The sequence below is a fragment of the Megalops cyprinoides genome, chromosome 12 (genome assembly GCF_013368585.1).
Source record: "Megalops cyprinoides isolate fMegCyp1 chromosome 12, fMegCyp1.pri, whole genome shotgun sequence".
Lineage (NCBI taxonomy): Eukaryota > Metazoa > Chordata > Actinopteri > Elopiformes > Megalopidae > Megalops > Megalops cyprinoides.
The window spans coordinates 8,983,246-9,044,193 of NC_050594.1; the positions used below are offsets into that span (position 1 = coordinate 8,983,246).

At 41.9% G+C, this 60,948-nt stretch overlaps 1 protein-coding gene across 1 annotated transcript; it reads left to right on the forward strand.

Annotated features, from left to right (window-relative positions):
* The first annotated feature begins 23,767 nt into the window (after positions 1 to 23,767).
* On the forward strand, positions 23,768 to 59,021 carry impg1b (interphotoreceptor matrix proteoglycan 1b). The gene is made up of 18 exons (XM_036542203.1): positions 23,768 to 23,910; positions 32,723 to 32,947; positions 37,253 to 37,419; positions 37,932 to 37,966; positions 38,640 to 38,709; positions 39,500 to 39,646; positions 40,994 to 41,052; positions 42,693 to 42,900; positions 43,708 to 43,890; positions 44,275 to 44,647; positions 45,589 to 46,220; positions 46,973 to 47,062; positions 53,846 to 54,065; positions 55,147 to 55,357; positions 55,641 to 55,826; positions 55,990 to 56,173; positions 57,178 to 57,261; positions 58,941 to 59,021. The coding sequence occupies exons 1-18, from the start codon at positions 23,844 to 23,846 to the stop codon at positions 59,019 to 59,021; spliced, it is 3,222 nt and encodes a 1,073-aa protein (XP_036398096.1). The 5' UTR covers positions 23,768 to 23,843.
* The last annotated feature ends 1,927 nt before the right edge of the window (positions 59,022 to 60,948 follow it).

Below are 60,948 nucleotides of genomic sequence, written 5' to 3' on the forward strand. Positions count from 1 at the left end.
CAGAATGGTAAGAATCTGTAACAGACACTATTTTCTCAGCGTGCCTACGCTCAGGATGCTGGGCACACCGCTGTGGCGCTCTGCTGCCTCCAAATGATCTCTGAATAAGTCCGGATGCTGGCTGCCTAAGATGACCGTGAATGCTTGAGCCCCATTTCAGGGGAGAAAACAAGGTCCAGAAAACGCCGCAAGCATGAGCGTGGCATTGCCACTGCCTCAGATGACCCTCCAGCCTCTCTGTGAAATGATCTATGCCCGAATGTTGTGCATAGATCCTCAGGCCTCAGTAACCGCCATAATGCTTATGCCCCTTTATCGTCTACTGTCTGCTGAACATCTACCCACTCGCGCAGTCTTTCAGTGTAAGGGGTGATATTTTGTGCAGTTTCTTTACTGCATGACTTATTCATTAATGTAGCAGTAACCCGTACTGTCATACCTACATTTTACATCTTACAGAATCAGTGTTTGATGCCCTAAAGTAATTATGTTTTATTAAACAATGGTGGGTGTGTGTGTGTGTGTGTGTGTGTGTGTATGTTGGGGCGAAGGGGGGTCAGCGTTAATTTAACCAAAGCTAGACACGACGCCGCTCCGCCTTATTCCAATATCGAAGCACTTCAGAATCATGACACATAATTAAACCACTGATCTCGTTTGCTCTTTTGGGTCTCAGCCGACTGCAGCCTCCTGACTGCTAAAAAACATTTGCTGACAAGTGCGCAATCATTTAGTTAGCACTCTGTGACATTTTCAAAACACGGTGTCACAGACGCTATCGCAGTGCACAGTGACAGACCAGTACTTCTCAGTCACAAGCTCTGTCTTCCCCAGTGGTGACTGAATAAAATTATTCCAAACCCATGTTGCTAGCATTTAGGATTAATTAACATGAAGTACTTCAATATTAATTAACATTAAAATTAATTTGTTGTATCCATCATAGTTTATTTCAAGAGCATACTCCTACTGTTCAATATACATATAATACATATTGTATATTACTGTTTATTACTACCTATTACATATTATTTAGTATAATATATTTTATGACAAAGTTAATAAACATGTAATAAGCATTAGGCAAATGGGTAATAATTTAAAAATACAGTCGTTTTGGCCGTTGGTATACCACGTTGTTCAGGAAGTGACCCTATGACCTTTACTGGATCGATACTAAATAAGAGCATTTCCACCCTTGCTCCTGCAGATGTTAGGAATAATACCATTGGTATCACCAGCTGTGGTCATCAGGCAAATCCTTGCCTCTCCAAGATCTGTCAGTATCTCTTGATGGTTCTAGAACATTCCATCCTGAGAGCACAAAGAACCGCAGTGTTCCTATACATAAGATGTCCTCCTTCATAGGACACATTGCATCGGTTGCCTGGTCCTGCTGGGTTATTCCTCAAAATACATTAATTTTCCATCCTCTACTCCACTTAGCTCATTTGTCTCTCCCTTGACTACCGCATCTGTCTGGCGTGGGCTTCTCGTCTCGTCTGCCACTACATATTTTTGTTCAGGATGCTGCTGCTAGGATGGATTTTAATCCCACCACATATATCCCCTCTCTTTCCTTGACTCCATCCGCACATCACTGCTCCCATGAAAATCAAGGCCCTGTTTCTGGCCAATTGTCAAAAGCTGTCTAGGGCATGGTTCCTACACTCCTACATGCCCTTGCACAATCTCTTCACTTGGCAACCTCTGGTGTTTTGGCCTCGTGCTCCAAACTCTCTCCGTTCTTCCTCAATGGCCCGCCAAAGACCTGTAAAATTCTCAACACTTTCTGGCACCATCCAAAAACACACCAGTTCTGACTTTACCTTTATTTCCAGAATGTTGACCTATTCTTCTTAAACAATGATACACCAGATCTGATCCTCCAATCCTTAGATGGAATCTGATTGAGTTTAGCATAGTTCTTTCAGTTCACTGTCAGTATAACAGAAATAATTACTTTGTATGTTAGTATGATGAACATTATTGTTACTCTTAAGAATCATTTTTGGCACCATATTAAATATGATAATAATAATAATAATAATAATAATAATTACTGCATACAATACAGAAAGCAAACATCAGAATTTAGGCTTAGGAATAATACTACACTATAATGCTCTGACATCTTTGCCTTCAGAAGGTTTCTGTTATACTGAAATGTCTCAGACCAAGATGGTAAAACAAAACGAACACAGTTGTAAAACCTATCATGTTACGCCTCAGTTACCTCAATAAACTCAGAGCATTTTCATTAACATAAGGAGGTTTTATTTGTTTGAATTGCCGATTAATTGTTTTCCTTGGGTTTTTGGTTTTTTGCTGTGCTCAGTAGGATGTATAGAATACAGAGTGGAGCACAAGAACTTTCTAATGATGGGAACATTCTGAGGATGAGGATGCTCCAATGACAGCCATTCAGCCCTTTATGGTTACCAAAATAAAATGCAAATTTAAAAAACTACAATAAACAGATAAAGTGACAATTAAGGCAACCATGCAAATAATAAAAAGCAGCTGGCCAGAATGTTTGTGAAGCTACCACTGTGTCTGTTTTGACCTTGTTCTTTTTCTTTTCCCTGTAGGCCACTGTCCAGCCAACTGATCCCCCCCACTCTAATCCGTTCCTCTCAGGCCAGAAAGTACAGAGGTCAGGATCCTTTAGCGGGCAGAGGAGAATGCTGGAGCACCACTGTCACTGTATTAAACTGAAGTTAAATTCACTGAATGAACACCAGCTCCTGGTTGTCTGGTCTTCATAACAAGCAACAAAACTGCACCTACCTACCTGAATGCACTACTACAGGCCTCTGTTCCCTCCTGACCCCTGAGCTCTGCTACCGGCGTCTGACGATCCCATCACATCACGGCACAAGAGCACTATCCAGTACTCTGTCTGCCATTGTCCCCTGATGGTGGAAAGAACTTCCACACTTCATCCGCTCTGCCGAGTCCCTCTCTGTCTTCGAGAAACATCTGAAGACACGGCTCCTATCACTACCACCTAAAGCAATTTCACATAAACTATGTCTTCCTTTAAAAAAGAAACTTCATATATAATGGTTTAATGCAGTTGTGTCTTTGCCAGCTAGCTTGTACCTTGTCCAGCCAGCTATTGAAACTTGGTCATGCAGCACTTCTAATATTGCTGATTCCGTATATGGCTTTCACTTCACTTGTAAGTTGCTTGGGATCAAAGCGTCTGCCAGATGAATAAATGTAAATGTAATGTAAATGTCTTCCAGCAAGACGAGGCAGAGGTCATCGGGTCTTTACCAATAACTGGTTGGCTGACCTACAGCTGCTTAGGTCATTGTCCTTTCATGATGAAAACATTTGCCATTGTCCTAGGACAACTGTGAGCCTTCTCTGATTCTCTCAGAGAACAAGCTCATTAACTGTACCACACAGCAGACGTCATATTTCTGGACAAAGCAAGCCAACAAACGTAAAAAATCATGCCAGCACTGCTCACTCCGACCCCAATACAAGCTGCCACAGGGTCAGCAACCCTGTTTTTTGCTGTTTTTGTCTTTGCGGGGGGAAAAAAAGGGGGAGAGGGCTCGCTTCAATCACTGTCCTTAAACACATCAGGAGCCACAAAGCTTCCGAGTTTACGGGTCACGCAGCGAGCGAGGACGGGGTCGCCAGGCGATCGAGTCACGCGTGATTGGTGCTGCCGCTCTGTGTTCCCAAAGCAGGGGCGACGCTCCATTGGCTCCGAAAACCCAGCAGCGGAGCCTGCAGCACGTCTCTTTCCTGAACCGAGAATGTTAAGCACCTAATGTAGCTGCACCTGTGCCACGCTGGCCTACATTACTATGCCACTATTATGCCATTATTATGCCAGTATATGCCATGTACGGCCTTGTCCTATTGGCCACAATGTGGACATGTTCATTTTCAGGAATGATTTGCATTTGGTACCTGTATCGCTTTATATTATTTGGTAATTAATTTTTATTCTCTTGCACAGCTCATATGTGGATAGAAAGGACTTTTCCCTTTAAAATGTCACTAGATTCCTTCAGGTTCTGAAGCTGAATTAATGTGTGTGCTCATTTCCCTGGCAATTTAAAAAAGTAAACATACCCAAGGCGATTCGTTAATACATTTCACACCGAGAAAAATAAAACTATTAACCACAGAGGGTCCTCATTTGAAGTCAGCCCGATTAGTGCATAAGAGGATTCCCACGTGCCATTTATTGCGCAGAGCGATGTGCGTGAAACTGCGTGCGTGCAACGAGGCTCCGGGGTTTACGTCAGAGAGAGGGGGAGTGGCTTTCAAAGGACAGAACCCAACAATACAGGCCGAACGCTGCGCTGAGGTGAATCAAGCTGGAACAGAGCTGCAGGGAAACTGCCGAGTTTTTCCAGGAAAGGGGACGGAATATTTTAAACAAGGGAAGGCGTTCCCCTGGGGGGCAGACGCTATTCTAATCTGACCGTGGCGTGCCGCCTCAGCCGACCCTGGAGCCTTCCACTCCCCTTGTACACATTAAAATCAGAACCTGTGACCGATCTGTGCCACCTTCCCAGCATTCCATGGGGTCTTCTTCTTTTTTCAGAACAGCAGTCCCTCTACAGTCATTTTGTGTGCTGTAATTGAGGTGTAGGTTTTTTTGGAGTAGGAATGAGTGCCGACAGCTCTTTCCGGAGAGTTCTGAATTGCACACAAATAGCTTGAGGAGGTTTTTGTGCTTTTTTTTTTTGCTACTGACAACTTGGTAAAATTTTTCAAACACACATGCCCTTGAGCTAGAACATGAAAGTGCATTTGTTCTCATTGATTCTCCATGTATGTAATAATACTAATACTACTACTTATACATACTCTATCTGTAAAACATATTTCATGCAATTAAAATTGCAGTCCAAAGTGCTGCTCCAGTCACGTCACAGTCACAGTCCAGTCACAGTCAAGTCAGATAAGCAGAACATTTAAAAAATAAATGAATGCAACAGATGTCAATGATAAAAGCGCAAGAATGAAACTGTAACAGTAATAACAATGAACAAATAAACGGGAAATAGTGTCTGTTTTTCCGTGCTCCATTTTTAAATACTACAAACGGATACAGTAGATGTGACTGATGAAAAAGACTAATACTTCTGTGGTTGTTTGCAGAAGGCATCTATTCTGAGGTTACGTGATGTGGTTTCTAAACCGAATAGCCGATGGCAAAAGGACACGTTCCTTGGGAGCTCGAGCTGCAGGTTTGCTGAGTAAATTTAGCTTCTGGACATGTTGGCCTCCACCGCTTTCAAAGCAAATACTATTTTGTGCAGCACGCACACAATTTTTGACAGAACTTAACGCATTTCACTTTTAATGAGTCTGGGCTTTGCCCAATGTAACCCAGTTCTTTCCCCCCTTAACTCTGAGCAACAAATTGGAGCAAATGTTGCTTTTTTTTTTTTTACTTTCTGCTTCCCCACAGAGCCTTCTTCAGTTCAGCAGTTTCACACAGAAACAGAATAATTTTGTGTGAAAAATAATAAGACTTAAAAGTAAGGGTAAACCAAATTGTGATTAGGAATTAAAAAATAAGATTGCATATGTCTGTCACAAGAATTTGGTTTGACTTTAATAGAGACCTTAGAACTACGCTTTAGCCAATCACAAGCAAGCAAGCATCCGTTTTATAATGCATGTTTGGTGGTGACATCTTTTGATTTAGTTTTGATGGAAGTAAAATATACTACTATCTCTCTCTCTCTCTGTGTGTAACAAAGTGGCATCATTAGCATAACATCTAATGCAGTAACATCTCAGCAGCTACTGAGAAGTGGACCTGTCCTTGCTTTATACACCTCAATACTTCTACAGTTTGCACATGCTTGCGTTTAATCAATCAGCCATTCAATCAATGAATGATCAATTTCATCTTTCATCAAAATATAATCAATTCACCATGATTGGATAACTGTATTATTTCATCTTAAAATTGTATGCACTCCTTCTGTAACGTCCTTCACATTACCGTTGTTAGAGCGTGTTATGCAAATAGGTTGTTTTATTATATTTAGACACTTACTGTGATCCAATTCACAGCTTCTCCTTCTTTCAGGAAGTAGGTTTTCCTCGTCCCACTACTTGTGACCATGAAGAGACTCCACTCCACTAGTGAATCACACCTTTTAATATGTGAGATGCAAATGGATGACAACTGCTCTCAAATTGCTTTTTATGAAATGGCAGAACGATTTCGTATTTTTCAGCATCTGCAGAAAAGGTCAGGCATGATAATTGACGGTCATTACATTTTTCGTTCAGCACTTTGTGTTCATAATCCCTTTCAGAGAACGATATTTACCCCAATATTGACCCTGAATGTTTCAGTCTTGTTTGGCCTTCCTGTGGCTCTATGTCCAGTTGTAGCACAGAAAAACAGGAGATGGTGTGGCGGGGCAGTGCCGTTCTGTGAAACGTTTGTTAACCATTTTCAATCTAACACTTTTTTGACTCAGACGCTACTCTGGCAATGAATACGTTTAGCAATGAATTGAACATACATCAATGCACATAATTTGTACAAAACTGTTCAGTGCAGAAAACAGACAGAATGCAAATACCATATTAAAAAGCCGCCATTTTTCAGCCTTAGGTGTTTGTGGTGCGATTTATTTGGCTGGGACCAGCAGCCGGGAACATTGTCTGTGCCATTTTTCAGTAGTTTACAGAAATGTCAATCGGTGCTAGTTTGGGACTAGCAGAGAATCAGGTTTTTGAAAGAGTCCAATTAGAGTGGAGAAATGGGAGACACGAGAGTGAAGCATTCTGGGTAATTCAATCTTCAAATTAATAAGGGAGTTTTGGGGGGCGGGAGGAGAGGGGGTTCATGAAGGCTGAAAGCCAGACAGTAGAGAAATCTCAAAGCATAATCCTATTGTGCTTTATGAAGAGGGAGACACAGGTTTTTATGGCCAAATTGACAAGGAGCACAGAAGCACCACAGAGCGCAAGGGAGGGTTAATGAACGATAGAGAAACGCGGCATTTAGGCTGCCGAGTCCATTTGTCACAATTTGCCCATGGTAGAAAACGCAATTTAAAAATGTCTGAGATGACCGCGTGAGCGTCTTGGAGCGTAATTGTCGCCTTCGTCTGCAAAACACAGCGCGGATGAGAAATCCACGGCCTCAGCCAGCATCTCTCAGCTTTTCATTGCTTCCATAATCACAGTTCCTCCCCAGCAGAGCAACATACCAATGATTTGGTAGTAAGAATTCTTTTCACTGCAGTGATTGGATACAAACGATTATGATGCTATGTCTATTGACAACAGGTTGTTAGTTAATTGAGTGCATGTTCCATGACTGTAGAATAGTTCACAATGGAACAGAACTGTAATTTTTTGTCCTCTTTTATTGGGCTGTTTTTGTCTTTGGCTTCACTTAGCATACCTGTGATTGAACAATTTTATATAAAAGCATAATTAGCATTCAGTCATAAAGACTCTTGACCATTACAGCAAAATCCAGTCCACATTGCGTATCATTAATAAATACCATCAAACGTGTTAGCTGTAAATTCATGCAGAAAGAAAAGACTACCTTAGCTAATGGCAGGTAATGGCATTCCAGGTTTACAGAATAAATATGGTCTGGAACTCTACATCTACATCATAGAAGATAATGGTTACGGAAAGGGGGCAAAATGAGGAGTAGAAATGTGTTGTACATGTTTGACAGGATCTGTGCAATACGACAGGTGAATAGTCACAGCAAGGATTCACATCTTAGCAACTCTCTCTGAACTAAAAGAAACAGCATTTCTTTTGGTATGGTTCCCCCGGTGGCGTGCTCTGGTTGCATGGGTAAAGAGCGACTCCAATTTTAGCTCCCTGTTACACAGATCTCTAACCTGGATTCCGCCTGTGGCACCTTTGTTCCGTGAGTCGTTGTTGGCTCGCCGCGTGGTGACTTCAGGTCCGATAGAAGTGCTTTGTCGCGCCTACGCAAACATGTGTTTTCACTCCTCAGTGTGACTTTGCTTTTGATTCAAAGAATGTGGTCCTGGAGAGCCAGATATGCAGAACACACATAGCAACAACCCAGACACTGACCCCCCAACACTGCGTGACAATATTTCAAGCAGATAAAAGATTTTTAGATACAGTTGAACATTTGGAGCGTGAATAACGAGAGATAAGGCCAAGGTTAGATCGCGGGAAATTTCTAACGCCGCTAAGGACAAAGCAACAGACAGGAAACAGAAAGAGAAACATCGTTTGGAATTATTATTAAAAAAATGGGACAGGAAACCCTACGCTGCACCCAGGAGAGAAGAGAAAGTAAGAGACCCCAGACTGAGGGAAAAAAAGGGCCCGTTTTCATGAGGATGAGTCTAACAACTGAAAGACAAAACAAAGTGCATAACGGTTCATCTATTTCAGTTCATTTGAAAGTGTGAATACATTACCTTGGGCAAGTCTGCAGTCTGAAATAATTTCATCTGTAAATTTATCCACTTATACCTCAACCATATGGGAAATATGCCGGCGTACACCTTTGGGGACTTTATGTATGCACATATTTTTGCAAACATACAAAGCAACTGCCTAAGGAAGGCAGCAGGTTGAAAACATGTGGCTTTCAGAGTCCATGTTTTCAAGCCATTTCATGTATGATCTGTGATAATAACATTACCACAATGTAAGAAATAACTAAGATACATGACTCAAAGCTACATTAAATGGTTTTTGTTTGACTTACTAAGAGAAAATTGGAAAATCAGGGCAGCATATTTTTGACCTGCCAGTTGGATCATAACACAAGGACAATTAAACAGGGTGCAAGGCCTGCGGATTTATTGCATAATTTAAAAGGAACGCATTTTCTGAAACTGTGATAGCCTAGTCTTTGGGCATCTTTGTCTCTCTATATTTTTAATTAATTTAATTAGTTTAATTTAATTTGTTATGTTAGACCCTACATAGAGAGGGCTATAGCCTGTATGTTTCATGTATATGTTTCTAAAGTGGGATAGTGTGTGTCTGGAGGTGACTTTTTTATTTAATTTACTCTCACTCTCTCTCAGTTCAGTTCAGTTCAATTCAGTGGTGCGTTATTGGCAGGACAAATAAAAGCAGTGTTGCCAAGTCAATTACAACAAATAGTAAATGTAAGTACAACTATATACATATATACATATACGGATACATATAACACATACTTACCAGAATATCAACAGCAGGCAATCCCTAATAATTCACAAATGATCATAATCAACAGCATATGTAATTCAGTTGCTTAAAATATTTATAAACTCCCCTTTCCTTACACACAGGGTACCCAATGTTTGCCTCTCAAGCAGTGACATGTGGCCACGTATTGAGCTACTCCTCTCCTAGCATGACTGACATCTTTTCTGTGTCAGTCACATCTCTCTCCACCTCTCTCTCTCTCCGTCTCTCTCTCTTAGAGTTATTGGCAGGACAACCAAAGGAGTGTTGCCAAAGCATGCCCATACAGTATGATGCCATCTGCTCTCTCTTTGTCTCTCTCTCTCTCTCTCTCTCTCTCTCTCTCTCTCTCTCTCTCTCTCTCTCTCTCTCTCTCTCTCTCTCTCTCTCTCTCTGTTTCTCCCTCTCTCCCCCCAAATGTTTGGTTTTAATTAGATTTGTGTAATATTATTTTCCTCAGATACACTTTCACCCAGCACGCATGCTCTGTGACATTAACAGTCAGTCCATGTGTGGCCCAATATGTGTCCGTAATGTGTTTTCTAATGTGAGCTGTTGCTTGTGAAGTTGCAAGCCAGAGCACATCATGTACCAGTAATGATTACCTGATCTACCCCTGATAACCACGGCGCATTCGGTCGATAACACCAGGTACTTCTGCCCATAGAGAGCAGCACGACGTACGTACAAACACACCCACATATGCACTGATACATGCACATAGATACACTCCCACGCAAGCCATTTATTGATTTAGGCAGATAAGGTCTTACTGTTTGCTACTACAGTGCAGCTTGTGTAAGTTATTACTCTTTAGGTTTCATAAATCAAATATTATGACATTTATTTTATGATGTTGCTTAAAAAAAAACAAAAAACAAAACAAACAAAAGCTGCACGTGAACCAACCATCCACAGTCCTCCTTTCTTTTCTCTCTGAAAGCCATTTTGCTTTGTGTGCTCGGCTGGCCTCTCTCTTTAGAACCCTTTTCTTAAGGTCTGGCTAATGGAGAACCTGGTCTCCAAGGTTACCAGAAGGGCACAAAGCTCAGTGTTTATTAAATAGCCCTCATTTCCTGTTCTATGAAAAGTCCTGTGACCCATTTTAACCTACCTCAATTGGCCTTCAACAGTCTTTCACTCTGTCTTTTCAACTGCTAAAGTTCTCAAATAATGAAATATATAGAATGTATACAACATAACAATAGCACGTATTAACGTTATGTGAAATTAATAAAATCTGGCAACCCAGGCCTTGTCTTTAATAACACTTGTATTAACATTTACTGACATTTATTAATGCTTGACTAAACTGAGATGTTAATGATGTGTAATGCCATTATTAATGCTTTAATTAATGAGCAAGGAGTGTGTGCGTGTATGGTTTTTGGTGGTTAATATTGTAATTGAGATATCCGATGAGAACAAATAGTGAATGAGGGCTGTGTTTGTGTTTGAATCCTGGTACTTGCTGTGCTACCATAAAAAAGGAGAAAAATCACACAACAATAATGGAAGTGATTTGGGGAAGTCAGGTCGTAACCCTAAGAAATTAATCTGAATTGGGAGCTCTGTCAGGTCTCTCGTCACAAGCCGCATCTTAACAGCATTTATGGCAGATGGCACTGCACATGAAAGCACCCAAAAATTATTAAAAAAAAAAAAAAAAAAACATTAAATTGCTTTATGACCTGCACAGTATTTTTAGAATTCATTTTGATGGCCCTTGACCTTGCAGTGTTGTGTCAGAGACAGTTTCCACCCCTCAGATTTTGTTACTCAGATCTGACGAAAAAGTAAATATCCAGCTGTATAAATGGATAACATGTAAAAATTGTAACATATGTAAGTCACTCTGGATAAGAGCATCTGCTAAATGACAATAATGTAATGTAATGAATCTGAGACCTGATCTGGCTCTACAGTTTATGGTGACAATGTGAAGCACACTCAATGTCAAAACATACACTCATCCATAAACCTCCACCTCCACAAAAAAGGTAGAAGGATAAAGGAGTGGTACACACCTACATGCTGTTGACAGTATGCCGCTCCTGTACACTCCGTCATTGCACGGTGGAGCACAAGCTGCTGAAACACTGAATGAATCTGAAGACCATCAGAGAGTTTACAGTTACCACATGAATCAGAACCCCCTGCTTGGTGATTAGCAGATGCAGCTCTGTTGACTGATAACTCCTCTTGCTCATCTGACTTCCTTAGCAATACAAACACGCAAACAGTTGTCTGAGACACTAATGTATTTGAACAGATGGGATCCCTAGAGGCTGGTTTCCAAATCAGCCAAACAGAATGTATTCTGATTATGTCCCTTTGAAGGGAAATTGTAACATTGTGTGCATGGCCCATCACCCTTGCCTGACCGGCAGACAAGTATATATAACATGTAGTATAATGTTCCAGCTTCTCGATCAGGAAAGGGTCATACTATTTAGGTCTCGCTTATAACATCATAAATTGTGTTTATTGTGTTTGTTACATGGCTAGATAGGATTATCATCACCAGGACAGAATCATCATTCTTACCCAACGCCCAGCCACAATGGCTAAATTTCGTCTCTTTTTTTTTATTATTATTTGCTTTTCAATCTCCCTTGTCCAGAGGTGTGTCTTACTGACAGGACAATAACCAGACAACTCATGTCAAATATGACCACAGGCTACCAAAGGTCAAACGGAAACTGCGTGTCCCTTCCCAACCAGAAGGCGCTTTGACACATGATTAAAGTGGGGGTGGCGACTGGCACCCCGCTGACATTTGTCAATGAAATAACTCCGCCTGCCAGATCGAGGCCTCTCTTTTACATGCCCTTGCTAAATTTAAATAGTGACGCCAAGATCCTTGGCACGATAGCAGGGAGGATTGTATCAGCTAAGTCCTATTAGGTGATGACCAGTGAAAAAAAGACTAACTCAGTCACTGTGTGGATAATAGATACACTTGAGTGAGGGTGTTCCTCGTATCCTGGGCCAGATTTCCAAGATGGTGCTCTAATTCTGGCCAGCTAAACATGGCACAGTTTAAGTGGATAAATCAATCGCTCCCTCGCCAGCTCAGCTTGTGCATGGTGAGCATTCTGGAGAGCCTCACCCTAGGTGGGAGATACACATTGGCTTGAGGTGAGTTTCTCAAATGAAGGAACAGTTTTCTCCTCCCTCACTGTTGTTGCAAGATCCTTGAAATAATCTGCCTATCTAAATGTGTTTCTTTATGATTATTATGATTATTATTATTAGCTTCCTAAAAATAAAGACTTGGGAGGTTCCCATCAATGATTCAATGCTCAATTGAGTCAGCTCAATTTCCCGGTCATCCAAATGAGTTGCCACGGAGACGACACATGTAATGATGAGGCAGGATATGACAGCAAATCTACTGTCTGTAGGCATGTTTGACAAAGCAAGCCTTCACAAACAATCACTGATGAAACAGAAGCTTATTTCTGTTAGCTAAGTGACAAAAACTAGCCTAGGAGGATTTCAGGACCATGGTCAGCGGCTGCTCACACATAGGCACCTGCACAGCTGAAGTCTGTTGCTAACCAGCCTATGTGCTACTTGTCGCCTTCCTCAGGCCGGTATACATCATGAGGCTGTGATGTCTTTTCAGGGAGACATGGATGGTCTCCTCACAACCACACAACTGGCACAACAATAGGATGGGTCTTTTCACAGCTCTATTTGAGAATTTCCTTCCCTTTAACTGTATTTAAGAGTAACAAAACGGCTGTTTTCCATTTCACAGGTATTCAGACTATTAAGCATCTCAATGCAAGGCAGATTTGTCCGACTTGGATTTGAATTGTTCTCTTGGAATCTCAGCTGTCTGATTGCCACCAGACACTATGGCCAGAACCAGCACCATGTCACATGATCTAATTCACTACCATAGGTGGCTGTGTGCACAAACGGAAGATGAATGCAATAGCACAATTCCCCTTTAATACTTGATCTTGTTGAAGTTAAGCTCCCCTCATTATCAGTCATGGAACTATAATGCAGTGTTTGAAAAGCAACAAAAGAACAAGGCCTTACCATCATATGGATGTTGGAGGTTTTGGCTACAGTCATAAATAATCAAGCCATCTATGTCTGGGTAGTTTGTTCAAACAGTACCTTGCTACTCTTAACATAGAGTTTGAATCATTAATTTACCCACTTGTCCAAGTTAGCTATCAAGCTTAGTAGGTCTGGGTCCAACGTAACCCACCTTAAAGTAACCATTTGCTTGCCATATTCATTTCCTGTTATAGTACAGCTGTGGCTGAGCTGAGAACGTCAAAGGTCATTACATGGGCACCTAAGTTCAGATCAAAGCCACAGCCAGCTTGATATCACCCATGACATCATCACAGGAAGAGACAGACTAGAGATTAGAAAAGCATTAACCATGATCTGTTCAGTTTTACTGTGTATATATTCATATTTTTTTTATTCTTCTGTGTTTTGATTTTGTTTATTTTGGTTTGGCAACTCGCACAAGGTTAATATATTGAAAATATATTATAAAGAATATATTTTTGAGCTCATTCAGTATAAGTATGTCAAATATTGGCTTTTGGTTCTGCTTTGCATTAATATATGTGCAATATATTCTTGGGCCGAACAACATATTTCTCAGTATATTACAATATATTTCATTTTCATTTGGGAAAACTCTCCTTCATTTGAGAAACTTTTTTTTGTTTTGTTTTGTCAGAACCATGGGCTGATCAAATGAAATGCTTTAGCTTTAATATGTCAGAAAGGAGAACAAAGTAAAAAGTCAGCCTCATTACCTGTTCCTGCATTATAATGACATGAATCCATGGTTCACGTCAGGCAGTCGTGCACCAGCAATCATCTAAATTGGACACACACTGCAAAACTAAGAACATTTCACTGATTCAAATGCAGAGAGCCTGTCCAGCTCAGCCGCAGACAGCTCAATCTCTTTATCTCTCAATGTCCAAATTGTGTCCTCCTTAAAAAGTCAGCTTTTGCAGTCAAACTAAATTCAATTTGAGGTGAAAATGTCAGACGGAACACAAAGCCACCAACAGAATACGCTGAGGTTTAGCCCGGTCCCTTGTCAAGACGCTAATTTGGAATTCTAATCACAAACGTCTGCAGCCTCAGCCGCACCGGCTGACAGGGGTTGCAGTCCTTCTTATTGCTGAGAGCAATCTCTCTGAGTCGGACTGTCATTCGCTTTTTTCAGATGGCCGACCCCCGATGATCTACTTGTGTGAACTGTGAACATCCGCAATCAGAGCGGCGGAGAGGTGTGAAATCCAATCCGCTCCCCAAACTATCGTCTGCTGAGAAAAAAAAAAAAAAAAAAAGCCAAAACGATGCTTACTGACCTTTCAAGCAAAATTGTTTGACTAACAGAGTGGCCAAACTTGCGGTCTGCTCCCCTCCACACAGAGAAGGCCGGGTCGAGAGAAAGGAAATAGCTCCCTAACTGAGGCCACTCTTTCCAGCAGTGCTTGCCTCCCTGAAGAGGCCTTTCCGAAATTACAGTCAGCGGGACACTGAGCCCTTCCCATTCAACCTTTGGACCGATAAATGGGTGAAAGAAGACATTTTTCCACCGCCAATCGACCTCTTGTTCTGTTTGTTTCTTTTGAAAACATTGCTTGAGCAGCAAAATAAAATGCATGAGAAGAAAACAGAGGCTGCAGAGTTTTGGAAAGCATTTACTTGTTGCCGGTGTTTCAGAAAAGCCCCAGCTCTCCAGCAGGTAGTCTAAACAGTAGCGGCAGCAAAAGTTCATTTAACAGCCGTTATCCAGTGAAGCGTCCTACATTTGATTTTTTGAAAATGCATAAGTACATATAGACAACTATCACATGGTCTGCTCAGTCAAGAATGTCTGTAGTTTCACTGCACCATGTAAAGCTTTTACATGATTTCTAAAATATAAAGGGCACTAGTCCACTCCTGGTGCCCATATTTACAGTCTTCATTTAATGCAGTTCACATAATGAAGTTCATGTTATGTGTGTATATGAGCATTTTTAAGTATAAAATGCATGTATATATGTGTATGCAATATATGTAATTTATTAAAGATATAATAGTGTGTTACAATGTATATAATAAACATAACAACAACAATACTAATGTATTTGTTCCTTTTTCATGATAACATTTTCATGATGGACATTATGTGTATGATTATTGGCAGCATTTTTATAAATATAAATGTGGACAGTTGCGAACCAGATTACTGTGTAACGGGTTCTGCCCGGATATAAAGTAAATAACAACAGTAATGAATAAATAATGCATTTATTTGGTTTTTATTATGATTTAAGACCCATTTCTGACAGAAGTGCTAATGGGTGGAATATTCGACATAGTGACAGGCGACAGCCACAGCACATGAAAAGGTAGTTTTTTGTTTGTTTGCTTTTTTCAATCTCTGGAATGGAAAAGATTGAATATATTCATGGAGTCTCAGCTCCTCCATTTGTTTTTCTTCACTCTTTGTAGCACTCTGCCTTTAACGGCAAGAGCACACTTATTACAGCTAGTTGCATTACGCATGCAAAATGCCACATAATGACCCTTGTTTAAGGAAATCAAACCTTTTAAGTTTCTCATTTAATGACTGATAATCTACTTTACTGATCCGGTCTGACAAATAAAGAACTATATATGGCGGATTACAATCACTTCAGTGCCTCTAATGGCAAATTTTCTCATTTATATACTTGACAGAATCAAAGAAACACATTGTTCTTAGATCATTAAATGTTCGTACAATCCTGATAATGTCCTCATATACTGGAAGAGGAGGAACAAAAACTAGTCTGAAAACTTAAAAGTCTGCATAGTGTTTAAACTATTTAAAAGTACTCTAATGCTCAATTGGTTCGAAAACTTTGAGAAGAACTAGTTTATTCTAAGCATCAAAGAGGATATTTAGTAGCCTTTTCAATAAAAAGGGAGCTCCCACTAGAGACCCAAGGATTTTTTTCATATTTAGTTTTGCCTTTTTGTTGCTATTTTTAACATCTACAAATTTCATCTTTTGCCTCTTGATTATGGACTAAGAAACAGACACTTTATTGAAAACCTCTTCACATATGTAAACACCACCAGCTTTGATCCACTGACATGCAACAATATTTGTACAAAATATGTACAAAAAGACACTAAGACTCTTAGTCTTATACACATACACATACATACACCAACACTAACACTCATTCTCTCTCTCTCTCTTCTCCAATTCTTCTCAGTGTCAGAGTAGAGAGAGACAGATTGAAATTCAATGACAGCATGTTCATATGTCTGATGGACATGGCATTCACAGTCTTTCTGTCAAAACCATCTTCCCTCCTCCTAGGAGCAGGCACATCCAGCTGGGATCCCACATGTTTGGAAATATCCAGATCGGGGATGGTTTGTAACACTAACTGGTTTGGCTTGGTGAATCACTGGAAATGCATGGTAGCTCCACCCACCATTGGATTCCGGAAGTCTCACTCTTAAATCACTAGAATGCTCCACTGAAGATCACAAGTCCGCAAAAAAAATCATTAACAACATGTGAGCTGTGTGTCAATTAATGCGCCATGTGAAAGTGCATTATCCCTGACAATAGCAAGCTGATAAAGGTCTCCAGGCAACCAGGTGTTGCTCAGACACCATGCTATTTTGGTGTTACTGTACCAGAGTTAGATCTGCTATGGGCTTCATATCATATCACAGCATATTCAGATGTACAATTAGCCTGCAGAGCCAAAGACCCAGGCCCCTGGTCAAGGGAATCAGTCTTGCTCTTGTCCTGACACTAGTGGGTGACGTCACCATCTGGACCGTAATGGACAGTTATGTTTTTGCTCATGCCGCTACGGTCTACATCAGTATCATTAGTATGCGAGTCCCTGAGTGCACACAGTTAAAATGGCAGAACAGATCGGAAATGAGAAGGAAACAGAACAGATAGACATGTGCAAAAAAAAAAGCAATTACATATATTAGCACAGGTTGCTGCATTAAAAAACACTGCATTGCTTTAAGCCACAACTGCAAGGCCCCATAGCAGATTCATACCTGCAACCATTTGATTATAAGTCTAGTTCTGTCACTGCCAACATCACACTGCTGGCCTGTGGCAAGAAGGTCTAGACTGCTACATCCGGGACTGGCACATGAGCAAGGTGAACAATTTATTTTAAAGTTACATTTTATTTTAGGGAAAATAATCTGGGATTTAGCAAAACACCTACACAATATAATATGTCCCTATACGTGTTCCATGATCGGGCAGAGTCAGGAATGGAAAGCTGGAACATATGTTGAATGATGCAAGCCTTAAAAAGCAGCTGGAGAGCCTGAGTGTTTCTGAGCACATCCCCTGTTATTGCTTTTCCTCCTGGCTGTCGACCACTGTTTACCCTCCGAGCTGAATTAATTTGGTTGTGTGAGGTGAGGTGTGTGTGCGTGTGGGCGTGTTTGCGTGAACGGGTTTGTGTGAGCTTGCAGATTGTGTGTATGTGTGTGTGTGCAAGCGTGTGTATTTGTGTGACTGACTTTGTCTGAGTGTGATGTGGTGTTTTTGTTTATGAAAATAGGTTTGTGTATGAGGTGTGTGTCTGCACGTGTACATGTGTGTGCATGCGTCGTATGTGCAAGGGTGTTTGTGAGAATGACTTTGTATGTGTATATATATACTGTGTATGTGTGTGAGCATTACCAGTGGGCTTGCATGTGTGTGCATCCTTATCTACCGTAGGTAAATGTGTGTATTGAACCTGCCTGTCTCCTCTCTCGGTTTCCCTCAGAGAGCAAACCTGGCAGGGATTACAATGCAGGGGGGTCGTTGGCACGGGAAAGGACCAACCACAGAGCATTATCTGGTTGTTTAGCTATTTGCTTACAAGTGCGGTGTATTATCTATTTGCTTAGCAAACCCCCCCTTATCCAGAGTGACTTACATGGCTCTCGTTGTACATATCATCCATTTTTACAGCTTGGTGTTTACTGAGGCAGTCCTGGATTAAGTACCTTGCTCAAGGGTATAACAGCACTGTCCCAAGTGGGATTTGAGTGTGCAACCTTCAGACTTGGGCTACCCACAGAGAGCATGCTGGCCCAGATAAATTTCACCTGGGTCTTATTTCCATTATCTGTGAACAGATAGGAGAGGCAGAGACAGTCCGTTTAGAGGTCTGCTGGGGTGTTTAAAATGGACCACCCTGAGTCATACTCCACATCTTGATACACCCTGTTGGAGGAACTTTACATACCAATGGAACCCAGAATGCGTACAAGTTGTAAAAACACACACGTTTCCTGCAGAGTGTTTCTAGAGAGAAATTGTGCACTAGAATCTTTTTGCATATTCATTTGCACATTAATTACCGCATATTAATATACTCTCATTTAAAGGAGCTTCTTATACTTCTTACACTGGATTTGAAAGAAATTGTATTACATAATTAATAATAACTGTAAAAATATGGACTCCTATTGTTTTTTTTTTTCTTTTAAATTCTAAAGTCATAAAAAAATGATTTCACATCTGACGAAACCTCAACATACACAGGCAAAAGCTATACTCAGATCAGAAGGTGTTTAATGGTATATCAGTAATATTGTAGGATCAAACTATATTAAGTAATGCTTTTGTTTCAGGGGTCAATCATATCTGTGGGTTCCTCAGATAGTCCTTTGTCTCTGCTACATAAACATGACAGTGGGCATTTTCTTTCAAAGGATTGCATATTTTGCTGTATGTTTGCTTTTAGAAAGCTCGCTCATAAGTGAAGTGTGTCGTGATTCACCAGAGTGCCTACTGTTCCTTTTCATTTTTTCCACCAAATGCAAATAAACATATATATATATATATATTCCCCACGGTTCAAAGAAGCATAACATCATGAAAATGAACAAAAAAAAAAATCACTTAAATAAAAAAAAGTAAAATGTGCGCTTGAATCTATATAATGTGCCTTTTCAGCAGACCCTGGAAGAAGCATTGATGGTAATGGACTGACCTCCCTTACTGCCTGACTCACTCATTCACTGTGTACGCGGCTCCACCAGTCACAACATTTTACCCCTAGAAGGCAAAAATGCCAGCAGGGTAGTCGAAGGCACCATGAACATCATGGGTGCCTCCATTCCCAAACTCTGTATGCACTAAAATTTGCATCGAACAAAATTGTTTATGGACCAATTGACATCAGTCCCGAGTGTGCCCTCTGCTGGTCACTATTCACACTGCGGGCACTGGGAAGCAGAGCTTTATGAACTGCATAATCAGCCCTCTGCAGACAGGACTCGGGGGGGGGGGGGGGGGGCGGATACTTAATGACGTGAAATGACACCACTAATTCCACGGTGTCAATAACCAAGCTCAGGGGGTCAGAGGTGTTTGTGTGTATCCTCAGTATTGGAGGTGGAGAGAGGGTGGAAAATGACTCTTCTCCAGCAAAACCAACTTGGCATTGACCATAATGTAAACACGGGCAAAGACTACCCCACCTTCTGTTTTGCATCCAGGGCCTATGCTTGGCTTAGCCGCTGTAGTTGCTGTTGTTGCTCTGCCATTATGGCAGGAACTGACTGATTTACAGATGTGACATGGTACACACAACCTGACTGCCCCCCCCCCCCCCCCCAAGAAGAAATTACCCACAGAGCATCTCAGGGCAAGTTACCGAGGCTTGCCTGCTGAAGAATGCCACTCCTTAAAAGCACTGCTCATAGCTGCCTTTCGTTCTGCAGTCAGGCCACAAAATGCACGTGTCAGTTATTGATTCTCTCAGGGTGAACCTGAGTTCCTCTTCCTTCCACAAGAGCAGCTAATGGATTTGTGGAATAATGGATCTTTCTTCCCCCCATACACACAAGATTAAAGACAGAAGGCAAAACATTGCTCTTGATTTCTTAAAGGGCACCTAGAGTGTTTGTATAAAAGAATGAAATCCTGGGGAAAGGTTTGTTTGTATGCACTAACTTTCATAAATCTGCTTCGTAATGGCCATAGACTTTGCAATAAGATCAAACTCTTTTCCCTCCTTGAGTGGTTTTTGCATTAAACATGACTTCAGGCTCTAGTTAGATGTGCATATGTTAAACAATAATTTGCTGATATGTTTTCAGGTGACTATTTTTAATAAAAGGGTGTCCTTTCATGATGATTTCAAAACAGTCCTGCTGAGCAGTTTCCAGGGAGATGAAGCCAGTGTCGCTGATGGATGCGCACGTGAGAAAGGCATGCCGTATCCCAGCAACCTCCTCAGATCGGCACAGTAATGGATTGAAGGGGTCTTTCAGGTGAGCAAAGGTCCTCAATGGACTTTTTTCCAAAAAAAAAAAAAAAAGAACAGACGCATCCTCTCTCTATGGTCCAATATCAGATCGCAAAACCTTGCCCTTTTCAATGGACCCTCCAGGGGGCGCTACACAACAACCTTCCTGGACAAATATTATAGTTCCATCTAGGTTTGCTACATATTTACATCTGTCACATTCTATGGTGTTCCTCTCATGAACTCACATCACTCACCTTGTTTACACAGCAGTGATACTGCATCAAACGAAGGCCTAGCCTCTCATGTGTCATTGCATTGTTATAATCCAGAGCAAGGCGTGGAAGGCTGAAGATGTTTCTGGGTTTTGCTCCTTCCACGCTCTTAATTACGTTTTGGGATTAGCCGTTATGCTGAATTTATGCAGACGATTCACTTTGAATGCCTTAATTCTGAGTTGTCTGACGACATAGCCACCTGCATGAATTTAGCAGAATAATTAATCCATGAAGAGCTCAGATGGAACAGAGACTGCGAACGTCTCTGGCCCCACGGGACCAAGGTTGCCTTGTCCTTGTGTGGGTTTGTTGCTGTCATTGAAGAGGCCTCCGAAAAAAAGAAAGCTAAGATCACCCCGCAAACCTGAACGCAGTTTGAGACAAACCCACGAAGGCTGAACGTTTGTCTTTGCCAAGGATCCGTCAGAGCAACTGCCAGAGTTCTGTGCGCCTCTGACGGCTGATGACACTACTAAAAAACTGCACCCTTCAGCCTGCCCTCCCCAGGCCTCAGCCATGCCTCAGGCTCAGCTGCGCAATCTCTCTCTCTACAGGGTTAAATTGAGCGCCACCTCCTTCCCCAGTCCCCTCCAGCATTCCTTTACACGCTCCCTAGGAGCCAAACAAAAAGAGGCTGAGGTTCGCTACCACAGCATAATCGCTTCTGACAGCCTCCCGGGGCAGCGGGTCTCTCTCCCGCATAAATCAGCTCTGACGCCCCTAATTGGACAGCGATTTAAGTCATCGCCATGTTGATGGAGGTCAGGACACTTTCCTGTTTCTGAAGGAGTGGCAGCACACCTTGACTGGCATCTTGAGGTCAGCAATGCAAGCACCACGACAATTTTTTTTTTTTTTCCCTAATCGCAGGATATTTGCCGGATGCGTCTTTACCATGCATCATTAATTCAATAAGAAAAAAAAAGGTCTGTTTGCATTTCTGGAGCCTCAGGCGCCAGGCTGGAGAAAGCCGCAGCAGACCGCTTGTGCCCATGATCCGTGTCCTGTGAGGGACTCTAGCGAGGACCGTGTTTCCCAGTAGCACCCTGCTGCACCCTGACCTCTGACCCTTGAGGCAGAGAGATGTCCAGTTCCATTAGTCGGGGAGACATCAGAGGGAGCGTGATCTCTGTCCAGCAGCGCACCCTTTAATCTCCAGAAAGCATGCCACTTTCCCAGCATGTTAACAGCAGGCTTGCTCAAACTCACTGCAGATTCCCCCCAATCCAACGAGCCACCCATGCAAGCAAGACATGCTTTTAGCACTGTAGGCTGTCAGAATGACACCTGTGACCAAGCCTATGTTGCTGGACCTTATTCAGATTGTAAATGGGACAGCAACTCAAGGTACACACCCTGAACAGGACACCAGTGTATAGCAGGGCCACTACCCCTAATCCATCTCCACCAAGTACAGAGGTATTCTGTACCGTGTTGGAAGTCTTCAGTAAGACATCCATTGGGACGGAACCCTAACCCTCACGGTGCTCCTTATAGCAGGTGCTATAACCACAAGGCCACCCGCTGAGGCCAGAGTGAGAAAGGGTCGTTATGTGTCCCCATAAGTGGGCCATTCAAAGAGGATAAAGTTGATGTTTGCGTCGGATTAGCCGAGTCATCGTGAGCTGCTCCTAACAGTGATGCACGTGTGAATGTGAACAAAGAGCAAAACAGCATTAGCAGGGGGCTTATAGGTTCAAGAAGTCAGGATGAGGACCCACTATGCTCTGGACATGACTCAGCATGTTAGTGTGCCACAATACAGTTGCTCTCATACAATTCATTATTCTCAGGCCCACCACCTTTATGTTCATTTACTTACAAAACAGTCTACACTGATAGAAACACTACAGTATATATCTGACAATAAATAATCTGACAATCAACAATTTGAGAGTAAGTAGTTAAGGAACATAAGACATTAACTGCATAATATTCATAATGACTCAGATGTTAGTGTAGACCAGAGACTTACGGTTCTGGCCCTTAAAAGCTTGAATACTGAATATTTTAGAGTTATCTTGCAGGTAACTGCTGCTTTTCACCTGGAGCACTAGGTGAGTTGACATCCTGTCCAGGCAGTGACCTCATTTCAATAATTAAGCATTAACACAGAGCGAAATCCAGCTGACATCAAAGTATACCAATGGCTAATTACACAGACCACAAAAGACATACAGTTCGTGCCAAATTCACATTTGGAGCAGCCTCAGTTTTCACTGCCTTTGTTTGAGAGAAGGGAGAAAACAAGAAAAACAAAAAGCAAAAGCAACAGAGCACAGCTCCCTCTTGAGGCTTAAAAAATGCCTAATGTTCCCCTCGCTCATCTGAGAGAACGTGGCTCAGAGCTCCGCAGAAACTTTTTTAGAGGGATTTCATTCGAGTGGGCTTAGGGCAGTACAGTGTTCGTAATGAGAGCAGCGAACTGGTAATCCTCTTCCCGGCAACAAAAAAAAAAGGGGGGAGCGCCACTGATCAACTTCAGAACAGACACAAAGCAGGCCCCAGCCGCTCACCGCAGAGTGGGAATAAAAGCTCTTTTTTGGGAGACCGGGCGCTCACGCTGCCAAGCCTGCCGAGGTTGGCGCGGGCCAGAGGGACGGGCCGGTCAGCGGGCACGCAGAGTGGGCGGCGGCAGGCGAGAGGACTCCCTGGAGCAGGCGATCCCATCAACAGATGTTCATCCAGAAGGCCGCTAATAGGATAGAAGGTGGCTCCCCTCGCGGGGGGCGTGGGATTATGAGCGAGGAGCAGGTAAAGAGATTACTCCCGAAGCGGCACCTGCTTTTTTAGCCTCCTCACTCACATCCTGCTCCGACTTCCAGCAACCAACCTCCCCCCCCCTCCCTCTGCGGCCAGGTGCCGAGGATCGCCGCCTTCCTTGCAGGTCAGATGCCAACCTGGCACTCACTCCATCTGGAGGGATTGATCTACTTCCCAGACGGCGATACCTGCCCAAGAGGGACACGGATACTTTGTCACAGCCAGGAGTTGTTTTCACCTCATGGGCACCCGATAAACTAGCAGGCTTCTGTTTTTGGGCCAATTCTTGCAAAGACACCATTTTGTGCTGAAAACAAAAGCCCATTCCATCATGCCATTAAAGACAGGACTTCTCCTCTCTCTGTTTATGGTCACCCTCCATGCCACCACAATCAAAGGTAAGCTTTCACTCCTTTTAACGCTTTCTGGAGACTTTGCGGTTTTGCTTTGCATTTTTTTGCCAACTGTTGCTCATTGCTTGTTCCCCCTGTAACGTATGTGTCTCACCATTTAATGTTTGATTTCCATGGAAGCAAAACTGTAGATCTCTGAGGCTACAAAAAGTTGATCTGCAAATGATTCAGAGTGGAAGACTCACTATTTGGTGGCCATGGTTTCCAAAGGGCTTTCCTCTGTTATTGTAAATCACACAATTAATAGCGAAACATTATCTTGAACATTGGGGAGAATGTGTTTGAGGGTGATTCAGGTATATTACGAGGTTTCTGAATTTATGGATTTACCCACTGTCTTTTTTTTAAATTCTGCACTGCTTTTAATGGACCAAATGTAATGCAGTTGGAATGAGCTTCTGCGTTCTATTGGGTGCACTCAGTGATGCATGTCAATGCTGTGCAAACACTTCAATATGCTGTATGAATCAGCTCTTCTGTACACATCAATCTTAATATTAATATCACAGCACTGCATAGTTTAATACATAACTGAAGAAATATATAGATTTTTTTTAATATGCAATTTTACAGTCGTTAGAGCTCTAAATGAGATCTATCAGCATCAACCTCTACAACCATGAATAAATTCAATAAATTAGAGCGCAAGAAAATCAATCAAGAACCAATGACCTGCTTCAGAGGGTCAATCTGTGTATCAATATGCACTTTACTGTGCAATTCTTTCCTATGTAGCACAATTATGCCTCCTTTAAATAGCACAGAGCATCTCATTGTTGTGTCTGTATTGATGGCTTGATGAATGGAATCATTAACTGTAATGTCGCACGCACAGTGCATGTACCAGCACCTTTCAACCTTGTGCTTCCAAATCATGAGCAACAGTGTCATAATTTGCTTTTTGGATATTTAAATCCTGACATGACAGTGTCACTTTTTAGCATCCCAGTAGCATAGTAGCAAAGCACAGATTTGAGCGATGGAGCTGTGAATGGTTTGTGATACATTTTATTGTTCAACTGCCACACACCACAGCTGTCTGAGTTTTGCATGTCAGGAGTTGGGAACACTCTGTGGTACATTTCGGTTTCCCATTCCGACAGAAAGATGCAGTTGACTGCTCCGTGAGTTTTAGATGGCTGGGCCTCGAACGGTTCGCATTAGGCACAGAGGTGTATGCGAGAGCGTCCGAGTGCGCTCCCTCCAGATTTCTCCCGTCACTTTTCAGAAACCCCATTCATTATCCGACAAACAAAGGCCTCCTGTTCCTGCATGGGCAGTACAGTGCGAGACACTAATCTTTTGTGGCTCGTGGCTCCGTTGAGAAGCCCAGCACCATGCCTCCCGATAAACCACGCGAACTCTCCAGCCAATCCACGTTTATGCTCATGTGCAACTCAAAATGTGTTTGTTTTGGTCCAGTCTGCTTTGTTTATTTGGAACGAAAATATGTAGAGGTTCCACGTTATCCATAGCCTACATCACACAGACAAAAATACGCAGAAAATCCATGTCAAGAACCAACAAACTGCTTCAGAGGGCATGGGTTTAGACCTGTTGATGAGACTGGGTGGACTTTTACAGCAGAAGCTCATAAACTTCAGGGTAGAATCAGCACCACAGGTGGAATGACATCAGATAGAGCCAGATAAATTCTGGTCGTAAAAAAATGACAACTAGCATGGTTCATTCCTACATTTTCACTCTTGAGAAACCCGGAAAACAAACGGGCCTAGGAAACATGTCACAGGGAAAATGACACAGAAAAACATTCACAACCAAGAGTGATGACTGTCGGGGACTCCCACGGGACCTTGGCACGGGATCGCCCCTGGGAACGTGCCAAGTTAATCCTACACCTGTAGTCAACAGAGCTCCTCCCAAGAGACCAGAGGTCAGAATTACATGGGTAATGCAATTAGCAGAGGTGGGGAATGTCCACTCTCTGTCAACACGTCTGCTGGCACCTACAGAAACATTGACTCACTTCCTACTCTGAAAGCAGACCTGCACATACTACGAGAGCATTATAAAAGAGCAACAATGTTAGATGTGTTGCTCTTCCCCAGATTGAGCAACCACTCTTAACTTTGATTTGCTGTTAAATGCCAGCCTTACTCATATTCCTCACTTGTTTTCTTCTCCGTTTTGCAGTTTCAGCAATCATCAAAATCAATCAGGAATAATTGCATTGGTGTTGAAGTCAATTCTAATTTTTGCTCATAATTATATGCTCATTCAGAATGATTGGTTACATTGGTTACATTTTTCCATATTATCCAGTTGGTTGTTTACTGTGTGTTAAGTATATTGTCCAAGGGTAGAACAGCAGTGGCCCATCTGGCAATCAAACCAGCAACTAACAGGTTATGAGACCTGCTTCTTACCACTGCACCATGCTGCTATCCTATCATGCCACAACATTACGCCAAGGTTTTGGCTGCCTGATCCACTTTCCATTGGGTCACTTTTATCTCCTGCTCCACTAATCTCCTCCACTTTTCTTTGGGTCATCCCCTTAATCTCTTACCTCCAGGGGGCCCGGTGCAAGGCTAATCCTGGGATTAGTGTTGAGGGGCACCGGGCAAATATGAATGTCCCTTTTCAAACCTCACCGTCCTGCTGTCCAGAGAGATGGGACCGGTGCAGTCTTGTCCTTCCGATCTCCGTTATAACTTTGGTTCAGGCCTGGGGACGGCTGCCCAGAATGTAGCGAAGGCTCTCGAGCGGGAACGGGGTTCGTTTTTGGCCAAAGTGCCTGGTGACCTTCCAAGATTCGGCTGCATGGAATCCAAGACTCGGAAACGCATCTCGCCCATGTATTCTGGATGTGTCTGCATGTAAGCTCTGGCATTTCTCCATTGACCCTGCGATACGTGACGGTGCATGCTGATCTGTCGCTGCTGGTCCTCTCTGCTTGTGTTCATTCTGATTGTCACGCATTCCTGTCGCGATCTTTTGCCTCCTATCGGTAGTAGCTGACAGGGTTTAGAGAGTGGGGCAGCGAGTGTAGCTGTATCTGATAACTATCCTGATCCTGATTTTGCTTGCTTTATTTTCGGTTTTCTGTGCTTTTCCCCCCATTATACAGCCCTGTTTCGGAATAGCTAATTGTGCATTTGGCACTACGTCGTCGTACATTACATCATCTCACAACTCTCAGTTGTGCAGGAGCGCTGAAGCAAGACAAATGCAATCCTCTGATGCGCTCGTACGCAGCCAACAGCTTTTTTCCACAGTCCAGATTACACAATGCACCACAGCAATATGAATGTTCATTGGAGGGTGGGCGCTATTCTCCTGATATCATCTGAGAAACAGGCAGGCACCTGATCCATTGCATGCTGCCTGAGAATGGTGACGGGAGGAGACCCTGGGTGACCCCACCCACCCCTGTCCCCATGGAAACAAAGACAGTTTATTGCGTCTCTGCGGAATTCTGGTCACTCTTAATAAATGACCCATCTGGTAACAAATCTGGGCAGTAGGTCTGAACCTGCAGTCAAGATGAGCACCTTGCTGACTGAGCCAGTCAGGAGCTCTCTGGTTTGGACTGTTTTATTAAAAGCTATCCGATTTAAATAAAAAACACCCACGCAGACGTTTAACTTTCTGCTAATAGTGTCTATGTTGGTAGCATTACATTTGTGCACTTCACGGGAAATTATGTTATTTATAACAAAAGAAAAAGGTTTCATTTAAAAACAAATCTCACAGCTCTTTCATGTAATCAGAGTTATGTAATGTAGCCCAGACACATTAAAACGATAAGATGTGAGGTGTACAAAGATACTGCTACTGCATTAGACACAATTAAGGAGAAAAAAAAAGAATTGAATGCAGATGGGGGATTCTAAAATCAGTAGACTTTTTTAATTAAAGAAAACAGGTCCAGGACTGTTATCAGCTCAAAGGTGAATTCTCTGTTTTATCTGTTTTAATGTCACCACCAGAACTGCTTTCGATGTCTCTGTAGTGTGACAATTAGCGTCTCTGGAAAACTCAAAAACTCAGAAACTGGAGTTTTCCAGAAACACAGAAACTACCTCTGTGTGGTTTCTCCGGACCTCTGGGTGCTTTCTCTAAGGATCCAGCCAATCGCAAAGGTGTCAGGGGAACGAGGGGAGAGCACACGTGCCGGATTCAGACAACGCCTCAACTCTCTGCAGTCACAACAGAAAGGTTTAATAAGGGTGCAGCTCTGGATGGACAGGGACGGTGTCTAAGTGCATGCCTCAAGGAGGCCCCAGTGCAGACTGTCAAATTGCTTTTTCAAAGACAGAGATGTTTGCACAGGCTCGCACTGTCCGCTGTGGACACGGCTCAATGATTAGGCACAAGGTGAGGACGTGACCAGACAGTGCTTCCCCTAAAAGCCGGCTCCGTTCTATAGCTTTGGGTTAAGTTGGGGCTATAGTCACAAAACGTCTTCCAGCCTTAAGCGTTTCTGCAATCATTTCGTCAACTTGTTTTTCTTCTGTTTGCCACATTTTGATTGCCTGCAAGCTGAATGATGGGGGGGGGGGGGGGGGGGGCTGTGTTTCTCAGCAGGTATACATTTTTGCAGAGTCAGTGTTTACTTGTCAATATCCTATGGGTGGGTCAGCGTTTCTCTCTTGATCTCTGTTTTGGGGGTCAGTGCTTATTTGTGGATTTGTCTTTTTTTTGGGGAGGGGGGAGGGGAGAGCAGGTTCATCATTTGGCAGGTCTGCGTTTACCTGGAGATTTTAAAGTGTAGGATGTGTTCATTTGTTGTTTTGTTTGTTTTTGCAGTCTGGGATATTTCCTGGTTTCATCCTGTTTGAAGTCAGGCTCAAAATAGTATATCCATCTTTATATCTAATCCTCTTCCCCATGGTTGTGCTGATATTAATAACAGACACATGTAGAAAAGCACCCTATATTATTTAACATATAGACCATATGTATTTTAATAAACATGCATTCAATATTCACAAGTTTTCTGTTTATTAGCAAGAAAAATACTAAATTCGTATCATTTTTACTAAGGCCATAGTAATTACTAATCAGACCAATGAAACAAATCAACCAACAATTTTGTGACATTTAGTTAAGTCTGTGTAGGTAAAATTACCCTTTGAATGCTGGATATGTGGAATGTTAAAGACAACTTTAAGAATTTCTATTTAAGAAATATAAAAATTCAGAATTTGCAGTTCAGCAAAAAAAACTATTTCTTTTATAAATATATGTGCTGTCCAACCCAAAGGCAGACCAGCGAGGGTTCAGCAGCGGAGTGGAACTCATCCGGAGTGATAGAAACAGGACCGAATCGGGGGTGATCTCAGCGTGCTCAAGTTGAGACAGAGAGGAGCTGTAATGGGGCGTCTCACAGCGAGGTCTCGTATTAACGATTCGCTCTTGAGAGAAACGGGAAAAAAAAAAAAAAAAAAAATTCCCTCTAAGCCGCCAACAAACTGGGTCTCCGGTACGGAAGCGGCTTCAGATTTACTGGAGTTTTAGCATTGCTCTGTCATCTTAAAGGGCTTGCAGAGGCACAGAACCTGGGGAGGGCAGCGCCACAGAGCTGGCGAAGATAAGACAGGAGAAATCTGAGGAGAGGGGGGTCACAGAATGCCAGCACAAGGACAGACAACGATTTCTTTAATCCGCTTTTTTCAGCAGTGCAAAGCAATACAACTCTGATTTATTGCCTTTTATCGTCTCAGTGTTTCCCCCCTAATTAAAGTAGCAATCTAACATAAAACTGTTTTTTTTTTCTTTTAGTGCGTGTGACTGACTGTGTGTGTGTGTGTGTGTGTGTGTGTGTGTGTGTGTGTTTATTCCCCAGGATACAGAGAGTTAGTAAACCTTTGTCTCCAGGTGGTGTAGATACTTTGAGGACATGCTTTTAGTTCCGGATGCCCGCATCTGTTTCCAGACATGAAAGAATGTGTATCGGATTTTAAATCGGACAGCACATGACATTTCGATTTTTCAGCAGCGAGCTCCCTTTAATGTCCTCAAATCTTGCCTTTTACATTCATGACAGTCATTCAAATGTCGCACATCAGTGAAGAATTTATCCATAAATATCACCTTTTATGTTATCTTTTAAGTTGGTTTTCAACACAGTGCTTCGCTCACATAGGGTGACTTACACAGCTGACATTTTATGTATTATCGATTTATACAGCTGGGTATTTTACTGAAGTAATTCAGGCTGACTACTTTGCCGAAGGGTACAACAGCTGTGCCTCACGCAAGATGTGAACCAGCAAGCCTTCCCATTCCAGGCCCTGCTTCCCTGCACCTGCCCACTGCCACTTGAGTATGTTCCGTTACCATGTTTTCTTCATAGGGCCTTTGCTCGTAACACAAAAGCTTAGTCGGGGTCACCTACACCGTCTCCTGTGTCAGAGAGCCGGGTTATTAGCTTAGGAATGCCTCTGATGTTTGCCACCTGTTTGGAAATGCGCAGTTTCGAACCAAATCACTGAATGGAGGGACTGTACTCATGATCCTAATGACATTGCACAACAAGCTGCTGGCTACTTACCCATGAGGTGAAAGGCACAGCGTCAGAATGGGAGGAAACTTTGAGAGCAGAGAACATGTGTTGCTTGTACTTGTTAGTTTCATGCACAGAACGTATTCTGAAATGTTATAGTTGCATGCAAAAAACAGCCTTTAATAATGCAATAATGAGGAATAATGTTAGAGACAACTTTAAGAATTATTTTGGTGCTGCAATACAGTCCATTAAAAAAGCACATCATGGAGGCAGTTCAGCATACAAAGAGCGTGAAATTTTGAATCATTTAAAGCTGAATTTCACCGAGGATTGTTTGCTTTATTTATCTTGTGTGTTTTGAGAGAAATGCTCTGTAAAAGGAAAAGAATGGCCTGCTTCCAATGGTATGCCAGTTTTCACAAAAAAAAAAAAAAAAAAAATCTGAAATTCTCCTGGAGGTCAAGCCATATTAGGGCAAAGTGGCAGCTTTATGCTATGAAGCAATTGAGGAAGAATCTATAAACCAGCACAATATGACAAGCATTCTCTGGCACAGGCGGTGCCTAGCCTGTTATAATCCTCTTGTTCTGAGTGACCAACTTGTAATGGGATTTCAATGTATGTTTCCGGATAATTATTAACTTCTACAGGCCATGTTGCCACTGACCTGCCTTAGCTGTGAGTCATCTGTAGCACTTCTACAAATTGACCCAGGCTGGCAGTGTATTATCCAACCATTGATGCAATAGAGAGCTGGCCAAGAGCCAAGGCCAGTCAAGTGGAAGCAGGCAAGTGTATCCTGTCTGAATATCAGCAGAGCTAAAAAGAGTCTTTGATGTTGATTATTAGCAATGAGCAACAATCAAATGATCAAAAAGTATCATCAAACATTCAAGAGATAAATGTGACCTCCCATGTAAAGGCTTTTGCTTATGCAGAGCAATGTACATAGCTTTAAATGGTTGTATAGTAGCCATTTCTACAGATGGGTATTTACTGAGACAATTTAGATTAAAAATGTTAAAAATGATGACTTTTGTACATCTCATTAGAGACTCTCATTCAGAGCTACTTCCACAGACAACATTTTTTTCATATTATCCATTTATACAGTTAAAAATTTATTGACACAGTTTGGGTTACGTATGTGGCCAAATGGTACAACAGCAGTACCCCATCAGCGAATCCAACTGTCAACCTTTGGGTTTATGAGTCCTGTCCTTATCATTATGCTACACTGATGCACTACAGAAACACAATATAGGGTACAGGTACACAGGTACAGACAGCCCTCGGAAACTGATTCGGTTCCTTTATGAGCTGTGCTTGAGCAGCATGTGAGATTCCATCAGCTGAAACAGAAACCACCAGTCAGGGACACATAAGACTGTCTAACATAAAGCTGAGGCAGGTAAGAGGAAACCAGACTTCTGTGCCAGGCTTAAGCCTGCCACAGATTTATTCCTGGCTGCTAAAAACAATAGACTGTAGCAGGCAGATATCCTAATGTGTGCTGGGGCGTTAGTCACTTACTCAGAGAGTACCGACAGCTGAGAGTGGCAGCCTCTTGCGTGAGCTTTGCATTGCAACAAATCACTGAAAAGTCTAGAAATGGCTTTTCTTCTGGTAGCATGCTTTAACCCCGCCCTCTCAGAGCCACACCCTCCAATTACTGTGCCTGAGGTCCCGCGGTCCCTCAACCATTCAATACACTCTCTGATTACAGGGGAAGATATATCCAGCAACTCTGTTGCCTTTACCTACATTTCACAGTGGACCAAACTGTGGGCCAGTGAAACTGCCTATGACACATACGCAAAGAGTATTTACATATTTGCACACACCTTTGCTAGCATTCTGCAGGGTAACCCTGGCTACAGTATGGATGTATTTTTAAATGATGTAAAGCTTCCATATTAACATATAACATCAAGAGCAGCAACTATGAAGTATTTTGACCATGTGCTTTGGACAGAGTCAGATAGTGAAGAAAATATTACACGTAAAGCCATAAAAATCAATGATTTACACATATATTTACACTTTTATTTGTAGTAAGCAATTGTGACTGTTTAAAGTGAGATTTTAATTTCTGTTGACTTGCTGACAGCTGTCTATCAATGTTTGGTGGGCTTGTTTCCCCACATAAAATCTTTCTGTAATTTTGTGTTGACGAGAAATTACAGTATGTTGTCTGTCTTACACATATTGAATATAACTTATTTCTAATAATTAGTCTGTTTCTAATCATAGCACAGACATATCCAGTATGATCTGCAAATGAATTAATAGGTGGAATCATTTTGATTTTTTTTTCTCCAGATCTGAACAGCCCAGATACTTGGTCTGAAGTCAGAAACATGAATCACAAAAACTTAATTGGGCTTCTAAGACCAACCAAACAGACAGAAGGAGCCAAGGGGACCTTTGACCTGGTCAGACCCCGTGCAAAGAGGTCTTCGTTCTTCCAGTCTGGGGTGAAAGTCTGTCCTCAGGAAACCATCAAAGAAGTGATGTCCAGCCACCGTGCATATTACAAGCTGAGAGGTAAGGGCCTCAAATGCACTTTACTTTCCCCTACAGATCATTACGTTAGAGGAGTTTATGTGTCTTATAGCGTGCCTTGGAACTGGGCCTTTAACTAGTAGGTTACAGTGTAAATCCCCAAATTACGTCTTTACATTGTACCCTCGTGGTATTAAACCTAACTTTTTATTAATTAAACAAAGCAACAGTTGCCAAAATCGATTGGGTTTAACCTTTTCAGGCACATGTTCTAAAAAAAAAAAAAAAAAAACAATGCCAGATTGTGGGAGTTTTCAGTGTTTTTTTTTCCCCCACACAGGTGAGAGAATGTTTGAGTCAGCAGTTGACAAACTTTCTTCCCTTGGCTATATCTATTCTAGTCCTCAAAACACACACTGCTTTGTTCTAGGCCTGTCTGTTCTTTTCTGTGACACAAACTAGGTACACACATTAGGGAGGGCTTTACTCAGCCGTCTGTTGTGTCCCCATTCTGATTTCCAGAACTGAGTCCATGTGTTGCTCATTCAGATTAATCCAATCACGGAGACAGACATATTAAAAAGGCAGACATTTATTTTCATTTGATTTGCCCATAACGTTGCTTCTCAAAGTCAGACAGGACTTGGTTACAAAGCCCGCTGTTGCAGAGACATCAATCCTCATATTTACCAAATAAGGCAACTGCACATTATGCTACACTCTCAAAGAAGCACCAGAATGTGGTGAATGCAACACACTCTGCTACACCCCCATGTCAGCAACACACGTTTTTTACACACTACAAGCCACACAATGCTCCAGGAGAACAAACGGAAGAGCAAGCAGCATCTCTGCTGTCATCTGGGCGACTCGCAGGCGCCTGACGAGCCACAGGGCACCTGTGGGTGTGCAAGAGAAGGGAACCCTGCCAACAAACCCACCCCTACTCCAGCAGAACAAAGTCAATCATGTCGCGCTGCTGAGGGCTCCCGATCATTATCAGCTAATGACATGTCTGGGGCAGTCAGCAACCCTCTGAGGAAAGCTTTGGTCTTTCAATTATTTAATTTTGTTCAATAAAGATAACCGTACGTGTTAGACTTTGTAATTTGCTAATCAATATTTATGGCATATTCTTGTGCTGGAGTTTAGCAGCAGGAGTTTTACTCTTCAGCTTGATGCATTAATGTTCCTGTGCTTCTGGCTGTTCATGTCACTCCTGTGATATGCTTTTAACATCATGCACATCACAGGAGCAAGACCAATTGATAACATACATTACACACATTATAACGTAATGACACGGCGGCCTTTTAAGTCACCCCGGACAAGAGAATCTCACAAATAAATACATACATGAAATCATCATCATCATCATCTTTATCACCATCTCAGGGCAACACATTTTCCCAGCTAAAAGCAAGATCACAGATACATAGTGAAAAACTCCAGGCATGTTGTCACATTGCAACAGCAGAGCCCAACAGTTTGGTGAGTCAATTTCTTCCTGCTGAATTAGTATAGTACGGTACTTCAGAAAAACTTCATACTTAACTACAAACTGTTTTGTAACCTCTACCTTTTGATCTGTGCAAAGTTCAGCAACTTACAGCAAGACTGGACTCAGAAGTGTGGAAGTCACTTTGAAGGAAGCATAAAGCATAGATACAGCCATCATTCATTCATCCATTTTTTTTTTTTTTTTTCGTTTTTAAAGGTTACCCTCTGGAACATTAAGGGTTGTATTTTTACTAAAATCAAAGGCATGTCTTCTGATTTAACATCCCTTGATCATGTGTTATATGAGCAGATGTATAAAGAGTGAAAGGATGTTTAGAACACTTCAGGAAGCTGGCGTGTTTGTTCCCATTTATAGTCAGAATAATGGCTCGGAACATAGATCAAAATTTCTTCGCTCACTGTAGTAACACGCATTGCTAAGCCATGCGAAGGCAGAAAAGCTATCATAACCGGCGAAATGTCTATCGCAAAGAAACAACAGAGAAACTCTCTCCTGTTCAATTTCACCTAATTGCCGCCAAGGGGTCTACAGTATACTATGGAAGACTACATTCACGACGTGAATTTATCAAATGATATGAGCGCAGATAGGACTAGGTCTGAGATTGCTGTTATGCCGGTTACCAGGCTTTAACAGTTATTAAAGATAACACTATAGCGCAGCCAACGTTGAGTGGTGGCATCAATTCAGTAAATAGCTAACTAGTTACCTAAAAATTTATCATCAACTTGCAGCTTCTTACTAATATTGCCAGCCTGTTACACATGATTTCAGATAAACACAGCGACAGGTATTTTTACTACAGTGTTAAAACTTACCTTGGAGCAAATTCTGATGTCTTTCGTGATCTTGGCTGGGCTAAGGCCACCGGCGGCAGAAAAGGAAGGTAATTTACTATGGTTAACTAATCTTGTGAAAGCCTTGTATGGCTATAAGTTCATTTAAATGCGATATTGGTCATACAGCTACATAGCCAATCACTAAAGCTTAGCTAAAACGTTGATAACAGTGAATACGTAAGATTTCACTGCAAAGACCTGGCTTTTGTCTCTTTATGGTTTACCCATTATCGCCATCTTTTTTATTGTATGCCAGTAACATCACGATCAAAACGTCACATCCCTGCTCCTAGACTCCATTTTTATCTTTCTTGACAGAATGGTTTCGTGCGTCAGATTTCCGATACGGATTTTTGGACAATAAATTTGCTTCGGACTTGTTCTACAAGGGCCTTTCAGATAGGAATGCGGCCTACAGCAAAGCTTAATCCAAAGCACATAGGCTATTTTTCCAATTTAGCTTTGGGTTTTGGAAACGGAACAGAAAAATCTCCTTCCAACATCTCTGAATAAACGGAGCCACTGGTGCAGGTGGCCCACAAGCAGCGTTTAGCTATAATGTTTAATCTAGTCTACTCAGGTATTTGTTTACCAGTAATATGCCTGTATATGAGTTAAATTGCTTGAATTGTTTGTCCGAAAAAAGGCGGTTAGTAACAGTTGCTATGTAAGATTGGACAAGCGCTATCCTTGGGCCTGGTTTAGCAAGCGTCTATTATAAGTACACATTATAATTACGATTATTATTATGATTATGATTATAATGCGTAATTAAGATCATGTCGGCAGGCCAAGGGACTGACAAGTTGAAGTCACGTGATTTATGTTTGCAAAATGATTGGACAGTGAATGTCATCAGGTTTCCCCGTTATGCCCAGATCACGAAATTCAGAAAGACATTATGCAAATCTTTGACAAACTAGATCTGAAACTAGATCACAAACGTAACTTGAGTTCATCAAACAAAAAAATATTTTCACACTGTAGCAGCTGCAGTTTGGACCAGTGATTAGGAACACATAATAGGTCAAATAATTAGGTTTAATATTGTGGAGGATGGAGCAGATGTACTCTGGCAAAACAACAACATTAAACTTTGATGTAAGCTGTGAAATAATTAATGACACTCATGGGAAATCTTGAGAGGAGAGGAACACCTTGCCAACAGAACTGGAGGTGGCCCAGGAACAGAGTGAGTTATGTGAGGTATCAATATCTTTCATTCTGCAAGCTAGGTAAACAATTTTGCCACTTTGATGTTTCTGAGATCTCGTTGTGAAACCAAAAAAAAAAAGAAAAAAATGAAAAGAAAGAGCTTAAGATGAAAAAGACACAAAGGCCCATGTCTTGAGGATATTCCTTCTGAATAACCGATAGCATAAATTCAATTTGAATTCTGCCGCAGTAGCGCTGAAAAGAAAGCAGATGCGACACCAGTGTGGTACTAACAGCAAACATTCTCTGCTTTTATCTGCTGCATCAATGGTTAACAAAAGCACTTTGTACACCACATGAGAAAGGATACCACACTTCCACTACAGGGTCACTGAAGAAGGAATATGTGGTCAGAGGTCTGTTTGTGCTATTGAAAAGATCAAATGTAAAGTAAAGGTATTTAAGGCTCTATAAGTGTTTACTTTAATCTGTTTCTGTTTGTAAACTAAGAGATGCAAATAGAAAAAAAATACAGTTGAAAACCACAAAGGATAAATGTAAAACCTGCTTTTAATTATGAGTTAGAGTTTAGGAAAAACACTGACTGAAATGTCGGAAAGTAGACAAATCTCAGAAGGAAAGGCCATCATGGAGGCGAGGTACAGGGGTGAAGCAGCTTTATGAGTGATGGAAGCTGGTCTGTATGCTCAGAAATCCAGTCCTTCGGGCACAGAAAGTCTGCAGTGTCCCATATATTCAGAAAGTCAGCGCAGGAAAAGTCCTATCTGTCCAGAAAGCCTAGACAGTAAACGTATGCCTGCCTGTGTCCAGTTTGCCAGGAGGCGGTGTGGGAGGCCTTCCGTGTCTTCCTGGACAGGCTCCCGGACAACGCCGAGTACCAGAGGTGGGTGTCGGCCTGTCAGCACCAGTCTCTCTGCATCGACGACCTGGCCAGGAACTTCAGCCACTCTCAGGAGCACATTGAAATGGTGCAAAAGGTGAGCACGCTCCACAGAGAACCCTTGCCCCAGGTCATATGACCTGCTGAGGGCTTTTAATACATAGAGAAGGTTTAAAAATAATTAAATTATACTTAAAAATAATTTGAGTGAGGTGAAATAGCAGTGCCATTTGTGGTTCTTGGTTTGAAATATTTGTCCCAGGTAGACCTTCCTGTTTCTGGCTTCTCTCTTTGTTCCCAGTACAAAGAGTGTCATGCCAACTGAACCTTTGTTACTTATTTTACATGTTTATTTAGCAGTATTACATAAAAGTGCATATTAATCCCATGCTTATTTTATGATTACGTTGTTTTTATACTGAAAATGTGGTCGTTTATTGTCAGGACTAAAAACCCCTTTGCACACAGATCACAGATCTGGAGTATTGGTACAGTATTTGCAGCTCTCCTCATTTGCAGTTATCTTGTTAGCAGATTGAGAAGTGTCAGGGGTCTTTTGTCATGTGGCTTGTATTTTTCACATGTATGGCTTAATTTTTCTCTCCACAGAAAGTGCTGTCACATGAGGAGAAGCAGCAGGAAAGGTAGGCACAGGGAGATCAGGCTGTCATCTCTGAGGAGCTTAGTGACAGCTTACTTAGTGATGGTTTTGCACAGGATTTTTTTTTTTTGGGGGGGGGGGGCTTCTGTGTGTGGAATGGAATGTGTGGTGCAGGTGGGAATATCAACCCACACTCAACCCCCATGCTGTCAACCCCCCACCCCCCCACTTAAATGTCTATGTGTCTATGTGTCCTTGCAGAGAATTGGAAATTCACTCTTGTACTGTCTTAAAAACATTAAAAAGGAATGTGACATTAATGTGCATTTTAGGCACTTCCTCATCATAAAGCCTGTAAGTGAACAGCATTCCTTATATGTTAGGTATACACTTAATACATGCTCCCTGGGAGATGGGACAGTCAGGATTAATTTGATCGATCTGTTGACACCCATACCTTGGTGGGCTGTTGCATGGGCTACCCTGCTGGCCACAGGGCTATGACCTGACCTGGTTTACTAAACGGATCACAGCACAGGTTAATGGGAACTTGTGACCATCAAATGCCCAGACTGCTCAACTGCATCCTGGACCACAGCCTGGACAAATGAAAAAAAAAAATTGGCTTCTTTTCTTGAAAGCGAATGGTTTGTGGTTTTGTTTCAATGCCTTTACTTACCGTCACTGACTATGTTCCTCAAATTTTCTTGCATCAGACAGGGGATGACGACAGTGCATGGCACACCAGAAGAAGCCACAACTGGAACTGGAGCTGGTGGTGCTCAGGTCAGGATTCAGTCCTTCGTTTAGTTTAGCAGTGTCCACTGGATATCCACAGGTCCTCATCACTTATCGGATGGGAACTTGAGTCACCTGTTGTTCCAGGTGTCAATCAGCAGCTGGGTGAAAGGCATCTGTGATAGCTTGGGAAGAGGTGTTGTCAGCTTAGTTTAAGGGGAAGTATATTTAATGCACATAATAAGAATATGGTGCTGATTTAGTGCACTGTGGCTGTGAAATCCCAGTATAGGTGCTGTCAGGTGCTGATGGTCGATGGTCATCAAGGGAAATGATAGAGAATATGATATACTCTATGTATAATGTAGCAAGCAGCATGCTACAGCATTCCTAAGACAGTTACAACCATGGACCTCCACAATGGACAACACTAGTTTAGGTCATTTGCAAATAGCATGTGGCAGGAGGCCCTGGGGGGAAAAAAAAAAAAAAAACGTACGCACTGGCTTTTGCCACACTGTTCCCAGACCAAGATCAAGCCGACAGCACCTGACAAATGCTGAAGGGCCATTCACTCTGACACTGTTCACAGTCCTTAATGTCCTTAATTTAGAGAAATGAATTTTATTCATGCATTTTTTTTCACAATTTTTTTATTTAATTCAGTGATCACTGACCTTATGTTAATGAGTTAGAAAACAACAAAAAAGTAACAGGTGCTTAAAACTGTCCCTCAGACTACAAGAACAAAATGTCATGGTGCCTAGACTGAATGCCCACCCTTCCTAAATCTCACATGATTTTAGACAGCCAAGTCGCAATCCTTCTTTCCCACCAGGCGGAGCATCCCAACGTTGTGCCAGAGGTGATGGTGGAGCAGGTGGTGGAGTTCAGCATCACCATTGCGGACCCCAGCTACAGGGCAGACCTAAGTGATCCCAACAGCACTGAGTACCAGGAACTCACACGCAGGCTGCACGACCAGGTCAGAGTCTGGGTCTACCCTCACACGGTCGCCTTCCTATGCTCATCTTTGGTGTAGCTGCTGCTTCATATAGCTGATGGATCCTGGACAGGGATCACACATGTGTTTGGGAAGAGGACCCATGGCCTAAATATCTCAACCTGTTAAGATTAATGCCTGGAGCCAGCTGGATACCTGCCCTGGTGTTTGTTTCATTGGCTGGCTGTGACATCTGACTGTTAACATCTGAGCCCAGCTTGGAGCCCTCTTGAGCAGTGCCAATGAGCTTATGAAAACAGGGTCAAAGCAGACCGTCGAGGAGCTAATGATTTGGTTAATGACTGAACACTTCAGCAAATGGCAAAGAATTTTGTATGTCCAAAATAAACTATGGAAAGTATTCTTCAGATGGCAGGAATTTGGTGGAAAAAGCGAATTCTTTCTCCACAGAATCTTCTCTCTGGCTTGGTCCCATCTGTAAGCTTTGAGGAGCAGCCAACATCCAATTAGCAGAGATCAATTGAGGTGCTTTCATTGGCATTGGAGACGATTAGATACCACCTAGGGCTGTTCTGCAGGGAAGAGAATATTTTTATATCTGTTTTTATTTAATATGCGTATCTAATTGGACCATGAAATGAATTTAATGGAAAAAAAGCTTCAAAATGACCCCTAGCAAAATTGGTTCATTCAATGTAGATTTATATCTGCTAGGTGCATCCAAATAACACTTTTCATGTGTTTTTATTTTCTTAGAACCACCCAATGTGCCTTTAATTACTATAACATCAACTAACACTTAATGAGAAGTATAATCCTTGTAATCCAGGGATGAGTGCCACATTCTAGTATACCTACTATTTCTGCTATTGCTTATTTCTCCAGTCTTTGGTGGTTTTGGGAAAACAGTTATTCTATGCATTGATGTTAGGCTACAATAATCCTTCTGTGGGCACCTCCATCACAGCATCGGGTGAAATATCAGTGACCTAGCGACACAGAACTCTGTGGACACATCACTTTTCTCCAGGCAGGTTTTGAACTGCATGATTTGCCTCATTCATGGTCTTGCTCATATTGTGTTTGTGTTTTTGTATTGACACAGTGACACAGCAGGGAACAATCAAAAGAATTACTTTATATTATATTTATTTGACTTTTTCTTTGCTCATATTCAGAGCAACATACCAGGCCATTGTGGCAAGGTATATGTCTGCAACAGTCAGCAACACAGGGCCTGAGCATCAAACACAACCATGCTATAACAAGCATAGAACAGCGAGGCCCTATATAGAATCAGTTAGTTATATATGTTAACATGTTAGGAACCTCTTTCATATGATGCATTATTTCTGTTGCTCTCTGCAGATGGTGCGCGTGTTTGAAAACCTTCCAGGATTTAAGGAGATCCGAGTGCTGGGCATCAGGTCAGTCACTGAAAATGACTGCTGCAGTATCGCTATAAATACCCTCTGCCCTTAACTGCAGGTCTAGGATCAGTTTGCCCACCTCCAATGCTTATCCCAAGCATTTAGAGTAAACGCTTCAGTCTAATTCATATCAGTTGCTGAGTGCAGGAAGTGTCTGTGGTGTGGTAAACAGAATGGTGTTCCATCCGGAAAACTTTCAGTTGCACGAAAGGCAAAGAACTGCGTGGGCCCTGAAACAAAAGAGCAGATTTGAGTGAAAATAGCAAAAAAAAAAAAAAAAAAACCCAGACAAACAACAGATGGCACCGATGCCATTTCGCCTTTATTACAACGCACAAGGTGGCATTAGCTGAGAATCCCCTTCCCAAGTTTGCTTTTACCAGCCATGAGTCACAGTTGTTATGTCAGATATTTCCTTGAAGGAGGATATAAACTCTCTCTGTTCGAGTGTCCCATGGAGCCTCAACAAAATCCGCTACAGCGGTTTTTAATAATCCGCCATGACTGCATGCTGATGTAAAAGTCCCCTGAGAGTCAGAATAATGGATTGCCCGCTCACCTATAAAGGTTAAGGGATGCCCAGCAGGTCGACCCATGAAAGCGTGGCCGCTTGGAGTCACACTTTAACAGGAACCTTCAATAATTCATTTACAAACACTTTGCCGCTGCCGTTTCGCTCGCCGCTCTCATAATTACGATATTATTTGCGCGGTGGGGTCGCCCAATGCGTCCGACCGCGGAGCGCAATAAAACAAAACGAAATGAGGCTCGGCGAGATGGAGGCCCTGCGGAAAACGCGTCTGAAGGCAAATGACACCGCAGCTGTGGCCTTGCGTGAACTCCGGGGGTCTGGAACGTGCGTCTTTGCAGCTGCATAACGATGTCATTTCCTGCCCAAATGCCGATACCTATCTTCACTTTCCCAAAATGAAAACGACAAGCGGGACACGGGAGAGGCAGATTATTGAGCACGGGCGCTGAGGAGCGCTGCTAGCAGCTGTCAGCTCTCCATGACTCGCGTCTGTCGCTGCCAGCTCACCGGAGAGAGCTTATCCTGATCTGCACAAGGAGCGAGAGAGCGCCACCAGGAGCGGTGCTGTCGTGTTGCGTATAAGGAGCTGGGCCCGCGTAACCTAGAGGTTGAAGGTTCAATTCCCGGGGGGGTGCTTTGTCCTTGTGCCCTTGAGGAAGGTCTGAATCTGATCTGCTTCTATAAATATCTAACTGTATGAAAGAAAAAACGGTTTAGATGATTCTGGTAGATATTTCTACCTGCCTTTCTTGCTCAGGTGATTTTAGATGTATCCTTTGCCTTAGTTGCAATGCTCTCATGAAAGCAACATGCTGTGTGTTTATGTCCTTAAAGAGACATGGCGTGTAACCATGGTGTGAACTGAAAAATTATGGAAACAAGAAATTGAATCTGTCACTGCACCAACACAAAATAGTTCCAGTGAGAGGATGTCATTTGGCAAGAGTAGAGGATATTGAGAAAAAATTACCGATCAATTAACTGCGTATTTCCTGTACAGTACACTTGTTCTGTATACACAGCATGTTTAAGTGTGAGGTGCTTGTTCATTTATAATGACGTCACCATGCATCCTCTTCTCGGCCTGTGTTCTGCCACTCTCCAGGGCGAAGGGAGAGTCGGTCCGCTGCGCCGTGGTCTTCGAGACCGACGCGACCGGCTGCAGCGACTACATGGACGAGATCGTGGACACGGCAGACCTGCACGGGGGTCCTGGAGACGGGCCCAACCTGCAGGACATGGTGGCCAAAGCCCTGAGCGAGCAGAACTCCCTGCCTCTGGACATAAACTCTCTCAGCTTCGGACCCGGTACAGTAAAGTCAGAGAGACGCAAAGATACAGATACATTCACTGATACGTTCACACGGAAAAAAGGCCCAAGTGATGATCCATTCTGTCAATACAAAACAAAGCCTGCCAAATAGTTCTGATAAACAGCAGCTTTAGCATTAATATCAGTATCACCTCACCTGTATTCTAACCCCCTAGAGACAAGTTTAGGAAACAGCTTAACCAACAGGCTTCCATTTAAAGTGAACTGTTTCCCTTTACTGCTGTTCATTTGATCTCCAGCTGACTTTTTAAATTCAAAACTTGCTGTTTACAAGTCCAGAAACATATGGAGGCATTTGCTTACAAGAATTAAAATAAATTTCTACCATTTTTATATTGATGTGCAGATAAATCTGTTTGATGCTAATGTTGGTAAAGCTGGGATAAAAAATTGAGCTGAAGTGTAGCCAGTATATTATCAAACATGAGAGTATTTGTACTATGGTCACTCAGAATCAAGCCAACCACAAATTCCTTCAAAATTCATATCTGAAAGTAATACTTTATATTTTCTATATTTTTTATCTGTCATGTAATCTTGCTTTCTTTTTTTATTTATTCAAAAGCGCTGGATTTATTTAAAGCTGATTGAATTTTTTTCTTTTTTCACTTTTTAAAGACCAAATGGCCCAGACAACCATGACAACAATCAGTTCGGAAGAAGTAAGGAGAACCGTAAGTCATTTGTTCAGTCTACCTTTGGTAATCCAGCTGAATTCAACAGTGGCACAAGTACAGTGTGTTATTTGGAATCCAGAGCATTTGCTGATGGCAATCTCTTTTCACAGTCTCCAGAGCCAGACTCCCACAATGAGCTAACGATGTCTACCATGCAGCCCTCAGCTGAAGTGGAAAGGCCATGGCTGAATGTCCCTCTGGCCCCTGTGGAAAGGGACAATGACCTGGAGACCCTTCTGGAACCCACAGCTGTACCAGAAGAGGAGGCTGTCAAAAAGACTAGTATCTCTGGGGTAAGTGTTGGGTGCCTGGGACGTTATCACGTGGGAACTTGACTCGTATCCATAAGGTTGCAGGTCAAACCTCAGATAGTGCTCTGCTCTAGATAAGGGTGTTTGGCAAGTCAATAAACTTTGTAATACAGTGTAATTGTGGATGAATTAAAGCTCATCATCAGTAATCACAGTACAGCTACCAAATAAACACCTATAGATCTACAGGAACACAGGTCATATCTGAATACTGAGGAGGGCAAGCCAACCATCATACTATAAGACAGAATCCATACAGGGACCATTTTGAGCTCAGAAGCAAATTTGTCCCAGTTATGGTACATGGAACTCTTGAGCCCTACAAAAATGTAATATTTCAGAACACACCCTGACATCATTCCACAGGTCGCTGCGGTTCTAGAGCATTCTACAGTCACACCCACGAGTAATGTTCCTGGCCCTGTACTCAGAGGGGACGCGTCTGAAGCTACCACACACATTCTCAACGCCGAAACCGTGGTGACCCCACCCTCACTTGACGCGGTTGCCTTGGGCGATGCAGCAGAGCCAACCAGCTCCCCTCAACCACCGACAGAGCCGATTGGTCCTCCCCAGCCTGAAGGGGGCGCAGGCACAGGGGAGGACGGACAACTTCCTCCTGTAGACCATGAGGCAGCAGAACCTGAAGGTGAAAGCGTTGTCCCACAGGTACCTACAGGCTCTACTGTGGAGGACGGCGTTCCAAAGGTGACCCTCCGGCCAGACGGCACCACAGTAGGTAAGGCCAGTTTTAGAAAGGACTGTGTGCTGTGAGGATGAAACATGAGGCCATTCAAGAAATAAAGTACCATGAATGGGTCAGCTTTATTGAGGCAAACAATTATGCTGCAGAATATTCTATTTTAGGAACAAGCACTATGTCGTTCTCAGCTGTACATAAATCCAGGCCGGCCAACATCAATTATTAAGAATGCAAGCGAGGATGAAAGTACTTTATTAACAGACCAGGACATGGTTTTAGATCATCTAGAGTAAAAGAGAAATGAGATCTGATCACTACTTGAAACTAAATCTGTCTGATGTGGAAATTAGTACCATGGCTCCATGTCTGATTTAGTTTTCGAGGGTTATAAGTACACTGCATATACATAATAATTACATAAGTAATTCTTGTTTAATTGCCAGTATTGTAGATTATGGATCTGCCATCTAAGGACACGCTTGCGTAATTGTAATTGTATAAGTGTTAGGGCTGGGTTTGTGAATTTAATCAGGTTGTGGTATGAGGATACTGTTGGGGCTTGGGTAAGGGATAGAGCTAAGAGTTTGGTTATTCATATTACCTGGGTAATTCATGAAACCATTTACATTGTAAAATGAAGTAGAAACATAGTTGATAAATTAGTTGTATTAATTACATGTACTACATTCATAAATGTTCTGCAACAATTCTGTGTTTTTGGGACTAAGTAATACAGAAGTGACATAAATGTGCATAATGAATGCATTACCCCCCTGTGTATATCGCCACAGGATGCTAATCACCTTCAACAGATATACGATTTTGAATCATGATCTGTCACTTTTTATTTTACAATGAGGCATCATTTCATGTAATGTCAGTTGACACATTAGGCAATTGATAAATTTTATGGTTCTTCCAAACTTTAAACATATCCTACTGTAAACACATTCCTCTGTCTCTCCCTGGCTCTGAAGAAGTGACAACCACCGTGGTGGCCGATTCCCCAGAGGACAATGAGATAAAGGAAGGTGTCGAGCCCCCGGAGGAAATCCCTGAGCTGCACGACGTTTCCACTCCGCCATCTACGGGACCAGGTCCCTCTGGGACAGCGTTCACCTCTCCAACCACCACTGAAGTTGTGAGAGGATCCACAGCGGTGCCCGCCGCTACAGAACCAGCGACCACCGTTCCCACCGTGCCTCAGGCCACGGTCGCCCAAACCCCTACAGAGCCTGTCGTCACGGTAACGGAAGAGCGTGCGGTTCACGACGAGGAGGAGAGGCCTTCGCCGCCGCCCACGGCCGAGGGGGTGGCTGACGTGAACGCTGGCGAGGGGGACGCCGTGGAGAACCCTGACGGTGGAAGCGCGGAAGCCAGCGGCGCGCTGGACTACGGCGGCGGGTTCGAGACCGGAGACCGCCCCTTCGAGGCCACGCCCTCCCCGCCCCTCAGATACATAACCACGCCCTCCATGACCACAGCAAGCAAGGGCAAAGAGTTAGTGGTGTTCTTTAGCTTGCGGGTCACTAACATGGTGTTTTCAGATGACCTGTTCAACAAGAGCTCGCCTGAGTACCAGTCGCTGGAGAATACCTTTCTCGAACTGGTAGGTAAACAAGTTCTTGTGCTTGCTGTTTCTGTGCATGTTTCTCTTCATTAGTAGCTCCAGGACCTTGTTTAAAAAAAAAAAAGTTGAATATTTTGTGCATGTATGCTGATAGTGTCATCTCTTTGAGCTGATCACACAGACTGAATGAAAGGTTTGATGTTCCCTGTTCTGTTCACTTTTTATCATCTGCATTAAGAGCGAAAGCTGTGTCTAAGGAGGCAGGTACCTCTGTAATGAGAGATTACGGCCCTTAAGATGTAGTTTTCTTGGCCTCACACATCAGATGGTGTTAATTATTTACACCTACACTAATGCCATTTACTTGAGCTCAGGATGCATTCTGTCACATTCCTCTCATGATCCAAAGAGATTCTTTTTATACATTTCAGGGAAGAGCTTTTGAAGTCTTAACTATTTAAAGCAGCACTGCTACTATTGGTAACTACACTCATGAAGCTCTCCTCAATGAAAGTCCTGACTTAGGAAGTGGTCAGCACTCTGTGTGTAAGTGTTACTAATCTAACTGGAGGATATATCAATAGGAACTCCCATCGAGCAAAGAAAGAATTGAACTTATGACTTGATTTAGGACACAGGAATCTTATTGGCTGACGGGGTATTTGTTTAAGAGGATGAAGCAAAAGGCTGGCTCCTGGGGTGGTAATCTGTACTCAGCTGCAAGGCAAAGCGGTCTCATTCTTCCCCAAACAGACGGTTACATTTTTTGTGTGTGTGTTTGTTTCACCCAGACACAGTTCACTAAGCCCAAAGACTGGCAGAACCCAGGGGCCTCGCAGAAATCAGAGAGCTCGGGGCAGAGGACTTTAGCGTCAATACCGGTACTTCCTCCCCAGGCCTCAAACTGAGAGTGATGCGTTTCCTCCCTCTCTTCATCTTTAAACGCTCTATTGCAACATGCCGGACCTCAGTTCAACCCCAATTACTTCCCCTGACTAATGCGTAGACATCTCTTTTTGATATTAACCACCAGAGGCTGTCTAGTTTTCTAACCAGGAGTACCAATCCATTAACCAGCTTCATAATGTTGAGCTGTGGCTTTTTTATGTTATTGTTTTTTGTTAGTCCCAATTTTCGATTTAACCACAAGGTCTGCAAGGCGCTTTAGATTTTCCTCTCTTCTTGAGATCATTATTTCGTCTTCATCCATCCATTCCTTTGCCTTCCTCTCCTCTCTCCTTGTGAAGAGTGTTTTCTTCATTTATGTTTTTCATTATTTATGAAAATTCTTGTGTGGAATATATTCTGCCTTGTTCTTCTGTGCAACCTGCCCAAGCCTTGGTTTCACAACAGCTCAGCTTGCATCAGTTGGTTTCTATGGCAGTTTGTACATAGGCACATCTATGGGATTTGGGGATCTGCCTTGTTTTTTTTCATTTCATACAGCCTGTGAGAAAGGGACTCCCTTACTGTTCCCTTATCCGTGTACTTAATAGTGATGGGATAGGCTTGAAACTCTCAAATAGGTGGAGCAACCAAGTGCTCTTAATGATTCTCATGAACTCATCAAAAGATTTCGCTCTCCCTGGCAAAACACGCAGATCAGATCAGTGGGCCAAGGAGAGTCCACTGAGGCTGCGCCCGTTTGGCCCGTTTGTAAAGCTTCTCTCTCTCTACGTTAGCATTTATCGGAGCAGATGGGTTTTCTTGTTCGTGTTACATTGCTTTTCCCGCTTCAAAGGCCACAGGGCAAGCCAGGTGAGCTGGTTGTGTATTGTCAAGCTGACCTTGGCAGCTTGGACCTTTACTGAAAATGGCTGTACGCCATCTTCTGCAATATGTGTTGCACTGTATCTTGAAATTCTTCCCATATTTAGATTTTTAGCCTGTAATTATACCTGCATACAATACTAAAACATTCATTTCCATCAGTGGTTACCTGAAGTGTTCAAAGTGCTGGTGATGTTGGTGTTCATAATAAAGGCAAACCACATCAAAATCCTTTTTCTACTTTGGCGATCTGTGTTCAGCGTATGCATGAAGTAGCACATGCATGCAGGAGACGCTGTCTGTGATGTGATGACATCACAAAGGTGTAAGCCCTGTTGATTGGCCAGAGAGCTAAAAAAGAATGTGCGCTTTCACGCTTTTCTGCTGTGTCTTGACGTGAGTGAAATGCTTCAGTGCGTGGCAGTGCGTGGACCTCACAGAGTGGTAGAGTCAGTCCTGTGACTGTGTTGTGGTGGCTAAAGCATGTCTCAGTGCCTGATGCAGGCTGAGTAAGAGTAAGAGGCTTTAGGTAATGCTGGTTAGTATAAGTGCCGGACAAGTTTTACAAGAACGCTTTTAGTGGTCTAAATCTGCTTAGGACCACATCTCTTGATTGTGTGTGTGCATGAATTTGGAAATGTGTGCGTGTGTGTACACATGTGCTTGTGAATGACATTGTAAATTGGTGTGTGTGGATATACGCATGTGTGTATTCCGTTATGAGCCTGTCTGTGTGCTGCTTTACATTTATGGTGAGCACTCAGAACTACCTCTAGAAAACTCATATTTCACATTTAAGTGAAGAATCATGCTTTCAAATAGCCTAGTTACATAACCAACAGTAGGCATTTGTAATCGTTTAGTGTGCATTGTGAACTTTAGGTATTTTGATAAACTAGTTTTAATGAAGGAATCTTTGCCAAATATACATTACTCTGGTTAGCAAAATGGCACTGGAGCAGTGTGTGACCAGAGTCCAGCTATGGCACCAAACCTCTGATAAAAGCTATCCACATATTCAGGGCAGTGGCCTATTAGTTCAGAGTAATGGCTTCTAGATTCAGGGCCATGGCGTCTACGTTCTGGACTGTTGCCTCTAAGTTCTACATGGCAATGTGACGTAACAGATAAGGAGTTAGATGAGAAACGAAAACGTTGCATGTTCAGATCCTGGGTGGGGCACTGCTGTTGCGCTATTGAACCGGATGCTTCACCTAGATTTGCTCAATAAATATCCCGCTGCATAAGTGGATAATATGTGAGGCGTGAGAGGGGTCCTGGAAAAGGGCGTTCACAAAACGGATAAATAATGCAACAAACATTTACGCACGACCTTCACCGAAATCGATCAAGCACATTTTCAAAGAGCAACAAGAAAATCGTTTATTTACACCGTTTCCTGCTTTGGCTCAGTTTTGATCATGGAAAACTTTTTTTTTTTTGGCAAAAGAGGGACTAACACCCCAAGGAGGCATTGCAGTGCAGGGATCTGTGTGGCAGGGGGGTGACTTCAGAGTCAACTCTGTGAATAATTTAGCTGACAAAGTCAATTCTCTACAGAGAAAGAGCACGTGGAGGAGGCAGACTCTCCAGCTAAAAACAGTAGCAGTTAATGAAGTCAAACAGGATTGTCAACTTAGGTAAATAGAGGCTCCTAAATGGAAGATGAGTAATGGGATAGAAACAAGGAAGGAAGGCAGAGTTCAGCAGGATCAGTAAGTATTGATCACACACACACACACACACACACGGACGCGCGCATACGCATGCACACACATCAGATCTGTGTAAACCTACACATGCAAGATGCCTGAGATGGTAGTTTTGCAAGGTGATTGCAAATTCACAGAAAACTGCAGCAGACAGAGAAAGTTCATGTTGTGCACAATAATTCTAAAAGCACCAGAGCATTTTCCCTTTGCTATCCTCTTTTATCTTCATCCTAAACATAGTGTATATTATGTATGATGTTGCGACACATACATAATGCAGTGCATTTTCTGAGCACTTAAGAAGCATTCCTGTGAAGAACGTTTCACAAAGTGTGACTCTACAGTGTAATACATACTGCAGAGCCCTGCTGAATATGAGGGAAATACATGCTTGTCCTACTGTTTGTAAGAAGTCAGGGTTAAATTATTAATCCGCTTTGGAGGGACAGTTTACAGAAATGGAAAAAAAAGTGAATTTTGTTCATCTGATTGAAAATGTGCAGACTGTTGATCGTCAGCCCAAGTGAAACTGACCTGAATTCCTCCAGGTGTGTTAAGGCGGATTTAGCTGCTTGAAACTGGGACGCGGTCAGAAAGGAGAAGGTCAGATGGTCGGGTGACCAAAAATGTGCAGAAATCTCACGGACGCATTTGGCGTTTTCTGCATTATTCATAATAATGAGTTTGCTGCCAAGACACAAAAGTATCTGTGCCACGTGCTGTTTGTCTCTCCACTGTGTTTCTGGGTTGTTGTTTTCCCTTTAATCTTTTCAAAGAAAAGCGCAAACATTTGTTATTTCCAGTTCTACCAATCCAAATAGAACCGTGAACATTTTCTCGAATGCTTTTTTTAATGGCTTCCCAACTGACTTGACCAATATGGCCTGAACAAATCTGAAAACATGCAAGGGCCTGTTCCAACACACATGGAGAAAATGTGTCTGAAATGTACTAACAATGCATGCTAATGATATGCATTTAAGGAGCCAGACTGGATTATTTTTATTCCGCACATGAAACTTTTGGCCCAACATCAAGTTGTTAATTTCAGAATTGGCTGTAATTTTGCCATGGATCTGGGATGGAGCTGAAAATTTCTTTGCTTCTACTGCCAACCTGTTAGTTGAAATGAGATAAGTGAATATGTGGAAGCCCTGATGTTATTAGTTATTAGTTATTAGCCTAGATTCCTTGTTCCATTACATGCTGTGTGTTAAATGCTTTGCATTTTTGTGCTGTGTGGGGAACATGAACGCCTGACCCCAGTCCCCCCCACCCCTTTAATTAGCATGGTAAACCTACAGCACTACACGCGTGGCTCAATATGTTACAAATACTGACATTCCTGTAAGACTTCCCTGTTACAAAACTTTGATCTCTACACATGTCCTCATAAACCAATCTCTTCTTCAGTTTTCTGTAAAGTACTTCTGAAAACCTGTAATTTTACATTATACATTTTGTCAGTTAGCAGGCGCTGTTACCCAGAGCAAATTATAAGGAGTGAGCAGAAAGTGCGTCTACCAGAGTGGAATGAAAGACAGTACATACAGGACACAACTGACCGTGTCAGTCCTTCACATACACAGTGCTGCGATAACTAGTGAGTACATGCGCAGGTGCATCAATACATAAGTGCAGTGCAGCAAACCATGCAGTAAAATGACAACACACCATTTACCATTTTCACTAAATGGATGCTCAGCTAGTGACTGCTGTTTCTATAAGTGTCCATACTGACCACATTAAAAGCCAGGCCACAAATCACGGTTTGAGAGCAGCTGTGCATATATGTAAGAATTCTGTTTGCTGGACAAATTAATGTGGTTGCAGTCTCAGCTGTATGGTTACATATGCAGTTAAATACCCCTTTAAGTAAGTAGACCTGCTGTTTAGACATTAAAAATGCATTTGTATTGATTTATAGATGTGGCTCTTTTAAATGCAGTTGCACATTTATTGCAATGCACATATATTTTATTTCTCTGTCACAGAGATTTATTTCATTGTTCACAGAATATTCAGCCACACATTTGTGAAGGTTTTCATGCATCTGTTTGGAAACACAAGGCTGTATAATAATCAATATATGATTGCCAGAATTATAGCTGTGTCTAGATATATCTTCGCTAGCTCATCTAACACTGGTAGCACCTCTTATGAAACATGATTATTATTTATTGTACGTCAAGTAATCTATTTCAGACGTTATTAAAGTATGCCTAGAATGAAACGTTGGCACTAAAATTGTGTTTTAGGCTTGAAGTTGTATGCCCCTACCGATCTCTTCTGGTTTGAGCTACAGCACTGTTTCACGGGATGTTTGCAGCAATATGCCATGTTTATTTAAAACGTTTATTGCTTGACTTAAGAATAAACATTTAAGCAAGGAAAGGTTTAGAGTTAACAAAGATCTCAGTCAAAACCAGAAGCATTTCATTCAGCAGTAATGCTGGATAAGTAAAAGCTAGTCTACAAAAAGATAGTTTTATCTTAGTTTAGGTCCTAGTTGGTGAATCAATTAAATTTATTTTATCAAGCCCCTAAACTGGGATATTATCACAGGACAGTTAATAAAGTATAAAAGAGTGGTGGTCTAGAGAAATGAAACTCACCATTATGAATTACAGTTTATGATTTTTGTAGGTATATTGTTTATATTGAAATGAATATGCAGGAGTATTCTCATATCAACATTGCACTGTAGGTATCTATTGACAGTATTTGCACAGTGGTCAGCCATGCGGTACTTTAAAAACTAGGACTTTGCTACAGTGCAAGGTCACAGTGGGAGAGTTCTGCCATGTACCGCGCTTGTCGAACTTGACAACCGGTGAAAAATGGCCGAAGAACCAGCAATCGGTCTGTCTATTCCAGTTTTTTTTTTGTAAAGCAAGACGTATTGGGGAGTGCGCGTTACCTTATTGACCCGGCCGCCTGGCCGAGGGCGATAAGTGGAGTGACAGGATCAGGGACCATTTCGCTGTGCAACTTATCTTTTGGTTTACAGACGGGGAGAGCTGTGTCGAAGTGCCCCTAATCTTCCACATTCCTATCCCCCTTTCTAATTGTGTGTTCCCTCTTCTGGCTGTATATTCTCTCAAGCATGTATGGAAACATCCCATTGCTCGCTCCGGTGCATAAATCTTCAACAATAGCATGTTGCACAACGATCAGATGAATTATTTTCATGACTGAAAAGTTTTGGGGGTGGGGGGTGGGGTCAAGGTATTTAGGATATTGGGATATTGATCAATGAGGCAAACTGGCAGTGCCTAAGAACTATCTCAGTGAAGGCAGTAAGATTTAAGTTATTCATTTTTACTTTTCAGTTGTTATCAAGAGATTTTTTTGAGGTATGGGCAAATTTAAACTGTTCTAAAGGATAATCAAGCACTGAATTTTAGAAGGCAACATCCTCTATTAGCAGTCTTTCTGCCTGGCTAATGCGATTTTCTTTCTGTGAATAATAAAAGCTCTATCCTGACACTGATTCTGACAGTGCTTCATGCTGCTTCCCGCACTAACTATTGCATTATACATTCCTTTGCCGCTAACACAGATGTTATTTAATTTGTGATGAAAATGTGTTTTTTAAAAAACAATTTCAGTTTGAGTGGTAAGTTTACTTTTACAGATTTTTGGCCAATGAGAGTCTTGCCATTCTTGTTTATTACATTGCAAACATACTGTACTACATCAGCAGGTGGTACTGAATGTAGTGATATGAAATATTTAGGCATTAATGCTGAATGTGTCTGAAATTACAGTGTTGATGTGTAGACTGATGGGTATACCCGGCAGATTGAATACTGTTGGTTTCATACTAGAATGCACTGACTACAAATTTTTATCTGAAATTGGCAGACTAATCAAAATGCAGTTCCATAGATCTAGTAGACAAGGTGTTCCCAAACCTGCGCCTGGAAAGTAGCTTGTTTTGAATGACAGACACTTTCAGAACTGTGTAGGTCAGTGAAATTTGTCCAAACAAGAACAGCACATTGGTGAAAACAGTAAATTGGTGAACAGTCTTCCAGGACCCAGCTCTTTCCTGGCAAGCCATGTTTCAGATGCATCAGTGTGGGAAGCGCTCATTGGCCATTCTCAGTGGTCAGGTGTTGAGTCAGTGAGTTTTTGGAAAGTGGGCTTGACGCTTTGCCTTTCTTCTTTTCTTTCCAGCTTCTTCCGTATCTGCAGTCTAATTTAACGGGATTTAAAGAGCTGGAGGTTCTCAACTTCAGGAACGGCAGCGTCGTGGTCAACAGCAAAATGAAGTTTACCAAGTCGGTGCCATATAACATCACAGAGGCCGTGCAGTGTGTCCTGGAGGATTTCTGCGACTCGGTGTCCAAACATCTGGACATTGAGATTGACAGCCGTTCCCTAGACGTAGAACCAGGTAAAGGGACAGAAGACAAGAGTCAGGGCCAAAAGGATCCCTTCCTTATAAAAACAACTGTAGCTGAAGATAACGGTGTTATTTATCAATATTTAATATTAATTTGAACCTCTCTGATTAAAGGCCATAGAGGGGATTTGGTCAGATGCATATTATCCAGCCATGATGCCGTCCTTCTCTTGCCTGATGGCTGAGTATAAGTGGGGCTGGGCTTGGTTAGCAGTCAGACAGGAGAAAAACTAGGTTTCTGCTGGAGGTAGGGTTGCTGGTTCAGTATAGTACAGTCTTCCATTTCATCCAGGGAGAAATGAACAATGTCCACATGCAGTGATGGGGACCCTGTGCTATAGGAGGTTTTGTCTTTTGGATGAGACATTAAACTGAGATCTTGACTTTCTGTGCTGGTTAAAGATCCCATGGCACTTAACTGCAAAGAGTATGGGTTCCCTAGTATCCTGGGCAAACTCCCAAACTGGCCCTCTCAATTGTGCCATCCAAGCATTCCCCAGTATAATTGCTTACATAAATCCTCAGCTGCCTTAGCTGATGTGTGGTGAGCTTTCTGCCATTCAGTTTGGTGTATTCAAGGCACTAGGGGTAAAATTTATGGTTTGAGGCAATGGAGGAAAGTGATGGCTCTCTCCATTCCTCTTTCCCTGTAGGTTTCATACTTATACATTAGGTTATAAATGTGACATGAAGATATATATGATAATGGATACGTTTCTGAATGATCTCATGTACGTATAATTAAAAAATATACATATGTATGTATAAATTGTCAAGAAATAATTTTGGTGGCACTAATTCTGTTTTTGCTGTTATCACAGAATTCAGTTCTTCAACAGAGTTGGATGATTTCCAAACGCAATACAGCGTTAAGCCTTTTTAAACAACCTTCATGAGAAATAGCAGACAGCTTCATTAAAATCAATCAAACGCCCTTGAATGTCATCTCAGCATACTCGGGCACTCAGAGGGAGGAAACAGATGGATAGACAGGTAGACAGCGCTTCATTAATACTAATGTGACATTGTCTCTCCCGTCTGCTTTTTTTTTTGTTTGTTTGTGTTTTTTTAGCCGATCGAGCAGACCCTTGTAAGTTTCTGGCCTGCAACGAGTTTTCCCGGTGCGTGGTAAACAAATGGACCAAAGAGGGCGAATGCCTGTGCGATCCAGGATACAGCAGCGTGGACGGACTGCCCTGCCAGAGCATCTGCACCCTGACGCCGGACTACTGTCTCAATGGCGGGCAGTGTGAGATAGTCCCGGGTCACGGAGCTACTTGCAGGTACCAGAGCATGAACAGGCCAGGCTGGAGGTACCCTGGAATCTGCAGACTCACCTGTGGGCGGTTTGACTCGACTTTTCAGACGGCTCTGTTGACTTCTGAAACAGACACCGTGGCTTAGACTGGCATACCATTTGTGTTTGTTGACTCACAGCAAATGTTAGCTCAGTTGTTCCACCGAATTCAAATTTGGCAATACCTTTCATTGACTGACTGAAGGTATTGTTGCTTTGCTCCTTTAACTTGTGTCTCATTTCTTTTAATTAACTCTCTTTTATTGCAGATGTGCTGTTGGCAAATACTGGCACTTTCATGGAGAACACTGCTCTGAGCTGGTGTCGCTCTCCATAGACCCCCTGGTTATTGTAGCCTGCCTCGTGGGGTCTCTCATCCTCGTTTTTGCCATCATAGGGGTCTTGATATTCATAAACAAGAAATGCGTTGGGACCAGAAAGACGGTGACTTTGGTGTAAGTACTTTTTCATGTTGTTTTAACTGCTTTTCATGAACCTCATTGTGTTTTGAGATACTATACTTGAGAGGCTACTGGTAGCGTTTAAGATACAAGTCCCTTAGTGATTTTAAAAAGAATATATGTGTGTATATATATCCTCATCTCTCCCATATTATAGACACACTCACAGTCCTTTTGCATTTGGGAGCACCAGGAGGGTGAACCCAGTTTTTGAGAATGATGACAGTGTCTTGACCCGGTTGTCCAGCTCGCTTTGCACTTCGAGCACAGACGGTAGTTCCTCGGGTTACTCCGGGGCAGAAACATTACGTGCGTACCGCAACCTACACCTCAGTATCGAGGTAAACTCTACAGCTCTAACGCTAAGCTACATTAGCGCTAGCGCTCGCCCAAGCTGTACTAACATCACTCTTCCTACGTTGTCTTGGTTTCATTGGCTCATTCTGTCATTTTCCAATGACTATGTCTGCTCTAATCAAACATATTCCCCCGTCTTGCCTTACCTTGCTTTACCAAACGCCGACCACTAATAAACCAAGTCCATGTGACAGTATCCTCTTTTGAGTTCAACTTGCAATATCCTGTTAAATTTTTTTTAGATTTTATAGCTAAAATAAAACCTCAGCTATTACCTGCCAAGTAAGTGTAAGGCAAATGTATCTACCAGTGAGAGCAGTTCATACAGTCTTTTGAATTTTTTGGTATATTTACTTTTGAATTTATCTCTAAAATATAGCTAAAATATATGTCATATAGGGACATGGCAATACGTCATATACATATTATATTCTGACATTATTCTTCCATATAGCCATTAGATTTGTCATTTTATAAACATTTCTTTTCTGACCGGGCACTGACCTAAGTAGGTTCATAACCACAGCATAGCATTAACAATAGCAAAACAATGGTCCATCATTAGTATAATCAGTATATCATTGGTATCATAATAATTTGAAGAGCTAAAAATATCGTCTCACTTACCCAATATTGCCATGTCTGTATCTAAGACAGATATTTTGAGTTCAAAAGCAGCCTGACATGCACAAATGTGTCATATCGAGTTTTCTCAAAAGAGGATGCTATATTAATTAACAAAAGCAAATACATTTTTTTTCGGATTTTTTGCTTTAACAAGGAACTATGCGTGTGTTCTGACTAATTAAGAGTGTATTTTTACGGCAGCCCTCATAGCTGTACTTCACCCAGTGTCATTATCTGCTTGGAACTGTGTGCTGTGCTAAATGTGTCCTTGTTTTTTCCTGTGTTTGCTCATCTTAGTAGAGAATTTTAATTAATGTCTCCACAAGGGGTATTGATCATTTTTCCTGGATGCTTTTCACAGATCCCCAGACAGCTCTACACAACCAGATCAGACAAGTTAGTGACCGAGATGGTGGATTTCCATCATTGTATACCACACAACGAGGTGAGATCCTAATATAGACCCTCTCTCCAGTCTACAATCAGTAGTTTACCTTGCAAATATCATGGAGTCTGTGTATTTATGCTTGATTGAAACATGAATTATGTTTTCCGTAAAAATGCAACAGGTATTTTGCTGGATGAACCAGGCACATTGCAATAAAAAAACCCTCAGGGACTAGCTCCAAACTAGCTCCAAATTAAAATAAATGAAACCCTGGATCCAATCAAAACTACCAAACCATTTTAAGTTAAAATGCTACATTTTTTGTAATATGACTGGTTAATCTGGGAAGATTTGTTAACTGAATTCAGTGGGAAGTCATAGCTCTGACAAAGGTCCGCAGACCAAAACGCTGGTTAATAAAATATTGGTGTTTTTAGAAAGATGCTGTTTTATGGAAGTCGTCATCTGTTGGCTTTAATGACCGCTTTCTCTGATGCTTCTGCACATAATTAAAACAGGTGTGTGAATGCCCTCAATTCAAATTCGTCAACTACAATTGGGTTGGAAATTGTATGTATGTGCAAATGTATGTATGTTATGTATTTAAATATAGTTATGAATTTTATTATAGGTATGAGGCTTGTTGCTTGTCTAAGGCAGAGGTAATGATACAGAAATACAACCTTTTTGGTGTGTAATTACAGATGATTATTAATTTCATGTGTCAAATTTTTTTTTGTCTTTGTTTAAATAAAAAAAAACCGAATCATGTCATACAGTCGGATAGATGCAATGCAAAAAGATTTCCTATTGCTGAAGCACACCTCTGTTAGAAATATTTTCACTAACAATTAATAAGCAGCTTCAGATTAACAAAGAAAATAAAGACATTGCACAATCAAATTAATATCTGAAATGCATTCTCACCTTGAAATAATCATGAATACTAAAATTAGACTGGTATTAATCAGATAGCTGCCTTTTCATTTGACTTGGTAGGAGGGGAAAGGGGCAAATGCACGAAAATCTGCCTGAGATTCTGCTTTTTTGCACACTTCTTAATCACAAAGGAATTAGCTCTTGCATAACTCTTGAGGATAATGTCCTTACGTAAAAGTGCAGCAAACCAGAAAGCTATAGCGATTTACAGCATTTTATTGCAGTTAATGCAGAGGCAGCCAGCACTCGATTGCTTGTGCGTTAACTGCAGTTCCTTTTTTCCTTTCACCTCGATATGTTCCGATCAATTCCCTGTCGTACTTGTGGCATATCCACAAATCTTAAAGAGAACGTTTTAAACTGAAGTCCTGCACGGCAGTCCTACTCTGTCAACGTTGCTTGTCCTTTCCAGTTTTCCTGTTTCGGATCTAATCTAACGCAGCTAAAAAAAAAAGTATGGAGTATAAGGATTGTTCTGGGTTACTAAAGATGAATTATTAGTTTTCCAGTGAACTAGGCCTACCACTTAAACGAATGCTTTGTCCAACCTTGTTAATTCTGTAAGTATATAGCTTTATAATAAGTATAAATATCACCTGTGTTGCCAGCGTGTCTTGGTAGTACTTGTTACAGTAAATTAATTACTTCTTTTTACATCTTTCTTCATTTAGACATAGATGTAAACAAAACACAAAAATTATTCAAAAGTGTTTTGTCTTAACGATTTAGGTTGGGTTTGTCGCATTTCAGGAAACAAGTGATGATTAACAATCTCTTTTTACTTGCCCTCACTTCAGACATGTCAATTACCAAACCGGACTCCCTGTTGTCTCATGAAAACATCAGATAATGAACGCTTTGAAGTGACCGTCTTGTGATGGCAGCACGCTGAACTGAGAACACTCTGGAAGAAATCAGCTAGAAATGAGAAATCACGGAGACTCCCTGGATAAGATCTGAACTGTTTGAACTCGGCATTGTTTGAGCCAACCAGACGGATCCAGCTCCTGCCAAAGCACGGCCTGCTGATGGAGAGTGGTCCACAGCCGGGAACATGAATGGAGTAAAATACTTCCTGGATTGGAAGGGATTGTTTTCACAAATGCAAGTGTGCAGGAATTGTGCTAGTGATCATCTCTGAGAGCGCCCAGGGCAGAGTGTTTGTGTGCTGAACATTAGGTACACATTTCCACAGGTATACCCTTGACAGAGGTACATATTTTCCTCACAGTGAGGTATTTATTTACAAATCAATGCACAGTTGTGTATCATGTGCAGAGACTCTACATCACAGTAGCATGTATGTTGTTTTGTTTTTAGTCAGTCTTCTGTGTCCCCCCAAAAAAGAAAATGAATGTAAAAAAATACAAATTGCTCAATTATTTTTACTTTATTTATAGTAATACCCATATATTGTTTAGAATTGTGATGACTTTTTTCAATGACATTTGTATGTAGGCTTATAAAGAACAAAGATTATATTCATATTCAATAATATGTGTTTAAAGATACTGCTGGAGATTGACATACAGTACATTAGTGAATGAAATCAAAGTCCAAAAGGTTCACGAGAAATTGCTGAAAATGTTTTGTGAGGAGAGCATCTAACCAGCATGGAAGACAAAATAGAATCACAGGTGATTTTTTTGTTACTGTTCATTAAATTGTTTAAAAGGAAACAAAATTAAAGTAATTTTTCCAAGAAGTGTTCCATGCCAGACTTCATGGTTACCTTTGTCATTGTCATTAATGCTCTGCTCATATATCTGAAACAACCAAGACATCAAAAGGCATAGCATCAGGGTTTCCAATAATTTAGCTCTGAAGCTAGAGCAGGATAGCTGACCTTCCATCACTGGATCTAGCTAGAAAGAGCTCGATTTCGTGTTAAAAATGCTGTGGATTGCATCACAATGTGTGCACTGGGACATCACTTCACTCCTGTCATGCATGTGCACCATGATTGGTCTCTGCACCTGTCATATTTCTGTCTGGATCCAAGGGCGGGACATGTCTCCGAGCAAGCAGGGCGGTGCAGTGACACTTGGTTCTGTAAGCATCACAAATCACAGACCCTGTGCAGGGGCAGATCTGCAATCCACGTCACCTATTAAACATTAAAATCATTCATGAACTGGTATTGACAAGCGCTACATTTGTTAATAGGTGTTTTCACAAAAAAAGGGGAAAAGAGTCAGAAAAAGCAACAAAGCTACAAAAGCTTCTGGTCACAATGAAGTACAAAGGACCTGGAAAAAATCAGCCCAGGAGACAAGAGCAGGAGTTTTTTTTTTCTGTCGTTGTTTGGCTCATTCCAATAAGAGGATCAGCCCTCTGAAGTTCTGAGTCTTTTGCTTGACTTACATCCCCTGAGCCATGTTCTTTGATAAATGGTGTTAGCCAGCTCTGACAAAGGGGTCGATTCATGGAGTGATTTTTAGGGCAATCTGTATCGCCGACCATTTTATACCACTGTTGAAAATCCAAAGAGGCTTTCAAATATCAAAATCCACTTTCCTCAGCCTTCAGGAACAAATAATTGAACCATTTGTTGTTGACACCAGGGTGCTGCCTAATTTCTTTTTACCAAGATTGCCATAAAACATCATGTTATGTTCAAATGTTATAATTCACAGAAAGCCTGTTAATACAGTTTTAGTGTTCTAATGGACAATAAGGAAAAATGTTTACTTTACTGTCCATATTTCTACTACATCATATAATAATATTTTTTAGCAAAAATGTAACGAGGAAGTTATAAGTTCTTAATTATCTTCTGTACACTGCCCATGAAATGTGTTTCCT

Excerpts from the sequence above, each read along its gene's own strand:
- impg1b (XM_036542203.1), top strand. The coding sequence starts at position 23,844 with ATGCCATTAAAGACAGGACTTCTCCTCTCTCTGTTTATGGTCACCCTC. Across the intron at positions 47,063-53,845 it reads GGACTTTAGCGTCAATACCG|CTTCTTCCGTATCTGCAGTC; the intron begins GTACTTCCTCCC and ends TTTTCTTTCCAG. Across the intron at positions 54,066-55,146 it reads TTCCCTAGACGTAGAACCAG|CCGATCGAGCAGACCCTTGT; the intron begins GTAAAGGGACAG and ends GTGTTTTTTTAG.